This window comes from Silurus meridionalis, chromosome 16 (assembly GCF_014805685.1).
Source record: "Silurus meridionalis isolate SWU-2019-XX chromosome 16, ASM1480568v1, whole genome shotgun sequence".
Taxonomy (NCBI): Eukaryota; Metazoa; Chordata; class Actinopteri; order Siluriformes; family Siluridae; genus Silurus; species Silurus meridionalis.
The window spans coordinates 15,380,373-15,441,320 of NC_060899.1; the positions used below are offsets into that span (position 1 = coordinate 15,380,373).

At 40.0% G+C, this 60,948-nt stretch overlaps 5 protein-coding genes and 1 pseudogene across 6 annotated transcripts; 4 read left to right on the forward strand and 2 right to left on the reverse strand.

Annotated features, from left to right (window-relative positions):
- The first annotated feature begins 2,426 nt into the window (after window positions 1-2,426).
- Window positions 2,427-10,616, forward strand: LOC124399147 (protein-glutamine gamma-glutamyltransferase K-like). The gene is made up of 14 exons (XM_046869897.1): window positions 2,427-2,673; window positions 3,796-3,902; window positions 4,027-4,218; window positions 4,870-5,121; window positions 5,204-5,322; window positions 5,435-5,542; window positions 6,196-6,373; window positions 6,486-6,624; window positions 6,837-7,029; window positions 7,563-7,716; window positions 7,995-8,279; window positions 8,357-8,517; window positions 9,183-9,319; window positions 9,968-10,616. Exons 2-14 carry the CDS (start codon window positions 3,797-3,799, stop codon window positions 10,110-10,112), a joined length of 2,169 nt encoding a protein of 722 aa, XP_046725853.1. The 5' UTR covers window positions 2,427-2,673; window position 3,796; the 3' UTR covers window positions 10,113-10,616.
- A 4,156-nt stretch (window positions 10,617-14,772) lies between these two features.
- On the forward strand, window positions 14,773-33,723 carry LOC124398604 (annotated as a pseudogene).
- A 2-nt stretch (window positions 33,724-33,725) lies between these two features.
- Window positions 33,726-39,609, reverse strand: LOC124399150 ((Lyso)-N-acylphosphatidylethanolamine lipase-like). Its single transcript, XM_046869902.1, has 8 exons — window positions 39,390-39,609; window positions 39,175-39,257; window positions 38,305-38,409; window positions 37,786-38,074; window positions 36,870-37,024; window positions 36,669-36,780; window positions 34,647-34,833; window positions 33,726-34,038 (listed from the first exon to the last, which is right to left on the reverse strand). The coding sequence occupies exons 1-8, from the start codon at window positions 39,416-39,418 to the stop codon at window positions 33,949-33,951; spliced, it is 1,050 nt and encodes a 349-aa protein (XP_046725858.1). The 5' UTR covers window positions 39,419-39,609; the 3' UTR covers window positions 33,726-33,948.
- Window positions 39,610-40,299: 690 nt separating this feature from the next.
- LOC124399037 (dolichyl-diphosphooligosaccharide--protein glycosyltransferase subunit DAD1) lies at window positions 40,300-43,356 on the forward strand. Its single transcript, XM_046869684.1, has 3 exons — window positions 40,300-40,796; window positions 41,742-41,903; window positions 43,017-43,356. The coding sequence occupies exons 1-2, from the start codon at window positions 40,586-40,588 to the stop codon at window positions 41,870-41,872; spliced, it is 342 nt and encodes a 113-aa protein (XP_046725640.1). The 5' UTR covers window positions 40,300-40,585; the 3' UTR covers window positions 41,873-41,903; window positions 43,017-43,356.
- Window positions 43,357-43,895: 539 nt separating this feature from the next.
- On the forward strand, window positions 43,896-51,189 carry gmeb2 (glucocorticoid modulatory element binding protein 2). Of its 2 annotated transcripts, XM_046870030.1 has the most exons (10): window positions 43,896-43,971; window positions 45,396-45,582; window positions 45,692-45,765; window positions 46,168-46,292; window positions 47,302-47,405; window positions 47,875-48,029; window positions 48,530-48,601; window positions 48,912-49,049; window positions 49,324-49,446; window positions 49,516-51,189. In XM_046870030.1, exons 2-10 carry the CDS (start codon window positions 45,449-45,451, stop codon window positions 50,079-50,081), a joined length of 1,491 nt encoding a protein of 496 aa, XP_046725986.1. In that variant the 5' UTR covers window positions 43,896-43,971; window positions 45,396-45,448; the 3' UTR covers window positions 50,082-51,189. The 2 variants fall into 2 exon arrangements, with proteins under 2 accessions (XP_046725986.1, XP_046725985.1); XM_046870029.1 differs by lacking the exon at window positions 43,896-43,971 and having other exon boundaries at window positions 45,367-45,582.
- A 960-nt stretch (window positions 51,190-52,149) lies between these two features.
- pdyn (prodynorphin) lies at window positions 52,150-55,342 on the reverse strand. The gene is made up of 3 exons (XM_046870031.1): window positions 55,153-55,342; window positions 54,152-54,287; window positions 52,150-52,990 (listed from the first exon to the last, which is right to left on the reverse strand). The coding sequence occupies exons 2-3, from the start codon at window positions 54,266-54,268 to the stop codon at window positions 52,409-52,411; spliced, it is 699 nt and encodes a 232-aa protein (XP_046725987.1). The 5' UTR covers window positions 54,269-54,287; window positions 55,153-55,342; the 3' UTR covers window positions 52,150-52,408.
- Between the last annotated feature and the right edge of the window lie 5,606 nt (window positions 55,343-60,948).

The following is a 60,948-nucleotide window of genomic DNA, read 5'->3' on the forward strand; positions in this document are numbered from 1 at the left end:
GCTTTCAGCTCACAAACACAGGCTTTCATCAGTCACTGAAGTGGTGAAAGAGAATATTGAAGTGAATGTGAAAGTTATTTTATTGAAGTGTCACTTAAACATTTGCTTTAAATTAGCAACGGCTCGTCAGGTGGAGTTTCTGGGCGTGGTCTGCAACCTTGTTTTGATTCTACATTCCGGAAAGATGAAATTCACACCAGACAAAAAAAAAAGGGGGTTTTTTCTTCCGTTTTTTTTTTTTTTTTTTTTATACACTGAGTGATTGTAATGTGTAACTGTTGCCATGTGAAAATCATGAAACCTGTTTATTAACTCTTTCTGTAACCCAGATGAGGACCTTTTGAGTCTGGTTCCTCTCAAAGTTTCTTCCTCATGCCATCTCAGGGAGTTTTTCCTTCACCACATTCACCACTCGCTCACTCGTTGGAGATAAACTTACAATTATAAGGAACATTTACATTTATAGCATTTAGTCTCTGTCAATGAATAAATCAACACTGGTTTGCTAAATGACAAACTTGATACCATCAGCTTAAACTTATAGACCATGAACTTATACGCTCTTTTATACAACTTTAGAACCTGTTTATCTCTGTAGAGCTCTACTGAGACGATGTACATTAAAAAAATTGTCTACAAATTTAAATGAATTGAATTGTAAGTATATCATTTACCCAAAAATGGATTTTTATATCACTGGAAATCAGAAACAGTTCCTATCAGTGGTGGCTGAAGTACACAAACCATGTACTTGAGTAAAAGTAAAGTCTCTAAATAAATATGACTCCAGTAAAAGTGTCTCTTAAAAGATTCACTTGAGTAAAAATACAAACATTTTTGCCTTCAAATGTACTTAAGTATCCAAAGTAGTGATTTATTATAACTATAATGTTCCTATTATAATTTTTATATGAATGTGACTCTCAGCACACTGATCTATTAATACAATGATATTAATGACTCAAACACTGATTGATTTCTATTACAATCATCATGAACCCAAAACCTTCGTGTAAAAATGGTGTAAACGAGGTCACGTGAGTTGTGTCGAGTTCGAGTCTGGAGTTTCTTCATCATTTATTCCTTTCTAAATGTTGAACTGTTAAACTGATGCTGAACTGTATGTTGGTGATCAGTAGATACACCAAGCACCAATCAGAACACGTGTAAAACAGAGCGTGCGCTCGATCCTGATTGGTGACTCGCTACGTGTTTCAGCAGTGAAAGTGAAACATTTGACTTTGAAATTTGAATCTGAAAATGAAAATTCTCCCCGAATGGAAATACTTCAGTAAAGTACAGATACTTGAAAAAGCTACTTAAGTACAGGAACGAATTACATTCACTTCCTTACTGTCCAACACTTTTTTAGATTTGGGATGTTTTTTAAAGAATAAATAGATTTTTTTAAAGAATGGGGATTTGTGGTCTTTAAGTTCCAGTGAAAAATGTCAAGTGACAGCAAACAACAGCATTCTAAACAAATCTTTGCTTCCATAATTTATTGCTGCAAAAGTTTGTGGACGAAGCACGTATATATTGTGATGTTCAGGGGCCCACGCATCAGCCACTAAATGTATTTTTCAATAAGACGATTAGTTGACAGTAAATTGCGCACTGATTTATAAAAAATATGTGCCGTTACTGCTTTTACACAACGCACAAATGCGTCACTCTTCGCCATTATTAATGCAGACTGTGAAAATAATCCCGGCTTTGTTTTCGTATATATATATATAGTTCCTCATTCCCTCCTAAAAAGAAACAAATCTGTAGCCACACCTCTGCCAACTATTCATGCTTTTGCAATGTAGCTGTAGTTGGTCAACTTTGAACACTGTTGTTCGATTTTTTTCCAGAAATTGGAGGATTTGAAACAAATTTCATTTATAGTCAGATTCAGAACTCTTCATTTAGACAAATTGGGAAGGTTTAACCTGTTAGCCTTCACCACAGCTTTTGGGACTGACAGCGGAAAATTCTCTATCTAACTTTAAATGTTAACAGTTCCCTAATAAAAGTGGACAAAACTGTCCATTATTCAAAGTTGATATTGCTCTTGCACTTCATCATCTATAACTTATTATCTATTTTGAGCAATATCAACTTTTATGATTGACAGTGAAGCTCAAAGTGCCTTCTTTCCAGAAGATAGATAACTTGTGTATGTAGCACATTTTTTTTATCAGGAACTGTTTAAAGTTACTTAGGACATTTCAGCTGTGAGTCCTAAAGTTTGGGCTGGGTGGGACGGAGAGGGGCGAACCAGACATAGTCTCAGATAAATGTTTGTAGGAATCAAATTTTTGATATCTTCATTCAATTTAAAGCTGGCGCAAATATTGTAGGATTTGAAAAATTTGTATTAAAATATTAAGTACCTAATTATCTCAATCATGGGGTTTTTTTTACAGTTTGGTGAAATTATTAGATTACATTATATTCCTTTGTTTTAGAAGTTCACACCTCGTGTTTGGGACACTGGACTGGGAGGGACAAATGTGAAATGAAAGTGGTTTTTTTTGTGTGTGTGTGTGTATAAATATGATTAGAAACAGGAATGTGGTAGTGACAGAAGACACAAAACTAGGCGGCGAAAGGTACCCTGGTCCTCTGAACTACAACGTACTTTAACATTGTATTTCGACCCAACGATAAGAGCAAATACGTCAGGTAAGTGCAAATCTTTAATACCTGTTTTTTCTTGTTTGTTTTTTCTCATGGCTGCTTGAAATCTACCATAAAATGATTGACAAGCACGAAATGAATAGATCTATAAAAATAAATCTACACCTGGATTCTTCTCTGTCCTGTCATTCAAAAGCAAAACAAATCACTCACAGGTTTGTTTGTTACTATTCGTTTACAGTATAAATGCAGAAAATCAGAGCACTATCTTACCACTGAAGGTCTTCCGTTTGAGTCAAATTCCTCTCATATTGTGTGCCATTCCAGGAAGTTTCTCCTCATGATTGTACATTGAACTGGATTACTGTAAAGGTGATCAGGATTCTCTTTACACCAAGTTCAATTGTTTCATCTGCAATACAATCAATACAATCAGGGTTCCTGGGTCCGAGCTTGAGCTCAGATCGATGTTCTGTTAATGTTTTTTTTTTTTTGTGTGTTGCCAAATTTCTTGTGCAGTCAATACTCCCAAAAATGCGTCAGAAAATCATTTACTTGGTCACAGAGCACCACCAACTGCACATCAGTAGGAATGTTCTGTTATTGTACCTGACTGTTCCAAAATACTGCTGCAGGAGAGACACCTTAGTTAAATAGACATGCTGGATGTTCTTCTTAACGCAACCCTCCCTATTTATCAGGGACCGACACTAAGAGTGCCTTATGTCTTATTATTATTGTCTTAAACTTAAACTAAAAGACCCAAACTTGTTCAAGCATTACATTGCTTCTGTGCACAAAGCCAACTCTATGAAGATATACTCTGCAGTACAAGAGTTGGAGTGGAAGATCTCCTGCTATAGAGCTCGAAACCTATTGAACACCTACCGTATGGGTTGAATTTTTCACACACCTCCTCATCTCACCTACTGTACAGCATCTGACTTTTACACCCTTGTCTGAAATCTCCACAAGCACACTCCAAAATCTGGTAACATCTTCCCAGAAGAGTGGAGGTTATTATAACAGCAATTGTGGAATGAGATGTTTAAAAACACAGCCCAATCTTATGCTCAGGTGAATGGAATAATAAATGTGCAGTGGGTTTATAGCGCTGTTATTCTCATACAATTTCAGCATGAGTTCGCTTCACTCTGTCTTCTTTAGAATGTCTGCAGCACCCACTGGTACTTGTCCCAATGAGGGCCGCTTCCCCTCCGCCACGCTTAATGCCTTTGTGGAACCACTACTGACACCAAATGAAGGGAAAAACGGTAAGCAGCAAAGGATTGAGAGATCATATGGATGCTGGAAGTCGATCCATAAAATGCACAAATTGTACCAATCTCTTTCTTTCATCCTTTCATTCTTTCTCTCTCTTTCTTCTCTGTCTCTCAGATGGTCGGTTATTAGTGCTCTCCATAGATCTCCTCAAGTCTAAAACAGGTCAGAACCGCCTGGAACATCACACGGACCGTTACCAAAGCGATGACCTCGTCGTTCGTCGAGGGCAGGGCTTTCAGATGTGGATTGAGTTCTCACGAGCGTTCGAGCCCAAATCTGACAAACTACACCTGGAGCTCAGGCTGGGTGAGGTGCCGAAATCATCTGAAGTGGTTATCTGAATGCTAATTCTCCATTATATTAATTAAGATGAGAAACCTCATTTAAATGTTTACCAACAATATCATTCTGTGGACATAATTAGTATCATAGTCTTATAATAATAATAATAATAATAATAATAATAATAATAGTGTTGATTTTAATTATTATATAACCAGACAAATGATACAACAGAACCTTAAAACTTGTTTAAATAGCTCAGGGGTTATGATGTTGGACTTCTGATCAGAGGTTTATGAGTTCAAATCCCAGCACCACTAAGCTGCTGTCGCTGGGCCCTTGAGCAAGGCCCTTAACTCTCAACAGCTCAGTTGATTGATATAATTATAAGTTGTTCTGGATTAGTGCATCTGCCATAAATGTAAAAATGTTTGAATGATGCAAAGATACTGGAAACCACAGATTAGAGTGTCTACAGCGATGGGAATTAAGGGTGTGGTCAAGAATCGTTTTTATGAATAAAGGGGGCGGAGTTGGGATTGCTGATAGGTTAAGGATCCCACACCTACATTTTTCAGCATTTTATTCTCCGACAAATACAACAGCCCAAATTTCACCCCAGTATGGGATCCTTCACTATGATGATGAACATATTTTTGTCTGTCCGTGTTACAGGCCCTATTCCAATGTTTTCGAGAGACACCCTCGTTACTGTCCGTCTAGTCGAAAAGTTCGAGAACACGAAATGGGAGGCAAAGATCATAGAACAGAAAGACACCAGGATAAAAGTGTGCGTCAACTCCCCGCCGACTGCTCCCATTGGTCGCTACAAGCTCAATCTGATAACATGGACCCCGAAAGGAAGCCACACTTATAAACACAAACCTGAAAATGATCTCTACCTGCTGTTTAACCCCTGGTGTAAAGGTAATGGGCAGAAATGGGCAGAAATGGGATGACGGATTCAAAAATTCCAGTGTAACATCAGTATTTCCCTCTACCTGCCCAGATGACGCTGTGTTTATGGATAACGAGGACGAGAGGAACGAGTATGTTCTTAACGATGTGGGAGTGCTCTACTATGGAAATGATAGTCAGATTGGAGAGAGGAACTGGATCTTTGGACAGGTATTACATTCACATTATTATATTCAGAGGTACTATTAATACTTATTTAGGTAGAAAGTTCAGGCTGTAGATTTAACTGATGTTGAGAGAACTTGTATGTTCATGTGTGCAGTTTGCTGACGGGGTTCTCGCAGCATGTCTGTTCATACTGGAGAAGAGTCAAGCCTTGAACACAGGTCGGCGAAATCCTGTTAACATTGCCAGAGTTGTGTCAGCCATGGTGAGTGTCTTTTACAGCCATGATATACAGTATATATATATATATATATATATATATATATATATATATATATATATATATATATATATGTATGTATGTATGTATATAAATATACAGGTAGTCCCAGATTTACGATGGAGATGTCTACATACGTACGATAAACGGACACCAACAATAAACTGGGGGCGCGAGATTCGAACCGCGGTAAAACGGGGGATTACTGTAATTTAACACATTACAGTACATAATTTAGCAAAGCAGAGCAATTTACACTACTGTACTGTATATACTTTACAGTATAAATGTTTGTGGCAGCGGGGGTCCACGAGTGAGGGCGGAGCCCAACGCATTTTGCTACAATGTCTGGTGCTATAAAAAAAGGACGGAGACAAAAGCTATTATTGAGCTTTGAAACGCCCCAAAAAATACGCGCTCTAACAAGACAACTGCACCCTGTCGACCGCTGGCATCCCAATGTATCCTACCTGCTATATGAAAATAAATACAACTTTTTTTGCCTTTGCTATCGTCATCGCAAAATAAGAAAAAACATCATAATTCAAACCATCGTAACTCGGGGTCTATCTATATATCAACCAATTAAGATTTTTCTTGAGTTTAGAAAAGAAAAAAGTCTGATTTCTTGGTGCCAGGTCAACTCTCCTGATGATCAAGGTGTGTTGGAAGGGAATTGGTCGAGTAACTACGCGAACGGGACGTCCCCATTGTTATGGAACGGCAGTGTGGAAATTCTGAGGCAGTACCACAAAAGTGGAGGAAAGCCTGTTAAATATGGCCAGTGCTGGGTCTTTTCAGGGGTCACCAACACTGGTACAGTACATGTGTACATATCATTTAATTAGTTCCTTTTTAGGATGACCACATCTTTCACTCGTTTGACCAATTCTCCACCCTCTCACCTCACCTATGTCCGGTTTTCCAGTCCTCAGGTGTTTGGGCATTCCCACCCGAAGTGTCACAAACTTCAGCTCGGCCCACGACACGGACGTTTCCTTGACGACCGATGTGTATTTTGATGAGAAAATGAATCCGATTGAGAAGCTCAACAACGACTCGATTTGGTACAAACACACAACATTCTTTTTGATCTCACAGTTGTGCAGAAATGCAATTCATTCCAAAGCAAAACGAAAGATCAAACCTGCAACACCATATATTTGGTGTTCAGGGAAAACCAATCATGTAATGACATTTTTTATGCTAATCATGAACTGATCGATTTTCTCTATTCGATGTATCAAACAGAAGTATATTTTGTATACTTTCTCTGCAGGAATTTCCACGTGTGGAACGAATGCTGGATGGCCCGGTCTGATCTACCAGATGGAATGGGGGGTTGGCAGGTTGTAGATGCCACACCTCAGGAGACAAGTCAGGGCATATTCTGCTGTGGCCCCATCCCTCTGGCAGCCATCCGGGATGGACTGGTCTATATGAAATACGATGCCCCGTTTGTTTTTGCTGAGGTATATAATCTAAAAATATCTTTGGATCATAGGAACAATAAAGCTCGGGCTACTGTGGTAAGGAAAAACTCCTTATAAAACCTTATTTAACTCCGTATAAAGAAGAAACCTCAAAAGGAACCAGACTCAAAAGTGAAACCCATCCTTATTTGGGTGATATCAAGAGTGTGTTTATAAATCATAAAAACAAGCCAAAACACCAGAAAGTGAGAACCACCATGAGCATCGGAGTGAGTGATTATGAGTAACGTCCTTCCTACAGTCTTATATAGTCAGTTGATGTTGTGCAACCAGGAGCTACAGAACAACTCACAGAATAGCTCAACATCTGAGATCATCATAGATCCAACAGAACAGTTCAAACAGTCCGAAGCTAAAACCTAGTATTTTCTGACCACTAGGAAGCTGAGAATGCTAAAATAATGAAGTTCTCCAAGTACCAAGAAAGTTTAGATAAAGGTTCTACTAAAATCCAGTTGTAGATTTCAGAACAAAGATAGTAGTAATAGCTGATAGTGTTTGTGTGATTGTAGGTGAACAGCGACAGGATCGTCTGGCAGAGACAAAGTAACGGCACCTTCACTCAAATCTCCTGTGAGAAGAATGTGGTGGGCAAAAATATCAGCACCAAAGCAGTGGGTTCTGACCTCAGAGTGGACATCACACACCTTTACAAACATCCAGAAGGTAAAACCACTCAACAAATAATTTTTGCTGCCATATTTACCCTGTTGGGGAAGAGGTAGCACAGTAGAAAAGATGTTGGACTTTGATCTGAAGGTTGTTAGTTCAAATCCCAGTACCACCAAGCTGCCACTTCTGGACCCTCGAACAACGTCCTTAACCCTCAGTTGCTCAGATGTATAACTGAGATAACTCTAAGTCACTCTAAAAAAGATGTCCACCAAATGCTGTAAATGTAAATTTTGGTTTATATTTCTTTTTCCCACTGTTAACATCATTAGGGTCTGAAGCCGAGCGAATCGCCGTGGAAACTGCTTCCTCTTATGGCTCTAGGCCTAATACCTACCCCTGTGCCGTGGACAAGGATGTCACATTAGCGGTCACTGTGGACGAGGTGGGGCAGTGGGTGGGCGAGGATGCTCGGCTCTCCTTCATCGTGAACAATGGGAGCTCTGAGACGCGCAGCATCAAGCTCTACTGCCAGGTGGCGATCATGTACTATACTGGCGTGCTCAAGGGCACAGTGAAGAAGGAGGAAATCTCAGTGAAGCTCAATCCCAAAGAAGGTGGGCGATCATTCAGAACATAATTCTGAATGTTTTTGAGAACTGTATAACTTCAGATTTTCTTGATACCCTTACAGTCAAGACACAGGTGTGGACCGTTCCATATGATCAGTACAAGGACCAGCTGGTGGACCACTCTTCCCTGATGCTCACTGTGCTTGGACGAGTCACTGAGACCAAGCAGGTTCTGGCCATCAGGCACAGCTTCCGCCTGCGTACGCCCGACATCATCCTCACCGTAAGTTCTCGAGAGGCTCCCATGATTGGCACTACGCTGAACGTTTTAGTCAGGAGTCTCTTCAGCAAGTTTAGATTATACTGTTGAGGGAAGAAGATCCAAATACAACATAATGTGGGATTCCGAAGCAATGTTCCATCTCAAAAGTCTAATATTTTCAAGTGTTTTATTTCTTTTACACCACAGTGAATCAGTACATTTATTCCAGAAGTTCTCAGCTGTAAGATATTCTTTCAGCAGCCTAACGGTTTTCTCTCTCTCACTTTAATGAGGCAAAAAATAAATGAGGTCCTCCATCCTGAAGACCTTGCCATGACTGAAGCCATACTGACTGTTAAAAATTGCTGATACTTCAGACTCCTGCCACAAATGTTAACTGATTACTTCCTTATAGAAAGTTTCCCTATAACACCAGCTACACCTACACGATCACGTATGAGTGCATTGATATAAACAAAACTGTTGAGGAAAAATTACTAAACACCTTCTGACCAATCCGATTCAAGAAATCAGCAGAGATGTGATGCAAGCAGGAAACATCCAGATACTGTTTCTTCATTGCATTCCCATAGGACACTGATGTTAGGTACAGGTTTGCAGCTTTATATTGAACTTAGTAAATTCAAATGGACAAAGTGTATTAATGATGCAATTCTGCTTTACAGCCTGTAGGAGACGCCGTGGTGGGGACCGAGATGGCGGTAAAAATCACCTTTAAGAACCCACTGTCGCGTGTCCTGAAGAACGTCACACTCCGCATCCAGGGCTTGGGCTTGCTGAAAGTGAAAGACATCCGCTATGGGTGAAGCATATGGACTTTTAAAGCTCATTTCAAAATGTTCTGGAAAATAATTACATTTTATTTGTAGCATGTGCAACCGTACGATGACTTGTTTGTGCCGTAGATATAAAAAAATAAATAGAATAAAAAGAAAAGCATAATATGATAAATCTGTAATTACAATCGAATAAAAATCCACATTTATTTGAAATTAATAGTCAGGTTTCAAGGAGGAAGGTTTTAGTTTTTTGCGCTGTGTAATGCGCTGCCGGATTTGAGGCGCTGCCGGATTTGAGGCACTGCCGGATTTGAGGCACTGGTGGATTTGTGCCCATTTTGGCTTTTCCCTGAAAAACTTTGCATTTAATTTGTATTTTCATTACACACACACACACTAAATTCTTTATGATTTTATTTAAATACAGACGCTTTTTCATTCTATTGTAAATTCTATTATTTTTCCTTTTTTTATTCTATTTTAATCCGTCTCTCATTCAACACTTAAATTAAAATTTCATCTATTTTTAAAAATTCTTCTTTATTTCACAGCAGCTCACAGCAAATGAAAGCAGCTCACTGCATGTTGTATAGTGTATAGTTGTGTGCTTGTGTATTGACAAAATTGAATTTGTGCCTCATACATTGACACAATCATTCCTTCCCATCCAGTGATATTGGCAGCCTGAAGACCATCACGCTGACGGAGAAGTTCACTCCCAACTTATCTGGGCTGAGGAAGCTCCTGGCATCTCTGGACTGTCAGCAGCTCACGCAGGTCCACGGCGTCGCCGACATCCTCGTCAAGGAGAAGTAAAGATGCGCAGGAGAGCGTCAACTCGAGCGCACAGGTTATCTGGTGCTACGCTTAATGCATTTAGGAATGAAGTTCTTCTGCTGATTTCTTACAAAAATAAAGATAATCGTTGTTTTTTTGTATTTTTTTTTTCTTTTGATAGCACGCTTATTAATTAGCACACGTCACAAAGAAAAACATTCTGAAGCAAGTCACAATATTTCTTATATCCACGTATTATTCATATCTGGGTTAAGGATTATGCTTATGTGCTTTTCCTTTTGCACTAAATCTGCTGATAAACCAGAGAAAAGAAAAGAAACCATTCATGTTCCATGTTTTTATTTAAAATCTATCAACGCAAAGTTCATAAATAATGTATGTAATGTAACAGATGTGGTTGTATGAAATTCTCTCATCACTTGAACTATGAAACCCAAAACATGTTCCAACTTGACAATACCCCCGTGCACAAAGCCATCTCCATGAAGATCTGCTTTACATTGGGTTTGATTTGATCTTAAATGGCCGGTAATAAATAATAATAAACATATTTTACATTGAACTCTTTATATTATATTATATTATATTAAAATGCATTATATATTATAAATACATCCCTAGTAGTCGGTTGAAGAACCATTGCAGCCTCGGGGATTGAGGGATTTTCTAACATTCTGCATGGCAAATCCTCATAAGCCGGGTCAGGTTGGATGGGGAGCGTCAGTGGAGACTTTCGGGTCTTTCCAGAGGGCAGGGCTCTGGCTAAGCCACTTTAGGACATTCACAGAGCAGACTCTTAGCCACTCCTGTGCTGCTTTTATGGATTTTTTTTTTTAATTCCACCACTTTTTGTCAGCCTGCTTGCTTGTGTCATATTGAATTTCAATGCTTTCGGTAAATATATATATGTATATACCAGGTTCTGCACTGGAATTGGAAGCAGGATGCCTTTGCACTGGAAGTGATTTTGATTATTCCATATTTACAACCAAAATCTTTGACTATCATCTCTATCATAAAGATCTACATTATAGATCATATTCCTCGAATGTTTTGGCAAGATTTGATATGCTTCTCTGCCTATTATCTTTGTTGATAAGTAATAATAATGGTTCAGTTCAAGGCAGGTGAGATGGTACGAGACAAAGGGAGGAGACAGCCTGTCTGATGTGTTATCCAGAAATCTGACATTTGAGTCAAAGTCCAATGAACATGACTGACAGCGATGCCACAATCTCTCACGCAGCAAAGCAAGAGTAATTTTGGTTTCCATTTAGATTTGAGTTGTGCAAGTTAGAAGAATATTGTGCAACAATTTGAATAATCTTCAATCAATCAATCAATCAAATTGTATTTATAGAGCGCCTTAAAACAATCAAAAGGAGCACAAGGTGCTTTCCAGTAACATCAATAGACAACAAAATATAACAAACACAATGTGCATAAAATAGCAGTCGAATCAGAGGCTACGTGGTAAAAGCTTGTATGAATAAATGTGTTTTTAACTGCGATTTAAAAACACTCAGATCACAGTGATGCTTCGTAGGTGTGCTGGACGTGCGTTCCACAGCTTTCAGTCTTCAGTCTATGAAAAAAAGTACAGCGTCAACTGACTTTTCCACCCGTATGTGACACTTTCCCAGCATTGTTACCACATATAGGACTCAACATGACATCCCAACATGACAATGCCCCCATGCACAAAGCCATCTCCATGAAGACATGCGTTACAAGGGTTAGAGTGGAAGATCTGTTATAGAGCTCCAACCCTACTGAACACCTTTGGAATGAATGTGAACTCTGACTGCACATGTGACCCCCTCACCTCACCTCACCTGACTTTACTAACACCCTTGTAGCTGAATCTCCACAAGCACACTCCAATATCTAGTAGAACATCTTCCTAGTAAAGTCAAGACTATTGTGGAATAGAATGTCAGGTTTCTGCAAACATTTATCCATATTTTATAACTCCAGAAGTTCTCTCTAACAATCAACAAGCAGAACTGCCAGGTTTTGTCTCTCTGCACTGTTGATGGGCTTTGGAACAAGTTCCTGGTAAAGAAACCTGATTTGACCTGCCCAAGTTCTGATAAATTGGATTTAATAGCTGTTTTTTCAGCACAGTTCAAAACAATCAAGCCTTCTCACGAACCCTGTATACTTTTTGCGTTTTCGTTGCAAGAGTTTAAAAGACTCACGTAAAAACCAGGGAGGTCATTTTTATGAGGTTGATTTCGATGCTTCTGCTGGAGATGATGAATGTATGCACTTTTGCACATCGCTCTGGACAAGACAGGAGGTGGAGCTGGAGGTAGCAGAGCTGAAGATGTTGAGGTTTTCGTTAGAAGTAACGACGATGGACAGGATTAGAAATGAGTTTATTAGAGGGACAGCGCATGTAGGACGTTTTGGAGACGAGGTGAGGGAGGTGAGATTGAGATGGTTTGGACATGTGCAGAGGAGGGACATGGGGTATATCAGTAGGAGAACACTGAGGATGGAGACACCAGGAAGGAGAAAAAGAGGCGAGTGGCGACCCCTAATGGGAAAAGCTGAAATAATAATAATAAGAGCATCATAATGATTATGAAAAGGTGATTCTTGTTCTGTTTTTTGTGGCAGAATTCTGTTTTTGTTTTTTCTAGATTTCTTTTCTGCAGTTTAAGATGGCACCACCGTTAATCAGGTTACAGACTGAGCTGAAGGTCAGGGAAGTAAGAACACCAGATGATTACTGTTAAGGCTGCAATCTGGGAATGTGTCAACGCCTATCTAGAAAATGAAGAAATTCGACATTTTTTTTTACTGTCAAAACCAAATGACCATAACTGATGAGGGTCGCACAAAATGTTTATTGTTTTAAGAGCAAAAACATTTCACTGCGATTATTTTCAAACGAATGCAATCATTGAGATGATGCGGGACTCTTTGACATCGCCAACATACGTGATTGATTTCAGACCACATAGACAAGTTTACGCATGGCTTCAGTGTTCAGAGTGTTCAAGTTCACTATTCTCAAGATCTTGCTCTCCAAATGATGTGAACCAGCTGCATGAAGATCTGGTGTACATGCTTTGGAGAGGAAGATCTTGCTGCTATAGAGCTCTGATCTCATCCCTACTGAACACCTTTGGGATGCATATGAATGCTGACTGCACCCCAGATCTCCTCACCTGACATTACTAACACCCGTGTGGCTGATCAACACAAATATCCATTAGCACACTCCAAAATCTAGTGGAACATCTTCCCAGAAGAGTGGAGGGAATTAGAAGTGCAAATTTGGACTAAATGTGGAATGCAATGCTCATAAATCACATACCGTACTTATGAGCAGGTGACTTAATACTTTTGGAAATAGAGTGTATCTCATGGACAATCACAAAAACAGAAGAACTACTGTATTTCTGTGAAAACCAAAGTAAAACTTTTCATGTCCCAAACACATGGAACGCTTAGCATTTACTTCACAAACGTTGAGGGACTGAGAGTCTCCTTTTACACCTGGTGTAAGCGTGAGTGAGAACCGGCAAATCAAAAGCCAGTTTTTTAAGCATCCTGTGTAGAAATATGTCTGATGTCCATTATATATATATATATATATATATATATATATATATATATATATATATATATATATGAATGGACATTCGGTGCCATCCAGATAAGGATTTTCCTTTTGAGTCTGGTTCCTCTTGATGCCATTTTAGGGAGTTCTTCACGTCACCACAGTCGCCACTGGGACACTCATTAAGGACCAAACTTACAATCATAAGGAACAACCCTTTAACCACAGAAGTTATACATAATAATTTATCTATAAAGTCTTTTATACGACTTTATAACCGCTTTGTCTCTGGAAAGCATTTTTGAGACAATTTGCTCATTCAATTCACTTTCATTTAAATAAAAATGCTCTGCAAATGAAAATGATTTGAATATGTAAATGACATTAAAATAAACTTAAAATTTATTCAAATCACTGGATGCAGTTTTGATCAATAGATTCTCCCACAGCAATGTGTTAGGAAAATGCGATATGCTCATTAATAACTCGTGAATCAGTGAGCGAGAGTCGAATTAAAACCTGAACTAATGGATCCAAGTACTTTTTTATGTGTGTATATAAATATATATACAGGTGCATCTCAATAAATTAGAATATCATTAAAAAGATGATTTATCTTCTTCATGATTGTGGAGCCTGAACCAGACTGAGACACCATTTAAAGGCTCAGGAAACCTTTGCAGGTGTTGGGATTTAATGAGTTGATCAGAGTGAGACACCACGAGGCTCCAATATTGAACTTTTTTGCAATATTCTAATTTTCGGAGATACTGAATTTTGGGTTTTCATTAACTGTAAGCCAAAATCATCACAATTTAAAGAAATAAACACTTCAGTCTGTGTGCAATGAATCTATATAATGTACGAGTTTCACTTTTTGTATAAATAAATCGACTTTTTAATATATTCTAGTTTATTGAGATGCACCTGCATATAAACCCACAACTTTACACGTCTGCACGACTCATTTACATGATGGCATTTGGGAGACACCCTTATTCCAAGTGATGGACATCTGACAGGGTGATGAGATAAGATGAGATGAGGAGTTAAAGGGTGTGTCTGTGAATATGTATGTACTGTATGTGTGTATATATAGACATCATCTACAGTGAAAGGTATCTTCCAGCTTTATTTGCTGCAGTAAACAAGAAATACAGTCAGACCCAAGAACAGGAAGCAGGTAAGACCGACCCTTTACACATGCTTTATTATGCTTGTTGATTGAATTCAATTTAGTCAATTTAAATGCATGAGTTTTTCCGTGATACCAGAGAGCTAATGATGGACCTTGATTGAAAATGCATATACAATCAAAACATTTAAATAATTGTTAATCAGACAGAAATCCTTCAACTTTTCATCACTATGGCTTGCTGTGTAATTTTCCCCAGCATGTGTACTGTTGGACGTTTCCCAGGGCATTGCGGTGTGATCGATGACCTCTATGGCACGCCATCGATGGTGTATCCGGGCGGTGAGTCTCGAAGCAGCAAAGTCGCAAAACATTTAAAAAAATCTGTATACTTCTACTGTCAAATTGTCACTTTTTGCCCACCCACTCTCTCTCTCTCGCTCTCTGTCTGTTGAAGGTCCTTTATCAGTGCTCTCTGTAGACCTCCTGCAATCCAAAACAGGTCGAAATCGCACGGAACATCACACGGACCGTTACCAAAGCGATGACCTTATCGTTCGTCGAGGGCAGAGCTTTGAGATCGAGATTGAGCTCTCAAGAGCTTTTAAGCCAAATACTGACCAACTGCAGCTCCTTCTCAATCTTGGTTTGTATTATTAGTAAGCAATTAACACTATCTTGATGGCCATTGTGGGTTTATCCATACTGTGTGTGTGTGTGTGTGTGTGTGTGTGTGTGTGCGTGTGTGTGTGTGTGTGTGTGTGTCTGTGTGCATGTTGCAGGCTCTGTGCCCCTGTCAAGAGGCACCTTTGTGAGTGTTCCTCTAGTTAGCGGGTTTCAGGGCAATTACTGGGAGGCCAAAATCATCTTACAAGCCAACAATATGATCACCCTGTCCGTCATCTCTCCATCGAACGCTCTGATTGGACAATATGAGCTCCAGATAAAAACAGGAGGCAGCATTTTCAAGACAGAAAGTGATATCATCCTGCTGTTTAACCCCTGGTGCCCGGGTAAGCATGGGCAAATAATATGATCTTCATCTGAACTGTAAACTGCACACAAATTAGTTAAAAACAACTCGGTTTCTCTCCGTCCGTCCCTTTTAGATGACGCCGTGTTTCTGGGGAATGAGGACGAGAGGAAAGAATATGTTCTGAATGATATGGGGACGATTTACATGGGAAACCCGTATCAGATTGAGGAAAGGATGTGGATCTTTGGACAGGTGTTACCCTTTATTTCTTACATCCTCTTCTGCATCCTACTACCAATCACAGTATCATCAGTTAATGAAAGTTGATCATAATATTCTCGTATATGTGAATATGCACATGTTGGAGTGTAATGGTGTATTATGCAATGTGAAGTTTAATGAAGGGATTCTGGCAGCATGTCTGTTCCTACTGAAGAAGAGTCAAGCCCCTGCTTCTGGTTGGGGAGACCCCGTGAACATCACCAGAGTCGTGTCAGCCATAGTAAGTACATTTCACATGAATAAAGCATACTGAAGATGTAGCTGTAGAATACCTTAATTGGATTGTTTGTGCCTGGTAATTATCAAACACGTCAGCATTTAAAAACGATATGATCACATGTCAATCAATTGTAGTGAGGTGAAGCATTGCTTACTCAAAACATTAAGATTTTTTTCCTCAGAAACTTCCTAACGTTTACCTCATTACTTAAAACACCTGGCTTCTATTCGCTAATCAGATTTCAGCAGGCACCGGTTAGGCGTGGAGATGGAAATGACAGGTTCATCAATGACTCAGTATCAATCCTGAATTGTATATGCTGGAAAAGAAATGATGATCTCTCACCTCCAGGTCAATTGTAACGACGATGAAGGTGTGCTGATAGGCAACTGGTCTGGTATGTATGCGGATGGAACTTCCCCATCAGCATGGAATAGCAGTGTGGACATTCTGATGCAGTACCATGATAAAAAAGTGCCTGTCAAATATGGCCAGTGCTGGGTCTTCTCAGGGATCACCACTACAGGTAAGGGTTGACCATCATTGACCATTCATGATAGCTCTCTTCTGCCTCTCAATCCTCTTTTTCTCACTCTCTAACTGTCTCTCTGTACACCGCCCCCCATCCCAGTTCTCAGGTGTTTGGGCATTCCCACTCGCAGCGTCACAAACTTCAGCTCTGCCCACGACACAGACAATTCCTTGACCACTGATGTGTATGTTGACGAGAATATGAGGCCGATTAAGAGTCTCAGCACCGATTCCATTTGGTACAAACACGCCATTCTGATTTCCGACATTTTACATCATCTCAGGTGGTAGCTTAGGGGTTAAGGCATTGTTTCTGATCTTTTTCTTACGCTCTCATTCTCTCTGCAGGAATTTTCACGTATGGAACGACTGCTGGATGGCCCGCCCTGACCTCCCATCTGGCATGGGGGGCTGGCAGGCTGTAGACGCAACACCCCAAGAGACTAGTCAGGGCACATTCCGCTGTGGCCCCGCCCCCTTGTCAGCCATCCGTGAAGGACTTGTCTATGTCAAATATGATGCAGCATTCATCTTTGCTGAGGTAAAGCCAAATTGTTCAATTATATCTTTTAGATTTTCAAGTTCTAAATCTGGTGGAACCCTGCAATGTTCTCTGTAGAATCCAGCAATAAAAGCAATTTCTGCTTCTAGAAGTTTCCAAAGACTTCAGTAACCGTTGACTGTCGGTTTGTAGGTGAACAGTGACAGGATATACTGGCAAAAAAAGCCGGACGGCACCTTCACCCAGATCTCCTGTGAGAAGAATGTGGTGGGACAAAAGATTAGCACCAAGGCAGTTGGCTGCTATCGCAGAGAGGACATCACACACCTCTACAAACACCCAGAGGGTATAAACACTACATACACTTAATAACTTCTGTCTTTTTTTCACCAATATTTTTTGCTTCCGTGAATAAAATCTTTTGCTGATATTCACTTAGGATCTGAAGCAGAACGAACCGCGGTGAAAACCGCTTCCCGCTACGGCTCGCGGCCAAACACCTACTCCTGCGATGTTGACAAAGACGTCACATTAAACATTGAAATTAATAAGAAGGAGCTTCAGATAGGCCAAAACGCTCAGCTGACCATCATTTTGAAGAACAGGAGCTTAGAGAGACGTAGTATCGTTCTTTACTGTCAGGTGGCGGTCATGTACTATACTGGAGTGCAGAAAAGCATTGTGCAGCGCGATGAGATATCGCTGAGTCTCAGACCCAATGAAGGTGGGAGACCACTCAGAGCAAACCTTAATATAAATGTTGGATCAACACAAGTAACCTGAACAGATTAACTTCGCCTTGCTTTCCTCTGTTTCTTGCTGTAGAACGTAAACTTGATCACCCTCTGCTTTATGAAAAGTACAAGGACCAGCTGGTGGACCAGGCAGCACTGATGCTCACTGCAACTGGACAAGTCACTGAGACCAAACAGGTTCTGGCCACCCAGTTTAACTTCCGTCTGCGAACACCAGGCTTCATCATTACTGTAAGTCCTCAAATAAACCCATTTGAGCTTTGATCAATGTGTAGATAAAGGTACAAAATCAGCAGACAAGATTCAGATTCTGTGAAGGAAGATCAGGCATACAACAAAAAGGATATCGATAGAGCAAACTAGAATCAGAAGTAAAGTAAAATAGGTCGAGATTCAAGTAACAAACAAGATACAAGTTGTAGTTATTTATGGGTAAAAGCAACTGAGTGTTTACTGAACGGTAGGGATGGTGAGATTCAACGCATTGGTGATGTGATGCATTGATTTAAAAAAGTGTGCATCGGATACAGTTGGCATTTGTATCTGTAAACATATTTGCATTGGTAAAAAACTATTTATTTCTATATAATTATTAGTAGGTGCGCTATACTTTTATTATTTAGAAAGTGACCAATAGTTTGTGGCCAATATTTGATATGTAGATCGATTTCTCGTCGCTAAACAGTTTCTTGAGCGCGTTCTCTCAGCACCGCTGCTGCTACGTGAATATGACCTTTCACAAAACTGCAGAGACCTGAAATCCAAAAAGAATACAGATTAACATGGCAGAGGTAGAGCTGCATCTTCCTGCACACAGAACAAGAAAAGATCATCTGGATCCCACTGCATCGTAATAGAGGTGAATCGTATCGCATTGGATTGGTAGATGCTTCATACTGAATGTATCGTTGGCTCTGCATCGAATCACATCAGCCTCAGTTATGGAGATGCACATCACTACTGCACCATGAACACCGCAGTGAACGGGTTGATTTGAAGTTGGAGTCTGATTTAAAGTCACAAGGCGAAGATTTCTGTTAGGAAAATCTACAGACTATAACATTGTCGCACATGCAATTCTCTTTTACAGCCTTTAGGGGATGCTGTGCTGGGAAGAGAGCTAGCAGTTAAAATCACATTTAAGAACCCCCTACAACAAGTCCTGAAGAATACCGTTTTCATAATCACCGGCTTGGGCTTGCTCAACACAACAAGAGTCTCCTACGGGTAAAACCTCCACATGTTTTTTTATTTACCAGAGTTAGTTCATTTGTACAGTTTTATTTCAAAAGCTTGCCCACACATCATTCAGATTAGCACTTAAAAGTGACCCAGTCTTTTCTTTCTGAACCCAGTGAAATTGGCAGCCTGATGACCATCAACTTGACAGTGAAGTTCAAACCCACCTTGCCTGGTTCTCGGAAGCTTCTTGTCTCAATGGACTGCCAGCAGCTCGCAAAGGTGCATGGTGTCACTGACATCTTGGTCCAGTAGATGTGAAGACTCAGGAGTGTCAAGACCATTATATATTCAATTATATACTCATTTATATACTCAATTATATATTCAATTATATACTCATTTATATACTCAATTCAATTCAATTTTCTTCCTTATAATTGTCAGTTGAGCCCCAATGAGCGACCCAGTGGTTACTCTGGTAAGGGGAAAACTCCCGGAGATTTCATGAGGAAGAAAAATTGAGAGGATTCAGACTCATCATTGATGAGGTGTTCAGTGATTGGTGCTGAAATCCAGAAATGTTCAAGCAACCAGTGGTCCTGAGCACATTGTAGCAGACTGTTCATAATAATTACAGTCCAAATCAATCCTCAAAGTTTTTGAGTTGCTCAGTAATTTCATGGTCTTCAATTGAAGAGAACTCCATGCAGAGGTAGTTTCTTGTGAAGAATCAGGCAGATCCAAACAGAAGAAAGAATCAGGAACACTAGTCACAGGTACCTGTGGTATACCTTATATACTGTGTCTTTTCTCAGCTGTTGATCTGCTTAAAGGGAAAGTTACACATGCGATATTTGGGTTCTGGATAATTCCAAAGTGGTTTTAGATCAAGAAATGAACATTTTAATTTGATGGGGTTTTATATATGGGTTTTACTAAATGATGGCTCAAATAAAGCAGAAAAAAAGAAAGGGACTGTTCTCTGATTTGTACATTTACCTTCAAACACACACACACACACACACACACACACACACACACACACACACACACACACACACACACACAAACGTGCATAAGTGTATGTATTGCTGTATTCTCATAATAATGATGTTTTAGGTTTAAATATAACAACTTGATTATTTTAACATGAGTCTTAGATATTGACTATGTAACGTAACAGATTTCTTTATATTAAGGCTAAAATTTGATCTCTATGGCAATTTCATAATCCTACAATCATTTATACATTCATACCGACCAACTGGGCCGTAATATTAAAAAATACGTAAAATACTTTAATATGAAAATCCCATTAAAGTTACACATCAAATGCACATTTTTCAGTGTTTCCTCTCTTGAGGAAAAGCGTTTTCCCTTTGAATTCCATCCAATCTGACGTTCTCGAACCCGTATGATTCACCGTAAAATATAAATTTCTTAATGTTCTTCAATCGAAAAAGAACACACATTTGAGATCTACGGTCATGACTACACTTTACGCTGCAGATGAAGCTGGAATTGCGTCACACAACAAAAAAAAAACAGCTGCATGCTCATGTTCCCTGCATGTTTCAGCGACACCGAGGGGCCGTGTTTTTCTTTCATCGCCGCCGACGTCAGTAAAAATGATGTAATCACGTTTTCACCTGGATTTTATTTCTATGGTTTCCCACAATGATTTTCACGAACGTCTCAGTAATGATTTTGTACGATTTTTGTATACTGAACCTATGATTTTGTATATTTTATACCTACGCATGGTCTTAATGCCATATTTTATAGTAATAAAAATCGATGTCTGAGGCTACACAAGTCAATGCTGGGGATTTTTGTTGTCTAAGCACATTTCATTACCACTTCATCTTCACAGCATTAAGATCAATCACGTCTGGAATGTGGAGGAAATGAAGATGTACTGGATTAGTGCTTTATCATAGAAGCGTTTATATCAAAATAATTGCAATTTCCGAAATGCACTTTTATGAACCTGGAGCTAGTTTAAATATATTGGGACACCTGACTTTTCCAGCCATATGTGGGTCCTGGCTGAAATGTTACCACAAATTTTTAACCCCACAAATGTAACATCTCTGGATGTTCTTTCACGCGAACTAGCAGACCCAAACCTGTTCCACAATGCACAAAGATCTCCTGCTATAAAGCTCCAACCCAATTGAACACCTTTGAGATGACTGCAGCGCTGACTGCACCCCAGACCTCCTCACCCTTCACCTACATCAGGATTTCATTGACTGATTGTGAAACGTGTATAAATAATGAAATCGCTCGCTGACGTTATTGTAGACGTGAGTGTTGGAGTGACACATAGACGAGCCTGTGCATGGTGTGAGTAGATCTCATCTTTAGTAAAGATTTGTTTCTCATCATTCACCTCGGTTAACTCACGTCACTGGAAACGATGAACCGCACTTTATTACCTCATGATGTTACTACATTTCAGCTCTGAGAACCTGTATGATGTCATACACCTACATCAGGGAGTGCTTCGAGGGATAAGGCGTAACTGAATTTCGACACCAGATCAGTGAAAGTCATACATGAGTTTTAACTAACGATGAGCTCAAACAAATCAGTGCAAATGAAGAAAATATTATCAAAATCTGATCCAAAAATCTTCTTTCAGCTGCTCTTTTTATGAGACTCCACAGCTGAACATCTGTCTCCATATCACTGTCTTCTACATCTGCATGTTTCAAACCTGCATGTCTTCCTCCACATCCATAAACCCATGGCCTTCCAACTCCATCCCCAGCATTCTTCTACCCCATGCCCCTCCTCTTCACATGACCAAACTATCTCAATTGCTTCTCTCTCATCTTGTCTCCAAAACGTCCTACATGCATGGTTTTCCTAATTAACTCATTTCTAACCCTGTCTATCCTGGTTCCTATGATAAAATAGCAGCGTCTTCAAATCTGCCACCTCCTGCTTCACCTCCTGTCTTTTTGTCAATAAAAAATAAAACACCTCAGGTCTCATCACCGTCTTATAAACTTTCCCTTTCACTCCTTCTTTACTCTTTTCTTCACTTTTCATTACTTTGCAGCGTAGAAGCCCGGGAATTTCACAATCGAATATAAAAAATTCCGATTTGACAGATTTTAGTTCGAAAATTGAATTCCAGAAATTCCATTCCATATTGATTCAAAGTTGAATTAAACTCTTTATTTTTAAGTATATTTTTATTGAGAAATACGTTTTTAAAAAAAACCTATTTGAGAATTTAGATTTGCCGTGTGATCTTTAATTCGTCTTGTTTTTTTTTTACATGGAAATACTTTTTTTTTTTAGGGAACTTTTGTTAAATATTACAGATGTTGAATCATAATTCCCTCACTGAAACTGACAAAAACAACAATGATCATCTTATTTATTAGTGCATGTTATTATGTTATTATACATGCTAAAAAAAAAAAAAAAAAAATTATGGAATCAAATGTAAAAGACTAAGAAAAATGAAAAATAAATAAATAAATAAAGTTAAAGAGATAAAATACATGAGTGAAAAATAAGTATAAAGAGATTTTTTTTTAATACTTAAAAATCTAAAAGTGTACATGAAACTACAAAATTACAGCTTAACCAAACATGATTTATTGACTGATGTTATTAAATGTGTTTTAAAGAATGATATTTCACAATAAATCTTTTTTTTTTTTTTTTTTTTTGGAAGAAATCCTAGGAAGGAATGAATGGGTGTGTGTGTGTGTGGGCGTGTGTGTGTCTGTGTGGATATAAATATTTCAGACATGTTAGTGAAGAAGAAAAGCAGGCTGCACCAGACGAGAAGGTTTTGAGGGCTGAACTCAGATTTCCCCAGATTTCAGAAACACACTCAGGTAAGAGTTCATTTAAATATTTACTGTTTTTGATTGAATGTCAATTTCTATTACAAAGAACTGTCTTTCGTGATTTTCACAAAGAGTGGATGTGTTTTCATGAGTATTCACACGGTGAATCTGTAATGTTTGAGTGTATTATAAGTGCAGACTAATAGACTCCATGTCCTGCTGCTAGAGAAAAACATTCAATTACAGGATTAAGGAAATTCGATTTTCCATGAACAACATGTCCCAGAGTGTTTTATTCATCGTCTACTGCACTGTAATAATGATTTAAGACTTTTATCCATTTATTATTACATTAAGCATCCAATAATCACGATGGCGCTTGTTATCACACTAAAGCAGGCTATTTACGAGTCCCACCTGGTCACATTTCTAAGAGATTCTTCAAGCTCTTCAAGACTTTCTGAAACCCCTGACACTGGAGACCCCTTCCCTCCATTTAGGATTTGTGTAACTGTGTGCACTGTACACACTGTATATAAACCCAAAGACGTTTTGCTGGAATTCTCTCACTTTAAAGACCAGGGTCAGTGAGGAGATGCACCACATGCACACATTCACAATTCAGCGATTGAATGTTGGGGAATAATATCACATAAACAGGAGTGAAGAGTCTCTGGGACCATACACACCTACTGCAAGCTAAAGCAGTGTGTAGTGTCTCAACCTGCCTCAGCTCTCACACACAGGTACATTCTTTTGCCGACTTGTGACATGTAGGACAAAAGGTGTGGCAGTTGAGGAATTTTGTACTTAAATGACTCGAATTTTACACCAAATTCATAACAAAGTGTTCCATGCTGTAGAGATGTAGCTGTCAAAATAAAGAAATATATAAGAACAATTAAAATAACGTGCACAATTTATTGCTTAAAAATTGCCAATTGTATTGGTTTCAATGGAAGCTGTAATGGGCTTTGTGGGTCTTTACTGGAAATTTGCTGCCTTCTATTAATGGCATGTTATATCTGGATATAGCACCAACAGAGCACATTTGGGAACCTTTCTAGGTCACATGCTGGAACTGGACACCAATAGAGACCATTAGGACCACTAAGTATCCAGATTAAAATATTGATAATGATGTACACAAACACACAATGTAAAAGGTAATGGGTTTCCATTGTATTTTTAGTGGAAACCATTCGGAATTCAGTGTTGGTTCTTATTGCTTGTTTGTTTTTTCAGAAAGGATTTCAGAGTCTAGTAAAATGTTATTGAGAAATAATGATCTCCTGAGGGTTTGGAAAAAGATAATAAGGAAATTAGTGCAATGTCGACCGACTGTCGCTTCGCAGTCACAAGATCCACATTCCTGTGACCGATTATGAACATGTGATAAATCATGAATGCTGGTTTTTATTACGACTTGTTTGCTTCCTTTTCTCCCAGCAGCATGACTTACACATCGCTGTGGTGAAACTCAGACAACAGAACGTGACTTTTTTTTTTCTGGAATGTGTCCTGAAAGTCTTCTTTCCGAAGCGTGTCAAGTACCTTCTCGCTGGATCTGGTGTCAAAACGCCGATCTTGCAGCTTTCATCTTCATCTTCAGGAAGAGAGTCTGCAGGAGTAGTGTGGGTGAGGAAGTGAGGTCATGTTGTTTCCAGTGAGAAACTCACGTGTGAGGAGAGTTCTGTGACACGTGGTCGAAAAAGCAGTCGTGGTAACGCACGTGTTCAGAATAGCCCGAGTTGCTCAGCTCCTGATGTTCGCAAGACAATGTCTTTTGGCACACTGACTTCTGAGGGTCGGTGCTCCCTGTGACTCTGCGTGCAGCCTTGTGCTGCCATCTGTTGGCGTGTTTTAGAACTAGTGTGTATATTAAATACACTACACCACTATTAAATCTGTGATCGAAATTTGTTTTAGTAAACAGAAAATTCTTAGCTCCATTCACAGAACCGTCTTTTCCACTGACACGCTTTATATCTGTGTGATTTTTATAGGTTTTTTTGTTTGTTTTTGTCATTTACAGTATGCCTAATGAAAACACTAGGAATCAGGTCGGTCGCCTACCAGGTGTCACACTATTCGAAGTAGAATCATCGACGGAGGATCTGGTGCCAGTGACGAATAATGAAAAAAAGGAAAGGCCGTGTCAAAGGTGGTTTCGGAAAATATGTCCATGCTGTTGTCGTCAAGCCAGCAACGAAGACCATGAGCTCATTGTAGAACCGGAGGATAAGAAAGAAAAGCAACCAGTAAAAATTGTAGAGACAGTAGAAACAAATGGTGAGGTGCTGAGGTGCAGTGCACCATGGGAGATGTACACTGTATGAACAAAAGTTTTGGACGCTTGAGCATAAGATTCATCCCATTCCTTACTATTGTCCCCATTTGCTACTTCACTCTTCTGTGAAATTATAAATTCAGGTTACATTGTACATTTGGCAATAAAGATCGACTTACAATTATCTCTTTCATATAGTTGAGGATTAAGGGCCTTGCTCAGGGGGCCCAAGAGTGGAAGCTTAGTGTGGCTGGGATTTGAACTTATGACCTTCGGATCCAAGTCCATTGCCTCAACCACTAAGTTTCCACCTTCCCTGATGTAGGTACTGATGAAGATCAGTTGAGGAGGCCTGGGGTGCAGTCAGCATTCACTTTCATCCCAAAGGTGATCAGTAGGTCCGATACATTGTGTGCCTACAGATTTATGGTAAAAGTTTGCAGCAGAATCACATCTGGCTTGAAAAGTCAAGTGTCCCAATACTTTTCTCCATACACTGTAGCTCATACTGCTAAACACCACTTCCTTTCCATTGTTTTCAGATACGAACGACTCGTTTTCTCTCTCTTCCAGAAAATCTGTTAACGGTGTCCTCTATAGACCTCATCAAATCCAAAAAAGATGGGAACCGCACCAGCCATCACACGGACCATTACCTTAGCGAGAACCTCATCATCCGACGAGGGCAGACGTTTGACATGTGGATCGAGCTCTCACGACCTTTCAACCACAATACGGACAAACTACACCTCGAGCTCAAACTGGGTGAGTCTCTATTTCACCCTTAATCAGACAGTGGTTACGTTTTACAGAGGCTATATACTTAATTTAAGAACTTACATCCTTATCAGAGTGATTTTTGGGTTATGCAGTTATACAGCTGAGCAATAAGGGTCTTCGTTTCTATACATTTATGATTAATGTGTGTGTGTGTGTGTGTGTGTGTGTGTGTGTGTGTGTGTGTGTGTGTTATACAGGTCTTAACCCATTGGTATCGAAGGGCACTCTAGTGATTGTTCCTTTAGTTGAGGAGCTGGAGGAAAATTGCTGGGAAGCTAAGATTGTTGACAAGAAAGGCAACAAAATCAAACTGGCAGTCAACTCCCTGCCGACTGCTGCCATCGGTCAATACAAGCTCACAGTGGCAACTCAGACTCCGAACGGGAATAGCACTTCAACCTATAACCCTGAAAACGACATCTACATGCTGTTTAACCCCTGGTGTGTAGGTAAGAACTGTGAGAGAAAGGACTCAACATCTATAAATGCCTATTCCAAGCTTAGCTTTAGTCCAATGCTAAAACTAACAGGAATTCAAGAAATATGAAGAGATTATAGCATATGCTGAATTCTATTTCCTTCTCCCTGTATCTCTCTCTGTCTCAGGTGACTTGGTGTATATGGATGATGAGAAGAATAGGAATGAATACGTTCTGAACGATGTGGGGAGGATCTACTACGGTACTGAGTGTCAGATTGGAGAAAGAACCTGGAACTTTGGACAGGTATTAACCTCAGAGGTGTAAAGAGTAGCTAAAAATCATACTTGGATAAAAGTATAGATCTCTTACTGAAAAACCTACTCCATTACAAGTCATTAATTCCAATATGATTTCAGTAATAGTCTCAAAGATGCACTAATCGTCAAATCCAATACATATTAGTTAGTGAAAAGCCAAAAAAATGGTTGATTTGTGAGTTTTCATTTCCTTATACAATTAAACAAACAGCAAAAAAAACCCATGAAAGTGTCATGTCGTGGTGGACGTTAGATATCCAGAACATTGTCCATAGTAGATATGAACGGTGTTGTTTCTTCTGACACATTACAACTATATTTCCTATAACAATAATATTGTGTAATTGTTGCACATAGTCAGAAAAATGTACTATTGGCAAACATCTCGTTATAGAGTCTGACTGTAAATGTGTATCATCCTGTGTGCAGTTTGCTAGTGGGATTCTGGCAGCATGTCTGTTTCTACTGGAGAAGAGCCAAACCCCTGCTTCGGGGTGGGGAGATCCTGTTAACATTGTCAGACTTGTTTCAGCCATGGTAAGTGGCTATTACTATCAATTAGCAGATACATAACGTGTACATACACGTACATAACCTATACCACTGCTCTGGAGGATTCTCCAATCTGATTGGTCAGAAAGTGTTGACATCTAGATGTCTATTTTATAGTGTGTGTGTGTATATATATATATATATATATATATATATATATATATATATATATATATATATATATAAAATAAAACTTTTCTGGGAAGGTGTTCCACAACATTTTGTTAAGGTTTGTGCTCACTCACACCCAAGGGTGTTAGTAAAGTCAGGTATTGATGTAGGTGAGGATGTGAGGAGGTTCCTGGGGTGCAGTCAGCATTCACATTCATCCCAAAGGTTTTCAATAGGGTTTATAGCTCTATAGCAGGAGATCTGCCGTGAACATTCAACCCATCTTCAAGAAGATGGATTTGCGCTCAGGGGCATAGTCGTGCTGGAACAGGTTTGGGTAATTATAAAACATGAAAAGATACAATTGTGTGCCACCAAGTTTTCGAACAATCCGGTCTCCCAATACTATTTTCAGATAGTAGAAATTGTTAGTGTTACTAAATTACTGTAGTATAGACAGATTGAAAGTCTTTAGTGGAAAACTGCTGTTATTGATGTTATTAGAAAACAGCATGCACCATCAATCATGCTTAATTCACCACACACACACACACACACACACACACACACACACATACAACTATGTATACCTTGAAACAAAAGAGGAACTGAGTAATTTTGAAGTTATTTTCAAACTATAGTTTGAGCACACTTTCGTCTTCGTAGAATTTCAGTTCCTGAAATCAAGTTAACACGTCGTATTCAAGTAACAAGTAACACCCTGAACAATACACCCTGTAACTTGTGGACTAGGCGTAACCTTCTAAACCATTCCTGGTGCTAGGTCAACTCTCCAGACGACCAAGGTGTACTGGAAGGCAATTGGTCTGGCATCTACACAGATGGGACGTCCCCAACCGCATGGAGTGGCAGCGTGGACATTCTGAAGCAGTACCACAATAGCGGAGGCGTGCCTGTCAAATACGGCCAATGCTGGGTCTTCTCAGGGGTCACCACCACAGGTAAGGGTCCAGAAAGCATTTGTGCGTTGTTTAGAGTTTATTGTATTGAGTGCTGCACTAATTACGGTGTAATATTCTTCCGATCCTCAGTTCTCAGGTGTTTAGGCATCCCCACCCGCAGCGTCACGAACTTCAGCTCAGCCCACGATACAGACATTTCCCTGACAAACGACATCTTTTTGGACGAAAACATGGAGCCGATCATGGCGCTGAACGGCGATTCTGTCTGGTGAATCTCTACTTTAACTCAACTACATGTTTGTGTACTATACCAAAGGCCCTCTTTGTACTGAACTCATCAAACAAAAACATAAGTGATATCAGGCTCATGAGTAATAAAAGGCTTGTTGTTAGACCTAAACATCATCATGTAACCAAAGTAACTACTATTCCCCTTTGCTCCTACTTGAGACCTGCTCTGTTGTCAAACGCTCAGCAAGTAAGAACGTATCCCCCTTAAGGTGAAAAGTCTAAACATGCACAAAAAAGTGAAGCCGTAACAAAAGTTTCACCCCCAACTTTGTTTACTGATTCCCTTCCTCTCTTTCTCTTTATGTATACAGGAATTTTCATGTATGGAACGAATCCTGGATGGCCCGGCCTGATCTGCCGGTTGGCATGGGAGGTTGGCAAGCTGTGGATGCCACACCTCAAGAAACAAGTCAGGGCTCATATTGCTGTGGCCCTGCCTCGGTGACAGCTATCCGTGACGGGCAGGTCTATCTTAAACACGACGCACACTTCGTTTTTGCCGAGGTTAGCAAAACTGCAGTGCAGTACAGAAATATTAGAAAAACATCTGGAACTGAAAATCCTGCATTAAACATAGTCATAATATACTAAGATCTAATACAAGATATGAATAAAGGTTTGTGGACACCTGAGCATAAGATCGGTATGTGTTTTCTGAACATACCTTTCCACATTTAATCCGCATTTGCTCTTATAGTTGCCTCCACTCTTCTGGGACGATGTTCCTCTAGATTTTGGAGCCCCAAGAAGAGAAAAGCTTTTTTTTTCTTGAACATTTGGTACTAGTGAGGAGTTTTCCACTCCAATCCATGTAAAGCAGACCTTCATGGAGCTGGCTTTGTGCATGGGTGCACTGCCATGCTGAAACCGATTTGGGTCTCCTAGTTCAAGTGAAGGAAAAATGTCATTCCCTCGCATCCAAAGAATTGTGTGTCTCCAACTTTGTGGTAACTGTTTAAGGAAGAACCACATATGGTGGTCAGGTGTCCCAATACTTTTATTCCAATAGTGTTTATATCAACAGCTTGGTAATGAAAATATTATGGGTTGAATGTTTTCACCGATTGCATACTGTGGATTTTGTAGGTGAACAGTGATAAGATCTACTGGCAAAGGAACACTGATGGAACCTTCTCTCAGATCTATTGTGAGAAGAACGTGGTAGGCCACTGCATCAGCACCAAGGCAGTTGGCTCTGACATGAGAGAAGATATTACTCACCTCTACAAACACCCAGAAGGTGACAATCCTCAACACACACGTCACCTACACATACACATACACACTACATAGTAGCGATACGTAGCCAACGATGCGAGACATTAATGATACATATGAGGAAGCTACCGACGTGATGCCATATAATTCCCCCCCATTACGACGTAGTGTGATCCGATTTTTGATTCGGTTCAACATGATGCAACACGAAGCAATGGAAAAAATACGAAGCTCTGAAATTCAATATGGTACTGATACAAATTTATTTCTTTGGTTCAGACATCATCACTTTACTTAAATGCCTTCTGACTTCTAGCACATGACCCCTTTCACGCACACGCCTCCTACAGTGCAAAAAGAAAAAGAGGAAATAAAACCAGACATTCTTTTTCAGTTCTGTCTCCAGCTCTACCTCTGCCATGTTAATCTGTATTCTATGTGACTTTCAGGACACGCCACGCCTCGGCCTCGGTAGTGTTGCGATACGTCGTATTCACGTAGCAGCGGCGGTGCTGAGAAAAGAGTCACAAATTATTGGTCGCTTTCTAAATAATAAAAGTTTAGCGCATCTACTACTAATAATATAGAAATGAATGTTTTTTCGTGATGCGTATATGTTGAAAAATCCACACTTCCCTTCAGTTACTTTCAGCTCATGAGACTCATTGATTTTGTACAAGGATTCATGTAAAGGTCACAGCACACTGTCTCAGTTACACCAGACGTGTTTTCTTTTGAGTGTAACCTTTTTTTGAACTCCTTTATTTTCCATTAGGCTCCGAAGAGGAACGAATTGCAGTAGAAACTGCTATTAGCTTCGGCTCCAGACCTAACACATACCCCGCCGCTGATGCCACTGACATCACATTGGAGGTCACAATGAAAGGAGAAGGGCCTCGGATGGGAGAAGATGCAGCGCTCTCGATCATCTTAAAGAACGGAGCTCGGAGATCCGCAGTACCATCCTCCATAGCCAGGTGGCGGTCATGTACTACACAGGAGTGCAAAAGGCTGTGATGAAAAAGGATGATATCCTGGTGGAGCTTAAACCAAATGAAGGTGAGAGAGTATGTAAAAAAAATAATAAAGTAGCTGTTTGTTCTGATGATAATCCATTGTTTTACAATAGGGCTAAAGATTCATCCATTCGCACTTCTCAATAAAACAGGGCGACAATACAGTACTACAGATAGAGTTTTATGTACAGGCAACAGTCAGTCTCCTGTGGAGAAGCAGTGGCAATATGATTGGCATTGATCGCATTTATCACCCTCTTCTTCTTCTTCTTCTTTCGGCTGCTCCCATTAGGGGGCGCCACAGCGGATCATCCGTCTCCATACCCCCCTGTCCTCTACATCTGCCTCTTTCAACCCAACTACCTGCATGTCTTCCCTCACCACATCCATAAACCTCCTCCTTGGTCTTCCTTTTTTCCTCCTTCCTGGTGTCTTCATCCTCAGCATTCTCCTACTGATATACCCCATGTCCCTCCTCTGCACATGTCCAAACCATCTCAATCTCACCTCCCTCACCTTGTCTCCAAAACATCCTACATGCGCTGTCCCTCTAATAAACTCATTTCTAATCCTGTCCATCGTCGTCACTCCCAACGAAGACCTCAACATCTTCAGCTCTCCTACCTCCAGCTCCACCTCATGTCTTTTACTCAATGCCACTGTCTCTAATCCATACAACATCTCAGGTCTCACCACAGTCCTATAAACTTTCCCTTTCACTCTCATAGATACGCTTTTATCACAAGTAGATGGACCCTAAGTGCCAAAATATCCCTGTCTATCAGGGTTCCATGTTTGGGGATTTAATGTAGATTGACATTAAACGAGCTCTGTATCTCCTGCAGACGTTGTGATTGCTGTCATAAGATGCATCTCAAATGAAGAACTCTAACCTAACATTCAAAAGTATTTATTCATCCAGAAAATCCAGAAAACTGGGATGTAAAACAGACCTTTCGGAAGGGCTGAAGGCAAAAATGTAGACTTGTGAATAACTCTAATAGGATGTTTGACTAGAATGGGACATGGATGTGGGATTTAGAAAAGGGTTGGAACGAACCCTGAGACCAGCTCAGGCTACCTAGATTAGTCTCAAGTTTTAAAAGTTGCAAACAAACATCTTTTTTTGCTTGATCGTTTTACAGTCCAGACACTGGAATGGACTCTTCCGTATGACATGTACAAAAATGACCTGGTGGACCAGGCGGCCCTGCAGCTCACCCTATCTGGCCGAGTCAGTGAGACCAGGCAGGTTCTAGCCACCCAGTTCAACTTCCGCCTCCGCACGCCGGACATTATAATCACAGTAAGTCCTCCAGGGATTTCTGATTGCCCTAAAGTGTGACATTAGTCCTATGCTGGACTACATATACGTTTGTTGAAATTTCTTTTTCGCCATTTGATGCTTGAGTACGATGCTTTAAATAGACACTCTGTAGGGCAAACCTTTTTTTTTTAGTTTTTTTGATCTCATTCTATCAGTTACAAATTTATATAAAACGATTATTAAAAAAAGATATCTTTATTTTCCTGTACAGCCTGTAGGGGACGCTGTAGTTGGTAAAAAAATGGCAGCTACAATCACCTTCAAGAATCCTCTACCGCAAATCCTAAAAAAGGTGAAGTTCCGCATCGAAGGCTTGGGCTTGCAGAACATCCGAGAGATCTCCTATGGGTAAATTTGTTTCTTCCTGGTGGCTCTTTAAGAAACAATTTAAGAGCTTCATCAAATATCACTTAATATTCCAGTTTACCTTCATTGCTTTTACATTTGATGAACAATTCATTCATCATTTGCATTTTGATTTTGTCCACAGTGACGTAGGAGGTCTGGCGACCGCCATGCTGACCGAGAGTTTCGTTCCAACCTTGCCTGGTCAGAGGAAGCTGTTGGCCTCGCTGGACTGTCAGCAGCTCACACAGGTCCATGGTGTTGCTGACATCATGGTCAAGGAGAAGTAACCTGAAATGCTTCATTCCTTGGAACAAACTGGCTAAAGACAGCAATTGCACATCATAGCATTGTATTCATTCTAACTCTAATCCTAGAACTTCGTTAGGTTTCCTACATTTCCAAAAACATTGTCCTACTAAGGAGAATGTTGTGTCCTGGAGGATTCCAGGGAGGAGCAGAACCGTTCTTACCGATCCAAAGCCCCCCAGAGGAGCCAAAAAGTGAACTTCAAACAGGAAGCCTTGTTAAACAATATGTTCAATTTGTACTTGTTTAAAGTGTGTGATTTAAATCGTTTGTTTAACAATCATCCATTATTTTAAAAAAATCGTTTTTTTAAATGTAAACAATTCCTTATGCTGCCCCCTACTGGTTCTAGGCCGAACTACATACAGTATACTACTAGAAATCCTCCTGTCTGCAAGCGTGATAAACTCTAAATCTAATGAAACGTGAATTTAGGCATCACAGATGCTTTCATTTTATATGTAATTTTAATACATACTCGTGTTTGTGAGTTTAGGTGCTTTGTCAAGCCCAGAAATTCTGGCACAATGTGTCATTTTAGTTATCATCATGCGTTAATTGTTGTTTATACTGTATATTTATTTATTGGTAACGGTTCTGTTTAAAGTTTTGTTGTTTTAAAATATGACAAAAATGTAATAATTCTACAAAATGTCATTTGTTTTAAAAACGGTACCAAAAAAAAAAAACCTCCAGAATTTTGTGTTCGACACAGAAATGCATTCAGTTTCATTAAAGAAGTATTTTTTATATAAATATTCATTTTTACTTCCATTTATTAAACCTTCTTAGTCATGTCTGTATAAAGCTGTATAAAGGTCATGAGTCAGAAGTTTCTCGTAGCTCCTGTTAGCTAATCAAAGACCAGTGGACTCATGTGATGAACATTAATTTCAAAAGGGAAATGTGATCTTAAAGTAATAAACTGTACACACACACACACACACACACACACACACACACACACACACACACCACGGTTTAATCCACTGTGTCACAGATCCTCTGTACCACAGCATTAAAAGCTTCAGGCTTATCAGCATAGACATGATGAGGAGCTCCTTCAACAACCTGAAGAAAAAGAGAGAGAGAATTAAACTGTATATAAATGTGAATGTACAAATTTATGGTAAAAACCTATTTCGCGTTCTGCGTAAAATATCCTCCTGCCCCCGCATTCATACACACATCACATATGATTTGTTTTCAATGATGGCCGTGAATTTCCCCCTCAGGCCTTCAGTGGTGTCCTACTTGAATCAATCCGGCTCTTAATACCATCGTTCTGAAGCCGCGGCTACAAAAATCGATATTATAGAGAAGCTCAGTAGAACAAAGCGCCGCATCACAGACAGGAATCTCATACAGGGAGGGTGAACGTCATCGCTAAACCCAATGAACACAATTCAACACGTCTCCTTTCACTGTAGTTCAATCCGATCTGTTAAAACAACAGGTAACATGCACTTTTACGCTACAGGTGACTGTTGATTCTAAAGGCAATGGACCACTGGGAATCATTTAATACGTATTCATGGACAATTTTGTTGCAAATGCATTTGCTTGTGCAATGAGGATAAAGTTTGAGCGAATCTGATCTAAATCTAATCTAAAAAAAAAAAGATATTAAAACGTAAGTCAGCGATACTAATACTCTTCCTTTTGTTTTTATGTCATACCACTGTATGTGTGTAGCTGTTCGGTCTGAGCCGGGCTACTTGCTCTCCAGTCGCACTGTCCATCCACGACTGGCCTCCGTACACCAGGGTCACCGGGAGCTCAGGGGGCAGAAGGTGAACCCGGTCCAGCATGGGTCTTTTTGCCCACAGCAGGGAGACGGCCATGGCTTTGAAGCCGACCTCACCACTGATAGAGAGGAAGAGAGAGGAAGAGTGTGAGCGTGTTATTTAACACACACACACACACACACACACACACACACACAAAAAAAAACCATGCACTTACACCTACAATTATATATATACACATTTATTTTCCTTTAGATTTAAACTACTTATTTATTCTATCCATTTTGTTTGATTCTGTATAGTTTTTATTCTACTGTTATCTCTGAATTCCTGACTCTCATTCCGTTATTATTTGTCTGTCTGTTCTTTGTTTTGGGAATACGAATATTTGAAATGCCTATAAAGCAATCTTTGTATCTTGAATCTTAAAAGAGAGAGAGAGAGAGAGAGAGAGAGAGAGAGAGAGAGAGAGAGAGAAAGAGAAAGAGAAACCCAGATTAAAAATAGGGAATAAATCACATTGGGGTTCTGCTGTTGGGGTAAAATAATCAATGGTAGATTGATTCTTTTCCGATAACGCCGTACTTCAATCCCCTTACGCCGCAGCAATTCGATGACGATTCTGATAATTGTTTTGATTACTTTATAAACATCAGTCATTTTTTGCTGTCGGGTTTGGAATTTTATTGGACCTTGTGGAACTTCCTTAACATAGACGATCACATCTGCGTAAACAGCAGCTGGAAACGCAGTTCACTCATAAGCCATTCTTTTAAATTTTTTTGGAAAAAGTCTATATGATTTACAGATCTATATGTTCATAAGTGTGCAATAACAACAATATATAAAGTGCGATAACTCAGTGCATTTTGTTTCTTAAATTTTGTATCTACTATGATTGTTGTTTGTATTTATATACTGTACTGTATATATCTGTACTGTGTCTCCTTTTCATATTTGCTTCATTTTTGCCTATTTTTAATGCTGTAACATGGAAATTTCCCCACTGCGTGACGAATCAGGGTTTATCTTATCGCGCTCCAATAAACAGCATGACACCACTTTCTTGAACTTTTAAATTTGTACCACTTTGAACAGTGTAGTACATTAATTAAATGTTATGGCTTGCATTTGTTATAGTCTGTCTCAGTTCAAATCAATTTATCCAGAGCTCCAGTCCTGTGCTTCAGTCCACACCTTACAGATCTCCAAGTAGCTTCCTGTCTTCAATGTGTGACTTTTTAGATCCTCTACAGCTCAGCTGCCCAGTAGCATATTCGCTCTTCATTTTTAGAATGTTCACTATATACTGCAGCTCACTCTATATAGTGTGTTTGCTTCACAGAGGGTAGAAATATCAGTCCGGGTCAGGAGTGTGTATAAGGTGATATCAAAACGTTTCGAGACTCCCTCTGTTTACAAGTAAGTACTTTATTCATCTACGTTTCCACAGTATCGCCTTCAAAACAGTCCTCTTGTACAGCAATACAGCGCTCCCAGCGTTCCTGACACTTCTGGAATGTGTCCTGGAAGTCTTCTTCATCTTCTGGAAGTGGGCGAAGTCCGCAGGAGCCCAATCCTGCGAGTAGTGTGGGTGTGGAAGTGAGATCATGAGAATTGTTCTCCTGCGATCATCGTGTACGAGTTGCCAAACGGTTTGGAAATTTTTCGGGGGTTTGAGCTTGTTGGAGGTCTTCCTGATCTCTCTGACGTTCTTCTGCTGTTGAAGACCCACTCGAAACGGCATCTCAAACTTACGTCACGCCAAACGTCTCCTGGCTTGCTACTTGTGTCCGTGATAAAAAAGCAGACGTGGTCGGGATAGCCCCGGTCAGCACCGGTCAGCGCCGGTCAGCACCGGTCAGCGCCGTTAGTCTTGAAACTTTTTGATACCACCTTGTTTAATAAACGCCGGTAAAATCGAATGATAAATGTGTCGGTATTACAGTGTACCTGGGAGTTTGAGCGTTACAGTGATAAATGTATTCCATAATAGTATCGTCCTGAAAAAGCTCCTCGAAGTTTCTCTTGAAGTCCGGCCGAACCCGGCCGATTAACTTTGGACCTGTGAAATAAAACGAGAAGATTAAAGTGTTTTCTGCTTGTGACCTCACACTTTCCACACAATCGCTTTAACACCAAAGTCCCTCCTACCCCATGGGCCAGTGGCTCGCAACACAGCCAAAGGGTTAAAGAAGGAGGCCATGGCTAGGATCGTTTCTACCCAGCGTGGACATCCCAGGCGTACTAAGCCCTCAGGAGGCATGGGCTCAAATCCCCAGGGGTCCACCAGGATCAGGTGACGTACTCTGAGAGCATGGAAGTGATGGATATGAGGAGAAAGACAAAGAACACTGTATGTTTGTCGAGAGGGTGTGACCTCCTATAACACAACACCCACATGATAGTGCACCAATAATCACATCAAGCCGAAATGGTAAAAAATACAAAAAGTCCATCTCCAGGTGTTTGTTTGCATCATTGTTTTTATTATTCGCAGTTCAGAGTGACGGTTTTTTTTTTCTTTTGGGTTTTGCCCCAGCAAGAACTTCAGCTTTTTCCTTTCCTCTTTTGCTGTGGGCAAAAACCACCAGACCACATGACCCTGAAGCATGAACGCTGCAATAAACCACTCCATAACACAAGCGAATACTTGCGCAAACACTCAACCGGTTACTACATGGAATTGAAATGGACTTATTGTTGTTACTACAGAACTCACATAAGTCAATTGAAGTCAAAATACGTGCAATTAAAGTGTCACATGAACTTAATAAGCTTTAAAAACATGCTGGGTGGAACATTCTGGAAAGGTCTGGAAAAAATATACCAAACCTTTTATCATCCTATGGAGCAATATCACAAAGTAGATATAACAAGGTTTAGAATATTGACTGTGGTGTCCATTAATAACCAAACATGGAGCCAAGGGTGACTCTTGGCATGATGCTGAAACCACCATTCTTCACTGTAGGCATGATGTCAAAGCTCAAGCTGGGCTCCAAAAGTGTCTTATATTCCTGTCACAATTTATCCACTGCTACAGTTATAGAATATAACGTCCTCTTACCTCTTAGGATACTGAATGGCGTAAGACGTTGCCAGGTAACCTCCTAAACTGTGGCCCAATAGGATCATTTTCTCCAGCCCCAATGCCTGCCTCCAGTGTTCTATAGCGACGATGGACTGCTGCTCCGCCTGGGCAGGGTCCAGTGAAAAGCGAGGGCGAGAGCTGCGCCCGAATCCAAGAAGGTCAAAAGCGAAGACCGGACGCGATCGACACAAAGGGTCCAGGTTTCTGATCCACAGACCTACACCACCTCCGAAGCCATGTACCATCACCAGTGGAGTGCGTGAACCTGCAAGAAAGACATTTATAGATGTGATCATTTGTGTTCATCGTGTGCTGTTTATCTCAAATATCTCATATGATTTGATATATTATTTCACTATTAAAAATGATCTATTCTTATGGGTGATTGAGCCAAATTTATGAACACACTAAGCACTCTACACGCTCACCCAGTTTTATGAGAAAACAGAAAAGATCAGATAAATATAAAATGCAGAACCAGAGAATGGAGCCTACATGATTTTCGAGCGTCTTCGCGACTTTTATGAGTAACTGTGAGAGTCCAGATTCTGTCCTGAGTCGGCAGAGAGACGAAACGAGCCCACAGGTCGTTCTGGACGCCTGAGAGGAACAGGAAATATGTACAGTTACAGTGAAGGGTACAGAGGCTGGAGGATAAAGTTATGTAACATTAACACTGAGTTTTTACTTAGACAGATCTGATAGGGGACTTTTGTATTGCATGTTTGAAATGTTCTCTCCTGTCTCCAGAACTGAATCTATCTATCTATCTATCTATCTATCTATCTATCTATCTATCTATCTATCTATCTATCTATCCGTCCATTCATCCATCCATCCACCCTTCCATCCATCCATCCATTCATCCATCTTTTCTTTATTATTATGGTTTTATAATAAACAACAGTTATGTCTCGTTCAAAACCGAGTCGATTCTTTGAGTCGGATCTTTTAAGTAAACGTTACAATCTGACTCGGTGTTTGTGAGGGTTTTTTATTGTTATTTTTTCCCCGAAAGACTTTTTTTATTGTGTAAAAATATACAAGACAAACAACATAGTTTTTAGCGGAAATGTTTCTATCAGTAATTGGTCACATGTGCTTAAATAAAGTTGTATATTATATTATATTATATTATATTATATTATATTATATTATGTTATATAACAAACACAAAGTACACTGGGTCTTAAATTTTTGTCTGGGTCAAAAAAAAAAAAAAAGCCAAAGTAAATTAAGAAAACAGAACCCGTAAAACCGCTCCAGTCGGGAATCGACACTTACGAGTCGACTCCCTGAGACGCTGATTTCTCCTGGATGCTGTGAAAAAAAAAACCTGTGCAGAAAAAACTACAAATCACTTACGATCTAAGATTTTAGTCTCCGTGTTCCTCAGGAGGGAAAGTGAAGTCGGGCGCCAGGAGGGCCACCAGCTACAGCGTGACAACCTGCGTGTAAAAACACAGACACGTGTGAAAAAAAAACACAAAAATAAGTGAAATAGTGAAACAGCTCATCATGTCTCTCTCACTGATCAACACAACCATAATAACAACTATTATATTACTTCTGAAACTTACTTTGCATCACTTTCGGTCTCGTCCTGCATGGCGCTAAACAAAAGTTGAATATATATAAGTATTTCTTCAGTATTGATCTGATCGATGTCAGATCTCCAGATCGCTGCTGTTAGATCCCCATGCTGGCAGAAGATCTGCTCTGTAAGAACTTACACTCAGTCAGCTGACAGTTTAACACAGGAAGTTCAGATCATACACAGAGGATCATCAGGACTCGAAAGGGTTAACTTTATCCCCACGCCTGTGGGCCGAAGTGCAATGTGTGGAGCAGAAAAGAAACTAAAAACTTGTACAACAAATGTACAAAATTACATAGAAAGTAAAATAATTATAATAATATCAATGATAATAATGAAAAAATGTGTATTATTATAATAACAATTATGATGATGTAAAAAACAATATACAAAAACTTAACTTAAAACCTGTGCTGAATTGTTTGATCTTTGTATTTATTAATATAATCTAAATCTAAATACTCATGTAAAAAAAGAAACATGTACGTTATTAGGTGATATTTTTATTATAATAACAACAACAACAACTATAATAATAATAATAATAATAATAACAAAAACAACACTCATCATCATCATCATAGGAAACATTTAAAACACAGATCAAACACTGCTGAATTTGTTTGAACTTTTTTCTAATAATAATAATTATTATTATTATTATTATTAGGATTGTTCTATTTTAGTTTTTGTTTTAATGTTGTTATGATTCCCAAACTTAAAAAAAAATTCGTTTTGTGTAAAATACTTTGAAATTATAATAAAATATATTTGCTTAAAAAAAGAATAACATATACAACAGAGAATACGGTTTCTCTTACAGAGGGGCGGAACTATTTATTCGATCACCCGAGCCAAAACGGGGGAGGGTTAAAGCGGTGACACATGTTCCTCCGGTTAAAACTCGTTATTTAAATGCGAATGAAATAATGCGACGAAGAAAACGTAACGAGGCACGTGTCAAATAAATATAACTATTAATAATATAAATATCAAGGAATAATCGTGTGTAGGGGGCGGAACGGTTTATATGCTACTCCGTAATCCGAGGGGAGGTCTAAAAGCGAGGACATCCGTTATTTGAGTGAGAGCAGTGCGCATGCGCAGAGGTTAACGGGACACGTCAGGCTCGGAGTTGCAGGTTCAGAAGGTGAAGCTTCTGCAGAAGAGAACAATAAAATGGCGAATTCTGTGATTTCGGTGATTTCCAGGTTTATAGAGGAGTACGCGAGTAGCACGTCGGCCAAGCTGAAGCTGGTGGACGCGTATTTGCTGTACATCCTGTTAACAGGAGCGTTTCAGTTCCTCTACTGCTTGCTGGTCGGCACGTTTCCGTTTAACAGCTTCCTGTCCGGATTCATCTCCTGCGTGGGATCGTTTATTCTCGCAGGTGAGGCTGAGGGGGGAGGTGGTGGAGGAGAGGAGGAGGGGGTGAAGGTGGATAGGAGGAGGTGAAGGTGGCGAGGAGGAGGTGGAGAAGAGGAGGGGTGGAGGAGGAGGTGCTGAAGGTGAGGAGGGGTGGAGGAGGAGGTAAAGATGGAGGAGAGGAGGAGGTGGAGGAGGAGGTGAAGGTGGAGGGGAGGAGGAGGAGTTGAAGGTGGAGGAGGAGGTGAAGGTGGAAGATAGGAGGAGGAGGTGAAGGTGGAGGAGAGGAGGAGGAGAAGAGGAGGATTACTTTCTATACTGTTTATTACCAAACCGAGTTCACCCTCATTTGTGGATTTGCAGCTGTAAATTTATATCTCGTTTCTTATCTTTTTTTCCTACAAAATAAATAATGAAGGAAAAAAATTGTAACCAAGCAATATTAGGGTGGAGGTGGTGGTGGTCTTCTTTTCCTCCTTTTCTTCTTCCGAATCTTCTCCTTCATTTTCTTTCTTTCATTGCTGCTTCTTCTTATTGTTCTTCTTTTTCTCCTCCTAACGTTTCTTCTACTTTTTTTTCTCTTTCTTTCTTCTTTTCTTACTTTTCTTTTTCCTTAGCTCCTCTTTTCTTCTTCCTCCCCTACATTTAATTTCTTAACTCTTTCTTTCTTTCTTTCTTTCTTTCTTCTACCTCTTCTTCATTCTTTTTCTTATATTTGTTATCTTGGTTTTCTTTTGTTTTTTCCGTTTCTTCTTCTCTGATGAATAATGATGGGTCTGATCTCAGTCAGCTCTCACGCTGAGTGTATCAGTGGTTGTTTCACCTGCCAGTGATATTTAGCCAAACCCTGTTTTTTATGACCTTCACAAATCCAGCGATAGTCCAAGTTTATCTTTCAACTTTACTAAAAGTGTAATAAACGAGTGTCAAACCCGTGTCTCACTCGTTAATTCTGTCGTTTTTTTGTCAGTTTGCCTGCGTATCCAGATCAATCCTCAGAACAAGGCAGAGTTTTTATCCATCTCGCCGGAAAGAGCCTTCGCCGACTTCCTGTTCGCCCACACCGTCCTGCACCTGGTTGTCATCAACTTCGTCGGGTGAACGGACGGCCGTTGCTACGGTGATGCGCACGGTGAGGTCTGCACAGGTTTATCAACATCAACGACACTTATTAAAGTGGTTATGTACATTTTTGGAGACTCCAGCGTCAGGGCAGAGATTTATCAGGAAAAGCAATAAAAAAAGAGCTTAGTGAAAGAACGACAGGAAGTCACACGTTCTACAACGTTAACTGTTTACTGTGTAAGAGAATCCAGAAGAAAGAAGAAACCCAGACTCTGTGATGTACTGTGACTGGAAGTCATCTTCACGTCTACATTTCCAATAAATCCAAAAATGGAAAATATTCAGAACATGTCCAAGTGGTGTTATAGACATCCATTCATTTTTTCCTTCTCTCTTTTATTTTTTTTCCCTTTCTTTTTTCCTTTTTGCCCTCAACAAAACATTATGACTTTATAATACACAATGTGTGTCGTTCAAAACCGAGTCGATTCTTTTGAATCAGCTCTTTTATGTGAACATTTGAATCTGGGAGGCCTTTTCATTTTCTTTTTTCCCCCTCAAAGACTTTATTTATTGAAAATTATTATATATTAAAAATAAATCCAAAACAAACACTTTTAGGGGAAATTGTTATCAGTAATGGGTCACATTTGCTTAAAGTTTAAAACGAGCACAAAGTACGCGGGGCCGAGAATAATATTTTAATAAAACATTACGCAAAAAAGTCAAATTAAAGAAGGATTGTATCAAACAATTTGAGCGACTGAGTTGCAAATCAGAAACCACAAAATCTGCTCCAGTCAGGAATCGACACCTGCGAGTCGACTCAGTGAGCCGAATCGAGATCTCTGACTCCCTGAGACGCGGATTTCTCCTGGCTGCTGTGACAAAACTGCTCAGGAAAAAGACAAATCACTTACGATCTATGTTTTGAGTATTGGTGATGTTCTTGTTTGTAATAGTGCCACTTGGTAAATCACTGCATGTATATTAAATATTTATAATTATATATAAATATAGTAAATAAAAAAATGTGTTATGCAAATGAACGTAATCGCAATTGTTCCTACTGCGAAGCACGGTTTCGTTCGTGATTCTTCATCGCGATTAACGCACATTCAGGGTATTTTTCATGTTTATTAAAACTATAACTTTATGTACATTTCTTTCTTTTTTCCAGATCGACTGAAGAGAAGCGACAGAACCCTGGAGTCGTCTTTCACCTCTGTTTTCTGATCCTGAAAAGCGAACCACATTAAACGTGCACCCTTTTATATCTAAACGTTCAGTAACACATTACAAAACATTTCCAAATCAGCCACTACTCCAAAACCAGCCTTTACAGATCATTCAGTAGAAACATCATGTTCGAGTTTTAAGTGTAGATTTGGGCTCTTTATTGGTTTTTCTTTTGCAGCATCAAAATGAACCAAGCAGTCGGTAATCGATGCTTCTGCACCTCATCGAAAAACACTTTTGTACTTGTTGATCTTTACAAATAAATAATATGAGACCAATGATTTCTGTTTTTTGTGGTTTCTTAAAAAATATAATAAATAAACTACAATAGAAATATTCAGGTAATAGAAATGAACTGAAAAAAAAATGATGCCTTCAAGTGCCACCTCCAATCAGCGTTCCTGGCATGACTGTATGTTCAATTCTAAATTAAAGCAATAGATGTTGAAGTTAATTAGAATTAAGTAAAATATGCTTTAAATATATGTATAATGTATCCAATCAACCTGTTTCTGAAGAGATACAAAGCGGATTTCTGAGTGGTTGAGACTGCTATTTATTTATTAATTAATTGAGGTTGAATGTTTATTTAATGTGTTGAGCGGATCTAAAATTGACAAGGGGGAAATTATTTTGATAAAGAAAAGTTTGATATGGAAAAGTTACATGTGCATGTTAAATCTTTTAATATTAAGTAATTACATTTTATTTTAAATACAACAGACTACCCGAGGACCAAATATTCCCCCAAAACCCAACACTTTTCTACACACTGGGGAACGGAATAAATCCCAGTCGCTCTTGAATACTGCACGACTCACGGCGAACACGTTATACGTCACGGGTACTCCTGCGCATGCGCATTGTTCTCCGACTTCCTGATCCCGGAACTGCAGGTAAATAGTAATGTTTATATACAGACAGGACGTGTTTTTTGAAATATGATTTTATTATAATTATTATTACACCGATTTATTGGTGCAGTATTACTTAGCTGTAAGCAGGATAAAGGTTTTGGAGTAGATTTGAATCTTATAGGTCAGAACTGGATTTAATGGTTTTGTATGCTGCATTAAAAGACATAAATAATCAAAATAACAGAGAGATATATATTCACCTTCATCATCATCATCATCATCATATAACGTTTATAAGCTGAGGTTTATTTATTCTAGAAATAAAAGTCATTGATCTCACAGGAAACTCAGCTGCTGTTTATAGTGTTTATTAATGGAATAAATGTTGCCATGATGCGGTTCTTCCACCAACAATAAACATCTCAGTGTTGATATGATGAAGGTTTCTGTGGGTGATGTTTATTTAAGGAGACATGTTTGTTTTTTTAGGGAAGGAGTCACCAGTTTTGGGGCTTTGTAACATTCAACGTTTATTCTTGTGGAAAATCTTCACTTCTGATTTATTCTGTAATATTTATTTGTCTTATAAATCTCATTAAAGAATGACAGCAGAAGAGAGAGAGAGAGAGAGAGAGAGAGACTGAAAGACAGACAGACAGTGGAAGAGAGAAAGAAAGAGATACAGACAATGAGAGAGACAGATAAAAAGAGTGCAAGAGATAGAGATTGTAATAAAGACAGACAGAAAGAGACAGTAAGCAGGAAAGCGAGAGAGAGACAGAGAGGGATATGGAGAGAGAGAGAGAGAGACAGACAGTGGAAGTAAAAGATAAAGAGAATGCAGGGAGAGAGAAAGACGGAGAGAGAAGGGGAGCAAAAGAGAGAGAAAGAGAGACAGACAGAGATATGGACAGAGGGAGCGAAAGAGACAGAGAGACAGAGAGGGATATAGAGAGAAAGAGACAGACAGACAGACAGACAGTGGAAGAGACAGATAAAGAGAATGCAGAAAAGAGAGAAAGAGAAATGGAGAAAAAGACAGAGAGAGAAGGGGGAGTAAAAGAGGGGTAAAGGAAGTTCTGCTAACAAAAACAATGCCAAATGGACAAAAATCATGAAGTGTATTTCTTTAATAATGACTTTTATTAGCACAAAACTCCATCCTTCTTTTATCTCTCTTTTTAACTCTCACCTTTTCTCTTTCATGAGGTTTTAAAAATGTACAGAGTAAGAAGTGAGGACTTTCCCTCGCAGAGAGACATGTCTCCTTACAGAAACCTTCACACGATCAACAGAGATATTGAAAGAACCGCTTTCGTGCATCTCGAGCCAGAAGTGCTGTTTTAGAAAATGCATCAACACATTCTGACCAATCAGAATCCACAATCGCTCGAACGTTGTGGCTTTTTTTTTTTGTTGTTTTTTTTTAACTATAGAACAGCTTTTTATTGCGTCTCTTGCAGCTTCTTCCTGAGAGCGTGAGATCACAGAGAAGGCTGTGTTGGTCTTCTCCACCATGGCTTCCACCTCAGAAGAGAACGTGCATGTAGAGGAGGTGGTGGTGGTGACGACGCCAGACAGCTCTGCTCCGAGTCCCTCGGTGGAGGACATGAGGAACATGCTGGAGAACGCAGACCTGCAACAGCCTGAGTGAGAGATTCAGCTTGTTTGACAGCATCTAGCATGACCTGGGATCTTTAGACCGTGAAGTCCTTATTGTTGCTCGAGTCTTCTCTCACAGTCTGGTTTTCTTCCACAGGTTGGATCATATGGAGGAGAGTTTGGAGTCTGAATCCACTTCTGCCATCTCTCTGCCTAAAGAAGCAGTGCTTGGTAAGACATGACCACAAAGCATAATGTTCTAGCTGGAAATGATTTCTTCATGATGTTTCTGAGCAGGTTCCTTAAGGTTCAGGGATGATCCTGTAACAGTCCTTCAGTCACGCTCAGGTTCATCAGAGGCTTAAATCAAATACATCCTCAGAATATCCTGTAATTGTGATAGTGTAATAGTGGTTTGATCTGATTTACACACACACACACACACACACACACACACCGGGTTTATGATGTTCGTCATTTCCCTGGTATTTCGGAGTAAAGCAGAGCAGTGCAGCAGGTGACGTGTAGATGGAGGTGGTGTGTAATAATAAATCCCATATGTTTTTTTTCCCTACACACACACGCACACACGCACACACACACACACGCACACACACACTCACACACACACAGTGAAGTTCTCAGGCGACGTAGACATCGAGACGGATATCCTTTACCAAATAACCTGCGGAGACAGCAAGGCCGACCTGGTGTGGAAAAAATTCGTCTGCCCCGGGATCAACGTCAAGTGTGTGCAGGTGAATGAGTCACGTGTTCACGTCACAGGTTTCACTCAGTGGCCTTTCAGTGAGAACATTTATTGCCTTTCGCAGTCATCCATACACACACACACACACACACACACACACACACACACTTTTATACTTAATTGTGCACTGGGCCTCTGCTGCACAATTCTTCACTCTGATTGGCCACAAGGTTTCGATTTATTTTATTTTAAGGGCGGAAACTTTACATCACGTCATCACATCACTACACCAGAGATTCTCATCACCCACATTATAATGTTATAACAATTATAATAAGAATATAAGAATAATAACAATAATCTTAATTTTAGGCAGCACCTTAAAATTGTAATCTAAAAGCATTTACAAATATAATAATAATAATACAATAAAATAATTAAATAAATAAATATTTAAAATTTTCATCAGTAAAAAATCACCTGAAAGCTTTAAGTTTTAAGAGCAGATTAAAAAACTCTAAACAATTTAGCCTGTCTATATGATATTAAAATAATATTATAATATATAATAATTATCATATATAAATAAATAATATAAATAATAAAATATTTGTTTTTATATATTTATTTAAAATAGAAGTACACAGGAAGTTCTTTAATATTGTGTTTTTTTTTTTTTTTTTTCTTCCTTAAAAACAGCTCTTACTGTGTTTCATTTGTTGAAGCAAAACGTTTAAAATCATATTAAAACAATCAACGTGTTGATAAAAAAATCTCATATCTTCATTAAGTACATTTTATTGCTCCTTATGTGTTTATTTAAAAAAAAAAAAACCATAGTAGTCAATGCAAAACAATGTAAAATTGAGTTTTATCTACAAAGCGATCCCTGATATTTTTCTCCTGAGGAAACAGTCCAAGCTTACTCTTTTGTAGATCAAGTTTTGTGTGATGATTTGTTCTTGATATCGCGTCTGACCCTTGAAATTGCTATTTCGTGCAAAACACCGTGGTCCTCATAAAGCACTCCCATCACCTCTAATGCTTTTATGTTCCAGTTCAACAATCACCTGATCAGCCCCAAGGAGTTTGTCTACCTGGCTGGAAAATCCACTCTGAAAGACTGGAAGCGAGCGATACGGCTCAACGGGACGATGCTTAGGTGTGTTTACTCTGAAGCATTGAGAAAATCGACTCGTTTAATTCCGTAACGAGGGTCATGTGACCACTGCTTTTGGGTGAAGCTTCTATTTGTGCAGCGGGAGATTGTTCATAAAGCTGTCATATTTCTCAGGAACCCAGTGTTCTTATCTTTATAACAACAACCAAATTAAATATCGATTTTTTTTGTTTGTTTTCTATTTAAATATAAGAGAAGGAGTTTGTTAGGAACCTTTATGGAAAAAAATGCTTTCGAAGGTGAAATTCCCTCATGAAGCTGTTTGGGAAGATCGTTCAGAGAGAAAATCAAATTGAACATATTTAATACTTTATATTTTCTTGGTCATTAAATTTATTTTAAACAGGAAATAGCAAAGACCTTAGGGGTGCACTAACTTTTGCACTGGTCTTCTCCTCATGAAATACCTTCATACACTCCTGACTTTTGGATGATGTTTTATGTCCTGTAGGAAGATCATGGACTCGGGCGAGCTGGACTTCTACCAGCACTCGAAGCTGTGCTCCAACACGTGCCGCAGCACCAAGATCGACCTGGTGGGGACTCGAGCGTCTCTCAGCAGCCAGACGTCCACCGAGACAGCACTGACCTCGTCTTCTACTGACGGTACCGCTCCGTTATACTCGTAACATTTACATCGCAGTATTTCAGTGATATCACACCTGCTTTGATACACACTGTTACAGAGTTTCAGATATCTCGTGAACAATACATTAATATAAATATTATTCATTAGAGGTCGACCGATTCATCGGGTTTATTAAATAATATGAATAATATAGTTGATAGTTGATTGCTGGAACCAAAAATCACCACTGATTAGTTTTTCCGGGTTGCGTTATACAGTACAAGAGTGGCCTCTAGCGGCGAATCACTGACACTACGTGCTGTTTATTCATTATCCATTTTGGATTTAACTGTTTTTATTCAATTTGGAATTTGAATGAATGTCTTTTATTCTTTCCTCAATATTTATTGATATGATTAATTATTTATTTAATTTACCACATTTTCATGATTCAGTAAATTAAAAAAAAAAAAGATTATGTTCACTACGCTGTGAACGTCCGTATCGCTAATCGTATATATATATATGCTTAAAACAGTGAACGGATGTCCAGCCACGCTAACGACGGAAAACTCCGAAGACGGCACTGAGTGGGTCACGGCTATAGGAGGTGAGTCGATTTAGTCGTTATTTGTCCTCATGATTTCTTTCTCCATCATCTTCTACACACACAGGGGTGAAACCCTGAACTGCACGGATCGGATAAGATTGTGTTCGACTTCTTATTCATCAGGCTGCAAATAAGGAGCTGGTCACATGATCATAACATCTGTAGGGCTGTAGGAAGTCAGTAACGTGCCAAACGTGCATTAAATGTGAAATGCGCTGCTCAAAAAGAACACAATATGGTCAGGTGTCCACAAACAGTTGAGTAATGAAATTGTCCCTTGTCTCTTTAACACCTTTCTGTTTGCTCTCAGAGGACACCATGACATTCTGGAAAGCTCTGAAGGAGGCTGGACTGCTGGAGGACATTGTGGAGGATCTGCAAAAAGAGATTGAGGAGATCCTCAAAGGCCTGGAGGAACACATCAAGGAACCTCCACTACAGGTCAAAGGTCAGTGGTGGTATATAAATTATTTTTTTTTTTCCTTTTTTTCTATTTTCTCCATGCTACGGTTTTTTTATATTTTTTTGCACGCTCGACAGAGACCGTTTAAAGGAAATCCATGCTAGCTTATTTCCATAACATTTCTGAGATTTTTGAAAATTAGAAACTCCTTGATGTTTTGCCCTGAAGATCTTACACAGCACCATCCGATGTTCTCCATGGATCGCTACGCGCTTTCTGCCTTGATATACGCGACTCCTGTTTCTCATTTATACTGCAGACGCGGCTCTGCTCAACAATATCGTTCAGAACTTTGGGATGCTGGACCTGGTGAAGAAAGTGCTGACCAGCCACAAGAGCGAAATGGATCGCTGTCGGGAACAGTACACACAAAGCCTGGCAGGTGAGCGATTTCCGTAACTTCCATTTCAATGTCCTCCGAAAGCTTTTACTACTCCGGTTTCATTTGTAGCTCTGGAGCGCCAGTGTGACGAACACCGCAAGTGCGCCAAGGAACTGAAGAGCAAATCGCAGCACCTTAATAACGTCCTCATGAACCTGACCCCCGTCGCCACGCCGCCGCCGCCTCCCAAACGCCCTCGGCTCACCCGCGCCATCTCCGGCCCCGCCACGGTCATAGCTCCGCCTGCTCAGCCTGCTCAGTTCACCCTTCCCATCACCCAGCTCACAGGCATCCCACTGGACAAAATCCTGTCCGCCCTTGGAGGCTCTACCCCTAATCAGTCACCCTTCTTAGGAGGCTACACCGTCCTGACGCCTCCCGGAGGAGAACTGCAGTCCGACATGTCCAATCTGACCGTGCTGAGCTCGGATGTAGCAGGAGGCTCCGCCATCGTTAAAGTGCTCAGTCCCTTTCAGCTGGTCACACTGCCCACTCTGCAGAACCTGGCAACACCAGCAGGGGGCAGCACCATCATGGCAGTGCCTGTGAGTAGCACCACAGTGGAGACACTTGGAGCTCAGGTGGAGGAGATCGCTCCGGGGAACGCTGAACAGCAAAGCAAAGACAATCAGTAACATCCACAAGCAGGGATTTTTTTTTTTTTCTCAAAGGAAATATGTTTGTTTGTTGAATCATTGAATTGTTTTTGTCACGTCTTTTCACACCGCTAGGTATAAAAAAACCCCACTCTGGATGCAGGTGTTCCCCCGGTGCCCCTGCACGTACACTCTCAGGAGAGCACTAACGGCGTGAAGCCACCGCGTAAAAGCACTGTGTTTATTTCCTTATTTTATCAAAGTTTTGTTTCAAAGCCCTTTTCCCAAATCGGATTTTTTTTGGTGTGTAATGTTGTAAATACGCTGCTGCAACGTTCCTCTGAATGCTTTCGTGTTACCGATCAGTGTTATTCCGTATCTTCCCCCCTCCCCCGATAAAACGTTTCAGCGAAAGGCTCTGCGTTTGTTTTCAGGGGACGTGTGTTTGCTCTTCGTCTTTAGGCAAAAGTTTGTGGACGCCTGAGCAGAAGATATCGGATATAAATCCACTAGATTTTGAGGAGATTTGTTTTGGCCTGTCTTACTGTAGTGTGCATTAATGATCCACATCTCAATGTTAGAGCTTTATGAAGTGTGTGTGATGTGAGTTATGAGCGTGTCATAACCACCAAAACACACACGTAATTCATATTACGCCACGTAAGAAGAGTACACATTTAGTGAGAGAAAATCTGTCAGTGTAATTTATGCGTGTCTATGCTTTTATCTGTGTGTGTGTGTGCGTGTGTGTGTGTGTGTGTGTGTGTAATACTCTTCTTGATGTACACCCTTTTAAGCCTTATGCTCCGTTATCGATCATCTCCCACCTTTCTTCCTTTCAGCAGAACTCCGAAGCTCCGTTTCTGCTCGGGGTTTTGCGCCTCAGGGCCGCGTGTGAATACATGAATAGGAACGGAAGGTCGGGGCGCGGGTTAATGAGATGTACAGCACACAAATCTGCGGCTATGCAAAACAGGAATTTGGTAGGAAACCTCATTAGCAAAGCTGATTCCGGTCCTGATTGCTAGTTTTACATTCAGGGCATTCAATCCATGCTGTCAGAAATGCTACCGCTAATGAAAGCACGCAGGCAAACGATATGGGTGGCGTCTCCACTTGTTGACAATAAAAGGTTAAAAACTCGTGAGGGGACTTCGGGTGTCCTTGTCTACGTCGAACCCTGTACCAAAATCATTTTCCTGTTATAATTCAGGAAGCCATCAAATTATTGAGTCATCAAATGACGACCGCGACAGAGGACGTGCGTGTAATGTAGTCTGAGGGACCCCAGCAGCCATGTTTGAGTCCTTCTAGAAGGATAGAAGAAGACTGGATTTGATCTAACATGCTTTGACCTGCCACTCATCGTTCACCAACACTTTATTGCCAAAGAGTATGCAAAGTGTATGCTAATCATATGCTAATCCACATAAATATTAGTGTGTAGGTATGTATGTCTTTGCACATAGTGTCCTGTTCTGGATTGGGGTTCAACTTCATGCTCACTGTTCTCAGGAGGACCAGGATAAAACTCTGAAACTAAACACAACCCTTAAAGGTTCTTTTGACATCTGGTCTGGAGAACCCTAAAATCCTATTCCTGTTAAAACCGATAGCGAGTATACAATCTAAAGCCTTTCTGAAGAACATTTTTATGTTCTGTATCTAACTTATTTTTTAGAACTATTAGCAGCACTGAATGGACAAATGTTTTGGACCTGACAAACCCTTCACCATCCGAAGAACCCTCGAAGAACTCGTCTGAGAGTAGACTGTGTTTATAATATACTTAAATTTTTTTATTTAAGGTTCTTAATGGCTGTCTTAAAGGAATAGTTTTATGAAGAACCCTGCAATAAAACGTCTTCCTTTTACAAAACCTAGGAATTGACTAAAATTTTACTAATCCAAAAAGCGTTCATGTGAGAATTTGCTGACTGGAAAGGGTAGTGATTCTATTGTTGACCAGCAGGTGGTGCTACAAACTTCTGTTTTTTTGAGAAGACAAAAAAAATAAAAAATAAACGTTTGTATTGAATTATTTATTCAACTTAAAATAATAAACTTTTGGTTAATATTCTCTTAAGTGAGACAAAAGTCCAGCAAATCAAGGTCTCGCCCTTTATTGTAATTTTAAAACAAGCAATAAAATACAGCACGCATCGTATTTGTTTACATCTAACAGCAAAAATGGCGGCGGCGTTTGAATACACGAATGCCGTAAAGAGCGGGTCGTACAGTGGATACAAGGTCCAAACGTTTAGCAGCATATTTTTTTTGGCTAGTACAATAAAAAGTCGTGAGACTTCATGAGCCTGTATAAGTTCAGCTACCTTTGTGTTTTTTTGTTTTTTTTACAAAACAACCTAAAGACCAAATTCGTCGTATGACGACGGCTCCTCGTCAGAACGCACCGAAATTTTAAAATGGCGGCGTAAAAAGCCACCATATCTCTTCTGGTTGTCCCAGTTTAATTTGGGACGGATTCTTCTCATAAAGCCTCCGTATCTTTTCTGGAGCTCCTGCTGGTCGGGTTGTTCTTCAGACTCGCTTCTTTTGGGAACGAATTTCCGCCGGAATCCGCCGTAGCGCTTCACCTCGCTCCGAGGAAGCGAGCTGTCGTAAAGTCCCATTTCGTTCTCCGAGGTGACGTCTTCGCCTTCCATGTCCTCGGTCAGCTCGGGCGCGTTCCTCTGGATCACTTTCAGCACGGCGTCTCCGTATTTCTTCGCCAGTAAGCCTTTCTCGATAGCGTTCTCCCTCCAGGGCGAGGTCAGCAGGTTCTTTTTGTTTTTCTCGATCCTTTTTATGAATCCGCCGTAGCGTTTCACTGGGTTCGACGCCGCCGGCTCCAGCAGCTCGTCCTCGGGTCGTTCCCATAAAATCTTCTCGCACCTCTCCAGCTCAGTGCTGGACGCAAGCGTTCCTTCACACTCTAAAGTGCACGTCTGATTGAGGAGAGGAAAAAAAGAACATTTGGAAAGGATAAGAAACAAAACAGGGTTTTTTAGTAGCAGCACAATATGATGCGTATGATTTTTCAAGTGTTACTAAATGCCTTTTTATCCTTTTATAGTTACTTTTAACGAGATTCTGTTATTACTAATTACTACATCACAGCTATAAACATTAATCACACCACATAAAATCCATTTATTATTAGTCCCGGGTGATGTGGACCATCGTTCAGACAAATGTCGATGAGCTGTTGCTATAGAAACGATAAGTTGCTATAACCTCTGCTCAGAGATGCAGCAGCTTCCGACCAATTAGAATCGAGAACTCAATGGCGATACTGTACACTTAGAATGGAATATTTCTCCCACGTCGATGCAGCACAAATACAGACAATATCAGTGCTTCAACTCTCAAACTTCAGCAAATGAACCGCAACACAATCAGGAACATTCTCTCAATTTCACAGATGTGGTGTTTTCATGGCTTTTTCTCGTGTATCTTCAGAAGTCTTCTTGAACAATAATGTCACAGGACATTATATATATATTTCATTATATTTTATTCACCTCACACACACTTTAGGAGGTTCGGAAGGTGCACTTTTGTTTTTTCGACCAGCAATCATATGGGTTTAGTAACCTTTTGTTTCCTAAAAGGGTCAAGGGTCTTATTTATTCAATAAGGGGAAAAGAGCAATAAAATCTTTCGGAAATACATCCTCTTTACATTCTCAGAAAACGGGTTTTTTATTACCATTAAAGATACACTAGGGATAATAATAGTCTATGGTTAGTTATATTACTGTAAAGCACATGAACACTATGATCCCTAACAGATCAGGAGACCATGAAAGGTTAGTTTGGTACTAAAACTAGACAAAATAAAGAAGGATGAGAAACAGACTGGAGACTGGTTGTATTCCTAAATATGACCTTTCAGCTCTTCTTTTGTTTTACTCTCATTTTGTTAAAACAGCACGACTCAGGGGAGAGAAGGAAAAAAACCAAACAAAAACGTCGGGAAGTTTTTTGTTTGCTTTACCATCCTAATCGTCCTGCGTTTCTCTTCTATTTATTTCAAGACTTTCTGCTCAGCTACAGGTGGTTTCTTTTATAAAGAATATGAAGGAGAAGAAGGAGAGATGATCTTACCAGCAGGTTGAGAGGTGAGTCGGAGATTTGCAGAGCGCATTTGAGACACTGTTCAGAGCAATCAGCCCAGGAGAGAGAAGGCAGGCTGAGCATCAACACCAACACGTACCACTCCATCTTATTTCTCCTGAAGATTCTGTACAGAAGAACAAGCAGATTTCGGGGGAGAAACGTGCACAGTTTGTGTTAGTTAGTGTTCTCCTGCAGGCAGGAACCGACCTCTGATTCTGGTCTGATCTCAGGAGGAAATGGATTCTTTAAAAATTACAATGGCGACTTATAAGGAAACAGAGAGCTGATCTTTAAAAAGAAAGCAGAGGGTTGATTTTCAGGTGAACAAATAATCAAAAAAAAACATCCCAAAGCGTTTTAGAAACCGTGCGTAAAAATGCGAGAGGATTGAATTTACATTACGCACTCAAATAACTCAAACTGGTACTCAAACAGAAACGCTACTCAACTGTCCCTTGGTTTATCGCTTTCTATATTTAACCTTTGCAGTGTATTTTGCATAGAAAAAAATGACATTTAGTGCATCTTTTAAAGCTTTGCTTTTGAAACAAATAAACACCGTACATTATTGCACATCTGTATTTCCAGATGCGTCTTTGTTATAAAGGTTAGAAGAGCCACAAGCTGCATTTCTAAGTCTTGAGAAGTACAACGGAGAACATAAAACAGTCCATTGTTCAGGAGAGGAAGTGTGAAGTTCAGGGGGAAAAAGATGCAACCCGATTTTTGTGCAATCTTAAATCTTAATAAATTCCAGGCGATAAATAAAATGCTGAATGTCCGACTATAATCTTCACCACAATGGACTTCATTCAGGACTGTTTAGGTTTTTAGAGAAATAGTTAAAATAAGCATATATAGTATGAGTAATATTAGTGATAATATAATAATATGAATAATCAGCGTGAGACTAAGAACAAAAATAAGTGCGCATCTCTATATTGGTGTCTGAAAAGTAATAATGGAGTTAAAAAAAAAAAAAGTGTTACCTGGTTTGTACACTCCCTTGTTTTTCTCTTCAAGTGCTATAGTGCAAATCCGAGAGAATGAAACAGTTGGTGAAGTGGTGCACCTTCTTCTGCAGCCTCCTGCCTCCTGAGCTCTGCTCTTTATTCCTCCGTGTACCCGCTGCCCACCTTCTCTTCACCCACTGGCATCACAGTGCCCGCCTTCATCTGACCAATCGCGCAAGAATCCCAGCGCCCACCAACACACAAACACACACACCCACCCACTGACCCACCCTCAAACACACACACAAAACAAACACCGCACCGCACCGCACCGCACCACCGCTCCGTGCGCTTTTTACGCACCCTCCAATCCATCCATCTTTCCATCCACTTCTTTCATAACGACGCACAAAGGAACCTTGAGGACGTCTTCTCCTCTTACCTCCCTGCTGGGTGTGTCTGAGTGTTTCTGAGAGTAATAACCTGAGAGGTTTGCGTTAATTAACAGCAGGGTTACACGTGAAAAGCGGCGCGTTTGGAGACACGGGTTATGACGCAAAGCGTTTTAATGATTAATAAGTGGAAATTACGCCACTGCTTGTGGTAGTGATGGAGCAGGAGCAATCCGAGATCTGACCAATTGCTATGAATCATTCACAAAGTAGAAATTTATTCAGGACGCTTGTTTCCAACGACTGACCAAAGTACATTATTGGTATATAAATAAATGGAATCAGACCAAAAAACAACCAGATACAAAATACTAATTCAATTTCAACATTGGACATTGTCCCAAAGCAGCACTAAAAGAAATAAATATATTCGACTCAAAAGGAAACCCATCTTCATCTCAGCAACACTGAAATCGAAATCTGTTTGTAGCCCCAAGACACTTTAGCAAACTATATATTAATTACAGTCCAAATCAATTCTCACGGTTCTTAAGTTTAACCCTTCAGAATAATCTCATTGATCTTCAGGCTGTTCATGAGAAACCATCTCCAGCTGCACCAGTCAAATAACCATAAACGTACACTTGGAATTTATGGTTCGTTCCTGCAGTTTATCAAAAGAATCCATTGTTCTGTTTATTGAGCAAAACCAGATTTCATTCATGTTCCTCCAAACAACAAACAAATCACAACATTTTATGATTAAAAGTAGAAAGTATGTATATTTGTGTACAGTGTGGTGTGTTGCGTCTCGATGAGAAGTAAATCAACCCTGAGGTTATTTACAATTTCTCTGTAAAAGCAACTGAAGTGTTTTATACCATGGAGCCCCCCATCCCGAGGCATCCTGAGGTTGCTCCAGCTCCAGTCACGTCCCACCTCATGAAGATTGTGGACCTTTAAAGAAGCAGATGCCGCAAACATCCCGAACCATCTAGAGACGTACCAGTGCCAATCGGATTCCACTTTATGTGGAGTTTTGACATTGGACCTCCTGGAGTGTTTAACGGCTCTGGCATGGAGAAGCTGGTGTTGGATCTGTGATGATCACAAATGTTGAGCTATTTTATGAGTTGCTCAGTAGCTCCTGGTTTTATAACATCAACTGACTGTATAAGACTGTAGAAAGGACATTACTTATAATCCCACACTCCAGTGCTCATGTTAGTTCTCACTCTCCAGTGTTCTGTATTGTTTAAAGACTATAATCACACTCTTGATGTCACCCAAATGAGGATGGGTTCCCCTTTTGAGTCTGGTTCCTCTCAAGGTTTCTTCCTCATAACATCTAAGGGAGTTTTTCCTTGCCACAGTCACCATGGCTGCTCATCAGGGATAAATACACATTGTTAATCTTAACTGTTGATTTCTGTAAAGCTGCTTTGAGACAATGTCTGTTGTGAAAAGTGCAATAGAAATAAACTTGACCTGACTTGAACTAATTATGTTCCTCCAGGAAAAACTCAGAGACTGACACTGAAAACGACTTCTTTAAAGGTTCAATAAACACATTTCTTCTTAATAAAGGAAACTTTAGCTCAACAGTTACACACGTTTGTTATCATTTAATCTGAACCTTTTGTATTTCTGATACGACCACCACCATGCTTCACCATGTATAGTGTGTGTTTGACAGTATTTCTTTTTTTGCTTTGCTTGTTATGCTGTTATTAGAAAATACCCAATAATACATTGGAAACTCTGAGTCCACGTCATCCCACCATGTCCCACTGTGGCTGATTAGTTTCATGCAACAGCACATCCTCAAGGGTCGTATTCTTTACATACAGTAGAAAGGGTTATTTACAGAAGTGATACCTACCTATGGGAGAACTCCTATTGAATTGTTCTTCTGGCACAGCATCCAAGGCTTCAATGTCCAAATATGAAAGCTGTAAAAAAAAAAGGGGGTTTGACTGATAAGAGTTCGAATGTGTACAGTGAGACATTTCCGAAACTTCAAAATGCTTCATTCATCTGGTATTTGCGGAGCATCCACAAAGAAGAAACATGGCTGCCGTGAGCTACATTAGTTACAGTGAAAACATCACAATATATATCCAGAAGATCTTTTCATTCCTTGAGGTCATTCTTAAATTAAGTCAAAGTTTAAGACCAGCAGTGATGTCAGCATATGTTGATTGCTTGAGCAACCATTTGTTTTGGTTTGCAGGACCTCCATGAGTATCATCCAGTTGAAATGGTGTCCCGCTGGTCTTCCACCTCGTTCGTGTTTCGCTCGGAGGAGTGCGAGACCAACAATTATTTCACAGCGTCATTGTACCTTATTTTGGTTATCGAAAATAATAAAGTGCGTGATTATTGCTCCATTCTCTTAATAATCCTCGATGATTGATTTGATACGAATCTGTAACGAGTTTCTGGGAAACCTTTTACAAGGACGCCGTTGTTATTAGATCTCTTGCTGATCGGGAAACAAACAAACGCGTCTTCTTAGGCAGGACCGAAAACCTTCATTGGTTTTGATGACGGACTTCCTGTGAAAGATCAGCGTTCCTCGGTCTCAGCGTTCCGATTTATAAATTTTTTTTTTATAGTCAGTGTTAGTGTCCTGAAAGTTTTCTACTTGAAACCTTTTCTGATATAAAACATGACATTTTTTATCTTTCTTGATAAAAAAAAAATGTCACTGTGATGTGCATGCATTTCTGTATGTAATATATCTTTACTTTAATCCAGTTTTTTTTAACTCCTAAGCTTTAATCTTCATCTTTCCATAGTCACAAAATATCATGTACTTCGTAGGCACAACTTTTCACACTTGCACTTTGCCTTTGTTTGTGAACATTTTTCATTTGGATTTTTTTTTTGCTTCAAAGTACAGAAGAACATTGAAATAGATCCTATTCAGTATAGATACAGTAAATCTCTCTCTCTCTCTCTCTCTCTCTCTCTCTCTCTCTCTCTCTCTCTCTCTCTTTCCTGCTCCCGGTCCCATTCTCTCTTTCTTTGTCTCATTCTCTCCTCTTTATTTCTAAGCGCATAGATTTTTGTTCTTTGCAAACCAAAAAAAAAAAAAACACCCCTCAATAATGTGCTTTTTTTCTCACAATAATGAAACCCATCATATCAAACTGAAACATCTCTGTGACTCATATCATATTGAACCGTTGTCGACGTATCGAAGGCACACAATATAACTTTGGAATGAGAGAGAGAGAGAGAGAGAGAGAGAGAGAGAGAGAGAGAGAGAGACCACTAGTCACAGTACTCCATGACATTATGGTGAGACGTGAAGTGCAAAGAAAACACACTGACTCATGCAAACTCCTTCGTAATGAAAACTGTGACAGGTTTTATTTTGGGGCAATGAGAATGAGAGGATAACAATCACATATGTTCTGTTTTATATATATATATATATATATATATATATATATATATATATATATATATATATATATATATATATATATATATATATATATATATATATATATATATATATATATATATATATATATGTTGTTGTTGTTTTTTTTTATATTTACTGTCCAAAAAGTCTTTTTAAAAAAAACAATGCAGTGGTAGAGGAGGACGTGATCAGTGGTGGAGGATGGAGAGATCATTGGTGGAGGATAGAGAGATCGGTTGCACAGTGATAGAGGATGGAGGGATCAGTGATAAATTACTAGACAATGGAGGGATGAGTGGAGCAGCGGTAGAAGATGGAGAGATGAGTGGAGCAGAGGTAGAAGATGGAGGGATGAGTGGAGCAGTGGTAGAGAGTGGAGAGATTAGTGGAGCAGTGGTAGAGGATGGAGGGATGAGTGGAGCAGTGGTAGAGGATGGAGAGATCAGTGGAGAGATCAGTGGTAGAGGATGGAGAGATCAGTGGAGAGATCAGTGGTAGATGATGGAGAGATCAGTGATAGAGGATGGAGCGATTAGTGGTAGAGGATGGAGGGATGAGTGGAGCAGTGGTAAAGGATGAAGAGATCAGTGGTAGAGGATGGAGAGATCAGTGGAGAGATCAGTGGTAGAGGAGGGAGAGATCAGTGGTAGAGGATGGAGGGATGAGTGGAGCAGTGGTAGAGGATGGAGGGATCAGTGGTGGAGGATGGAGAGATCAGTGGAGAGATCAGTGGTAGAGGATGGAGAGATCAGTGGTAGAGGATGGAGGAATGAGTGGAGCAGTGGTAGAGGATGGAGGGATCAGCGGTAGAGGATGGAGAGATCAGTGATAGAGGATGGAGGGATCGGTGGTAGAGGATGGAGGGATGAGTGGAGCAGTGGTAGAGGATGGAGAGATCAGTGGTAGAGGATGGAGGATCAGTGGTAGAGGATGGTGAGATCAGTGGTAGAGGATGGAGATCAGTGGTAGAGGATGGAGGGACCAGTGGTAGAGGATGGAGGGATCAGTGGTAGAGGATGGAGATCAGTGGTAGAGGATGGAGGGACCAGTGGTAGAGGATGGAGATCAGTGGTAGAGGATGGAGAGATCAGTGGTAGAGGATGGAGGGATCAGTGGTAGAGGATGGAGAGATCAGTGGTAGAGGATGGAGAGATCAGTGGTAGAGGATGGAGAGATCAGTGGTAGAGGATGGAGGGATCAGTGGTAGAGGATGGAGAGATCAGTGGTAGAGGATGGAGAGATCAGTGGTAGAGGATGGAGGGATTGGTGGAGCAGTGGTAGAAGATTCACCTGAACTCTGTAGACTCTGTAGACCTGTGATCTTTTCAGCTCCTTCCAGGATTCTTAATTACAATATATTTTATTTCAACCCACTTTGAATTTTCTTCTTCTGTAAAATCGCACGTCATTTCCTGCTACAGAAATCTGCATCTGGAAGCTGTGTGTGTGTGTTTGGACTGGGTTTTATTTTACACGTGAACGTAAAATAAATATCCCTGCTCGTACGTTGTAGAGGTTTTCAGCAGTGCTGCAATGTTGCCTTGTTATCAGCGCACTCTGGGACGGAGAGATCGCTGAATGGATGAGCGTGTGATGGAGGCTTAGAGCGTTACACGTGTTTCCTCATACTTGGAGTGAATGAGTGTTGTGCAGGAAGCCTTGAGTAACCTGGAACATAAAGCAGACACAGGAAGGAAGTGTATGTGTTTGTGTGTGAATGAAAAGAACAAGCAAGGAAACAGAAACATTCTCCCACGTGTTCAGGATATGATGAGACTGGCGTGCAGCTCGGAGCCCTCCTCTCTGTTTGGGTCTGTATAAATCATTAATCCCTTGTTCAAACATAATCCCAATTATCGAGGTGGTCATTTCGGCGAAGGCAGAAGGTTTATGTGGTCTGCTGCACCAACGCTTGTGTTTACAATCCTGCGTCTCTTAGCTACAAGGGCATCTCCAGCGCATGCACGGTCACAAGCGCCCCTCGTGCTGTGCTCGTACTCTTCA

Coding starts and splice junctions, on each gene's coding strand:
- LOC124399037 (XM_046869684.1), top strand. CDS start 40,586: ATGGCGAATTCTGTGATTTCGGTGATTTCCAGGTTTATAGAGGAGTAC. Junction 40,797..41,741: donor GGGATCGTTTATTCTCGCAG/GTGAGGCTGAGG, acceptor TTTTTTTGTCAG/TTTGCCTGCGTATCCAGATC.
- gmeb2 (XM_046870030.1), top strand. CDS start 45,449: ATGGCTTCCACCTCAGAAGAGAACGTGCATGTAGAGGAGGTGGTGGTG. Junction 45,583..45,691: donor GCAGACCTGCAACAGCCTGA/GTGAGAGATTCA, acceptor TTTCTTCCACAG/GTTGGATCATATGGAGGAGA. Junction 48,030..48,529: donor GACCTCGTCTTCTACTGACG/GTACCGCTCCGT, acceptor TGCTTAAAACAG/TGAACGGATGTCCAGCCACG.
- LOC124399147 (XM_046869897.1), top strand. CDS start 3,797: ATGTCTGCAGCACCCACTGGTACTTGTCCCAATGAGGGCCGCTTCCCC. Junction 5,323..5,434: donor GGAACTGGATCTTTGGACAG/GTATTACATTCA, acceptor TCATGTGTGCAG/TTTGCTGACGGGGTTCTCGC. Junction 8,518..9,182: donor CGCCCGACATCATCCTCACC/GTAAGTTCTCGA, acceptor TCTGCTTTACAG/CCTGTAGGAGACGCCGTGGT.
- LOC124399150 (XM_046869902.1), bottom strand. CDS start 39,418: ATGCAGGACGAGACCGAAAGTGATGCAAA. Junction 37,025..37,785: donor GCCATTCAGTATCCTAAGAG/GTAAGAGGACGT, acceptor CCATGCTCTCAG/AGTACGTCACCTGATCCTGG. Junction 34,834..36,668: donor TGTAACGCTCAAACTCCCAG/GTACACTGTAAT, acceptor CCTCTCTATCAG/TGGTGAGGTCGGCTTCAAAG.
- pdyn (XM_046870031.1), bottom strand. CDS start 54,268: ATGGAGTGGTACGTGTTGGTGTTGATGCTCAGCCTGCCTTCTCTCTCC. Junction 52,991..54,151: donor ACTCACCTCTCAACCTGCTG/GTAAGATCATCT, acceptor CTCCTCAATCAG/ACGTGCACTTTAGAGTGTGA.